The sequence below is a fragment of the Sciurus carolinensis genome, chromosome 2, assembly GCF_902686445.1.
Source record: "Sciurus carolinensis chromosome 2, mSciCar1.2, whole genome shotgun sequence".
In the NCBI taxonomy this organism is placed as follows: domain Eukaryota; kingdom Metazoa; phylum Chordata; class Mammalia; order Rodentia; family Sciuridae; genus Sciurus; species Sciurus carolinensis.
In genome coordinates, this window is record NC_062214.1 from 1247067 (window position 1) to 1315623 (window position 68557).

The window sequence follows — 68557 nt, forward strand, 5'->3', positions numbered from 1 at the left end:
ACCCTCCGGTGGGGCTTCCGTACACCAGCCCAAGGTCGAGGTTCAGCCACGCCCACCGGGGAGAGTGAGCTCTTCACTTCTAATATTTTTTTTTTTTTTGGGTGCTGGGGATCGAACCCAGGGCCTTGTGCTTGCGAGGCGAGCGCTCTACCGACTGCGCTATCTCCCCAGCCCCTCTTCTAATATTTATGGTCCGCATAGATTTACGGATCTCGTGCTCCGGCCACTGTCCTGGACGTCCCCTCCCTGGAGGACGATGTGGCCCAGGCAGTGCCGTGCCTCCCTGGCCCTCCGTCTCTTGCTCTGCCCTGGAGATGCCATTCCCCGCTGCCTCTCTGCTCTGGTGCCGCTCCCCTGGCGGCGTCCCTGGGGGGCAGCGCCTGCTCCCAAGCTCACCTGCCCCCTCTGGTCCTAAGGGGAGCGCTGTGCTCCTGCAGACCAGAGGGCCCAGGCGGCTCCCGGGCGGCGCCTCTCTCGGGATGGACGGCACACAGAGGTGCGGCCCTCCTTGTCAGCAGTGTCTGGCCTCCCGCCCACCCCAACTCCCGCGGGCAGGGCATTGGCAGGGTGGGGAGGTCAGGGGCGCGGGCCTGTCCCTGCTGGGCCATGAGGTGGGAGCCACTGCCCGTAGCTCTGTTCTTGGGTGGCAGGAGGGCAGGGAGAGCCTGCGCCAGAGAGCATGAGGGATGGGCAACGCCACCTTCAGACTCGGAATGAGACCCGCGGTGCCGGACGCAAGCTTTAAATATTAAAATGTATCCACATACGCAGAGTTCAAGGTGGAGACGGCAGCACCCCACTGACCACCGGCCTCTCCCTGCAGGATTCACGGGCATTTGCCGATGGTATGAAATGCGCTTCTATGCAAAGCGTGAGTCCACCAACGTATTCATGCAAGTTCCTCCCCATCCAGAGCAGAGGCCACAGGCTCTGAGGACAGGAGGTGACAGGTCGGTCAAGCAGGGGCTGCAGGCGCCTTTGGAAGGAGCAGGAAGCCAGGGCTGGGGGGCAGCCCACAAGATGCACCGCCCTGAAGGCCCAGGCTGGAGGCCGCATCCCCTCAGACAGCCGCCTGCCTCGAGGCTCTGAGCCCCCAGCCCCTGGCCGGTGCTCAGTCGCTCAGTCGATGCTGGGCACCCACAGGGGCAGGATCCGAGGGATCCTGGGGGGTCTCGGTGCTGGGGCCCTTCTGCGGGGAAGTCAGCGCAGCCGCCGGCTCAGGGAAGCAGGGGGCTGCTGGGCCTGGAGCAGCGGGGGTCAGATGTCGCTCTGCTGCTGGGGGGCTGTGGGGGTCTCCGAGGCGGAGGACTGGCTGGGCAGGGAGGCTTCCGTGCCGTCAGCAGATCCCGACCGGGGCTGGTACAGGAAGCAGGCAGAGGCGAAGGAGAGGAAGCCCAGAACCTGGGGACAGACAGGAGGGGCTGTGGACTGGCCACCTGCCCCCAGCTGCCACCTCCTCTCAAGGACCCTGGAGCCCACCCCTCTGGAGAGAAGACAGGTTCCCCGTGGACACCAGCCATCAGTGAGGGAAGGAAGCCCGGCCTCCACTGGCACAGGGGCAGAGGACGGGGGCAGGGCGCATCTTGGCACCTTGGTGGGCAGTGTCCCCCAAAGGAAGTGTGGAAGTCCCAACCCAGACACGTGGGGGGACTTGGAACAGGGTCTCAGCAGAGGTCACTAAGTGAGGGAGCTAAGCCCGGCCCCCTGGACTCCAGGTGGCCCTAAGTCATAGAAGACGGGAGCGTGGAAGGGAAGTGGGCCCGGCATCGGCACCAGGCCTCCCCGCATGTGGGTGGACAGGCTCCCCGGCCCTAGAGGACAGCGCTGCTGTGGGCACCTTGATCTGGACTTTGGCCTCGGAGCCCTGATGGGGCCGTCTGCCCTCCCAGGTCTGTCTGAGGGCTTTGCTGAGGTGCCACCCCACAGGCTGGCACAACCCCGCTCTGTACCCAGGGGCAATTTCTCAACCCCAGAGCTGGGCTTTCCTCACCCGGTGCCTGGGCCACACGGACTTGCTGGGTATGAGGGGCCATGTGCTGGTCATGAAGCCAGCTGAGCAGCGGGGGCGTGCACCCCAGCAGACCACCCACCGCGCTTCCTGGGCGCCACCCGGGCTGTGGGAGGGCTGTTTCCAGTGGTTGGAGGCCAGCTGTTCACAGGGCGCCTGTCCGCACCCACCTCTAGGTCGACACCCACCCCAGGGCTTCTGAGGCCCACCGCGGGGCCTGCCCGCCGCAGGGCCCTGGGACACCCCGCTCAGCAGCAGAGGGCTGGGCGCCCGGGGACCCCTGCTCTTCTCCAGACTCCCTGGGGTGGCTGAGAATCCTCGGGGGCCAGGGGCTCCCAGCCTAGACCCCGGCCCTAGGCAGGCGGCTCTGTCCTCCGTGAGGAGCGTGTCCTCCACGCTCCGCCCAGGGAGTCTGTCTAAGAGCCTAAGAGCCGAATAAAGAGGGTCAGGCGGGGGCCCGAGGGGCTTCACCCACGTGGGCCGTAAGGCCCGTGCCCCCCAGGCCTGGCCCGTGGGAGGGGGCGGCTGCAGGCCAGGGAGCGGCCAGCCCCCGACTCCCGGGCCCCGACTCCCCGCACAGCACGCGGGTCTCCAGCCCAGCTCACGGGGAGCGGGAGGGTGCCCCCCCGAAGCCCCAGCTGCAGGAAGGCCAGGGAGTCCAAGCTGGACACGCGACTGACCCCAGCTCCCTGGGGAAGAGCTGCCCTCGGCCCTCTGTCGCCCTGGCCACTCACCTTGTAGGCGAGCCCCGCGGTGAGCATGTACCGGCTCATGGCCGCGTTCTGGTACACGAAGCAGGAACCCTGCTGGCCACACTGGTCCTGCCACAGCAGGCAGGCCTGTCGATCACCCAGCCAAAGGCAATGGGCCCGGGGATGCTGCCTGTGGAGATGGCCGGTGTCAGCACCGCGGGGGACAGACGAGAAGGGCGAGTGGACACCCAACATGCATGGGCTCTCCACTAGGCCACGCTGCCCTTGGTGTTTTCAGGGTTGGAAAGGGGTTTAAGTGGCCCTCTCTCTGGGGACTTGGCAGTGCCCCATCTCCAAGCAGGGGCCTTTGTGTTAATGAGGGAGGCAATCCTCTGGGCAAATGAAGAACATTGGGCCCCTCTAGTGGACAGTGAGAGAACGGACCCTTCGTAGCCACACAGCATCGTGCTAGGATGCCACAGTTTAGTAAGAAGTCTCCTCTGGTGCCCTTGTGCAGTGAACACAGTGAACAACTGTACGCGGCATCCTCATGCTGCACAGTACCTAGCGTTCTGACCACGATCCACTGGATTCCCAAGGCAAAGGACCTCTGCTGGTCACTCACACATCTGCAATGGAGAACTGCCGTGTCAGCACACACAGAAACGTGGCTCCTCGCCAAGCCACGCCCCCACAGCAGCAGCCCATCCCACCTTCCTGGGGGTGCCACTCCAGGATCTCTTGGGGTCAGCAGGGCACCCCGTGTGCCGTGAGGGCAGTGGCGACTCACCGCAGTGTGGCGGTCAGCGCTGGGATGCTGCTGAGGAAGGTGAAGAGGATCACCAGGAACACGAGGGCCAGCAGCAGGGCCTTGCTCTCGCAGGCAGAGGGGCACTCCCCGCCGTGGCGCGGCCAGCGCCCGCGGAGCCGCTGGGAGGGACGCAGCTGCAGCCACGGTACACCTGGGGAGCCCAAGGGCAGTGCTGCAGGCGGGCGGCAGACGGGGCCCCCATGTCAGGGCCCAGTGGGGCAGCGGCCACTCACCTTCTGGCCGCCCGGGCCCATCTCGGCGGCCGTGGGGCAGCCCGCGTGGCAGGGGGAGAAGTACATGGCCCCGTCGGAGCCGCACACAGGGCTGTAGTGCTCCGGCCGGCAGCGGCAGGCAGCGTTGCAGGCAGCCGTGAGGTTCAGGTGGCCTCTGGGCAGCAGGCTGCAGGGAGGCAGGGCAGTGGGAAGGAGGCCAGAGCAGGCCCGAGGCCCAGGGCACCCCAGGGCCGGCCCCCAGCCCCCAGCAGTGAGTCTGCTGACCGGTCAGGTGCCTCGGTCCTCACAGGGGCCGGCGTCAGTGCTCTGAGCCCGAGGGGTGTTTGGCCTCCCCGCCCCTGGACGGTCAGTGTGGTCACAGGGCCCAGGGCATCAGGAAAGAACACAGGCAAAACTGCCGTGGCCCAGTACCTGCCCCGCACACCAGCGCCCACCCCGCCAGGCACGCCCGCTCCGCTTTCCTCTGTCCCCAGCTTGCAGGCGCCTTGGGGACACCTGAGGACAGGCCCTGCACTCCCTCCTGGCAGTGGCCCGTGGCAGGGCACCTTGGGCCAGGCCACCTGCAGGCCGCGTTGCTGAGAAGCTGCAGTGGACTCTGGCATCGGGTCTCAAGGACGCCAGCTCAAGGGCTCCGGCAGACTCAGTGCCGGCGGAGGTGCCGGTGGGTCGGGCCTCCCACCCACTGACCCCTCGGACAGGCCCGGCTCCCTCCGGGCGACACGCCGTCGGCCAGGGCCCTGAGCTGCAGAGGAGACCGAGGCCCGGGGGTGTGACACTCGGGACGGAGCCAGGACCCCAGCAGTGCCAGTCACTGTGACTCAGGGCAGCGGACACCCTGCGGGGTGGTCCTCACCCTGAGGGAGGCCCCTCCCAGGATGCCACAGCCCCCGCAGTGCCCACCGGTGTGGGCGCCCTCGGCCCAGGCCTCACCTTCCGCCATAACCGGCTGTCACACCTGCCACAGGCACGTTGGGGCAGTGCGTGAGGAAGACCAGGAAGGACAGCAGGCTGATCAGGGTGCACAGCAGGCAGAACCGGACGGTGCCCGAGCCACGCAGCTTGAACCTGTTCACGAAGTAGCCGCCCAGGAGCGTGCCGCCACCACCCGCCGGCACCACCAGGTACCCTGGGATGGGAGGGGTCAGGGAGGGTCAGGGAGGGTCAGGGAGGCCCAGGTGCTAGCCTCCACTTTACGGCAGGGCTGGGCTGGCTGAGCTCTCGGCTGCTGCCTGGGCAGGGTGAGCGGGCGCAGCCCAGAGGCCAAGAGCACAGGCTGGGGCAGCTCCAGGTCCCCCTAGGCCCTGCCGAGCCTGTAGGCCAGCCTGGACAGTGAGTCTGCTGGGAGGCTGGGGTGCCCAGGTGGCCTCAGAGCCGCCTCAAAGCCCCCGGCTCTGACGGTAGGAGGGGAGGAGGGCGCGTGGGAGCGGGAGAGGGGCTTGAGGGGGTGACCGTGTGGGGTCTGGGCAGGTTGCTGGGGGGGGGCCCAAGCCTGACACCCTCTGGCCTCTAGGCAGCGGCCCTGAAGCCTGGGCCTGGCCAGTGGGCCAACATGCTGACCCCTGCCCATACTGTGCCCACACAGTGGGATCCGTGGGGCTGGGAACTGCTGCGGGAGGCCCGAGAAGCCCCCACAGCCCTGGAGGCCAGCCTGCCTTGCCACTGAGAGGCCCACCGGGGCAGAGGCCTGGCTTCTGCCAGGCAGTGCCCGGCTCACAGGGACGGACAGCCCCAGCCCTTCTGTGACAAATGGCACAGCAGCCCAGGTGGTGAGCTGGTGGAGCCCTGCCCACTCTGGGACACGGCCCTTCCACCGTGCCCCAGGCTGCACTCGGCTCTTGCTTCCCAACCGGTGGATAAGAGGGTCCCTTTTGCAGACCACCCCAAGATCCTCACCAAACAAGGTGGCGGCTTCCGAGGCACTCAGGCTGAACTGGGCCTCGAGGAACTTGGGTCCGAACGTGGACATGGCAGCAATGAGTGTGGCCTCAGTGGCCCCCGCCAGGCAGAGCAGGGTGAAAGTGGGGTTCTTCAGGAGGAGCCACATAGAGCTAGACAGGGCAGGGGAATGGAAGGCAGAGGAGACCGAGGGTCAGAGTGGGCCAGATCCACCCTGAAGCCACTGCCTAACCCCTGAGTGCAAAGGGCCCTGGTTCTGAGGGCAGTGGAGTATAGTGAGGAGGCCCCCCACATTATTCCAGAGAAATGGGGGGTACGAGGCTGGGCTTGGAGGGCAGAGGGCAACCTCTGGCCCTCTCATTCTGAAAGCTGCCAAAACTGATCATGGGGAACCCTGGCTCTGCCAGGCCAGGGACACCGAGTGACCCAGACGCTGCCCAAGCGCCTCCTGGTGGTGCCCGCGACAGCCAGCAGAGGGGCCTGGAGAAGGACAGGGAGGCAGCGGTCTCCAGGTCCAGGCTGGATGGGCCCAGGACCGGGCACGGGCCACCAGGAGGTGGGGCCAGCTCTCAGCCTCTGCCCCTGGGGAGAAGGGGTGGGAAATCTCTGGGGCTGGGAACCAGGGCCTCTTCAAGGAGCCCTGGGTGGGCCTGGCCAGCTCCCAACTTCTCTTGACTTGCACTTGGGGATGGCGGCCAGGGTCGGCGGGGGGTCACACCAGGCTCTGGGCAAATGAAGCAGGTCTGGATGGAGCCCCTCCTGAGGACAGGGGGAGGATGGGGCCTCCACTTTCGGCCTCCACCTGGCACCCGAGACACATGGGCTGCGTCATGCTGATGCGTGTCCCGCCCACAGCTTCCCAGGGTGAGACCCTCACTCTGCCCCCAGGAGGCCCCTGGGCTAACTGATGACCGCAGCTTCAGCATGAGGGTCACACAGTGCTGAGAGGGCGGAGGCGGAGGGCAGAGGCCCTGGGAGCCAGCGGTAGGCGGCCCAGCTCGGGCTTGGCGGGGACACAGACAGCCAGAGAGGGCCGGCGGCTGCCCCGCCGGCCGTGGCACATCCTCCTCCCAGCGTCAGGAAGGTGGCCTCGAGGGAAGGGCCTCAGAGCCCCGGGCCCTGCCCAGGGGCCTCCTGCATCTGCAGACCAGCGCCCTGAGGTCTCCGGCTCCCACACCAGGGTCAGGGTGCCACTCAGGCGTCTGGACACCTGGACGCCCCGTGCTGAGGACCCAGGGCAAAAGCAGGCGATTCTGAGGGCTGAGTGCACAACGCAGCGCCATCCGCCTGGAGCCAACTGGGCCGGCAGGCACGGGAGCCCGTGTGGGCAGGGGCCTCACGGGTGCCAGCTGGGCCCCGGGCACTGGCAAGGTTCCTTCCTCCCACTCCTGTGCCAGGGATCAGGAGCACGCATCCTTCAAAATGCTTTCTCTCTGTCAGCTGCTGGGCTTCCAGGTCTCAACAGAGGGAGGAAAAAGCAGAGGAGACCCCGTTTCAGAGAAGGTCCAGGTGGGTGCAGGGCCCAGGCTGGTCCTGCAGGTCCTGGTGGGCCTGGTGCTCAGGGACTGGGGGTGGGCAGTGATGCCCTGGGTGCTGCCCAGACCTGCCCAGCCTCGGGTGGCCTGGCTGGTGAGCAGGTAGCTCTGCGGTGGAATGCACACATCCTGTCTCTTCACCCAGCTGCGGGCCGCCGGGCAGACGCTGTGCTGGATTTCCCAGAGACCCAGTCACGACTCAGGGAGAGCACGTGCACCAGAGTTGGTGCCACAGCCTGTTCAGGGAACGGGCCCTGACGCGCTTCAGCAGGCCCCTGGTGCCCACATCCACGCCGGGAAGAGGCGCAGCGGCTCTGTGCTGGGCGAGAGGCTGCTGACCCTGCGGCTCCTGGAAGTAGGGAGCGTGACCTGGCCTGGCTCTGTCGTTCCAGCACCCCTGTCCCTGGGCCCTGCTCTGCCACACCATGGTCACCCCTCCTCAGTGGACAGCTCCCCCAGCCCCGTGGACAGCCTCATGGAAAGCAGAGTCCTGTGAGGCAAGGACACTGGGCACCAGGGGCCCCAGCTCCCCACTGTGCCTCTGAGACCCCAGCAGCTTGGACTGGTCCCTTGTGCACACAGACAAGGAAGTCGGGCCAGGTCACAGACAGCCAGAAGGTGGGGTGGGGCGAGGACAGCGAGCCAGGGCAGCGACTTCTGGGAGGAGGGCTGGTGGACAGGGCCGAGGGCCGAGGGCCGCAGCCCAGCACCCGAGTGACCCTGCAGGCGACCCCAAGCCTGGCCAAGCAGCGGGGCCCAGGCTGTGGGATGGGGCTCACAGGGGGGTCCTGGGGCCCGACACAGCTTCCCAGGGACCTGTGGGGCACATAGGCAGTAGGGAGCCTTGCTGGGGTGGACAGGTTCTCTCCAGGGCTGCAAGGCCACTGGGTGTCCCTGGGTGTGGGCTGAGGTGCTGGCCCTGGTGTATGTCCCGTGGTGGCTGCGGCCCTCGCTCGGCACAGCCTCTGCCCGGGAGGCTCTGTGGCTGCTGCCTGATTCGAGCCCACGTGGGGGCTCAGTGGGTCATGCGGAAGCTCAGGGACCGAGGGCTCACCATGTGGCCCGGGAGGGGCTGCAGGCCTCCCCCAGGGCCCCCGGGTTCCTGAGGACCCAGGCTGTGCTCCCCAGGGCCTTACAGGGGCAGGTCTCGGACGGTTCTCCCGAAGGTCGGGTTGCTTGCCGCCTCGTGGCCGCGCTCTCTCAGCTGTGCGCTTCTGCCGCCCTCATGGCCACGTAGCGCCGGGAGCCTGGAGGAGAGTCCGCAGGTGGCCGCAGATCCCAGAGGGCACGGCCTCTGCCAGCCGACCCCTGCCTGCTGCTCCGCCCCAGCTCTGGGGGCCCCCCTGACACCTGCTAGCCACTCCTGGACGGCAGACAGCCTGCCAGAAACCCAGCGCCACCTGGGTCCAGCGGGAGCTCAGAGGGGCCAGCCCTGATGCTGCCTGGCCAGAGGCGTGAAAGGAGGCCACGGGAGGGGGTCAGTGGCCAAGGTTGACCGGCCGGCCCTGCCTCCCTCCAAACAAGAGGTTCAGACTCAAGACCCTGAGACCCCACCCGCTCCGCGCAGTCAAGACCACTGGAGGAGGAGGGGGCAGGGAGGAAAGGTTGGGCGGCCGGGCCAGGGGACCCACCTGGTAGCTGCCGGGGGTAGCCAAGGATAGGGACAGCGATGAGGAAGGCTGCAGCCCCTGTGCCCAGGAAGCCGACCCACCAGGCTCCAACCCACTGTGGGCTCTCCGTGGTCAGCTCTGTCCTGGAAGGGCAGTGGCATTGCGGTCACTGATTGGCTCAGCCATACCCTCCCCACAACACACAGGCCAGGTGCCTGACTGGTTCCCCCTCTGCAGACCCCCAGGGACCCTCTATACACGGTCAGCAGAGGCCCACGGGCTGCCAGTCCATCCTGCCCTGCAGACTGAAGCCAGCCACCCGCTGGTTGGACATCCCCTAGGACGGCTGGCTGCATGCACAACCTGCACTGGGACCCGGTCCTCAGGGTTGGGCCCAGGAGAAGGCTCTTCCAGCAACAGCCCCAAGCCAGCACGGAGGGGAACAGATGGAGTCCCAGGCTCCAGAGGGCTCAGCTGAAGTTTGCTGAGCTCCCGCAGAGAACATGGCATGCGTGACGGCCATCTGCACAGGTACACGCAGACTGAAGTGGGTGGGAGGCCACAGGAGGCAGCAGCCCGAAACCCCAGTGGGGAAGGGCAGGAGGGACACAGGATGCCCAGCAGGGCCAGGAAGCCCCCAGTCAGCAGTGGCCACTCTGCTCTGTCCCAACGAGAAGACACCACAGCTACCTTGGGGGCGGGAACCGCTCTGCCTCCCGGCTTGTGCAGAGAGGACCCAGACCCAGGGCTGGAGGGGCAAGGTCGGTGAGCTAGGAGTCTAGACCCGGGGCACGAGGCCCGACCCCTGCGGGCTCTGCACTGACCAGCACACTCCCGTGTCACCCTACCCTGGGGCCAGAAGGGGCTTCTGGGAGGGCAGAGGTCTAGAGACCCACAGGTCCATCTTCAGAGTCCCAAGGGCTAGCCGTGCTCCAGACACATCTGGCCCTCTGCGTACAGGACAGAGGGCCGGAGCGCCCGGCCTGAGCCAGTGCTGGGAAGGGCCAGACCTCCCCTCCCTCCACCACCGCTTTCTCCCCGCCCTTTTTGCTTTCTTACTCTGGCTTAAAAAATTGAGGGGTGGGTACTGGGGATTAAACCCAGGAGCGCTTTACCACTGGGCCACATCCCCACCCCACACCCTCATTTTTTTAAAGACGGTCTCACTGAGTCGCCAGGCTGGCCTGGAACGTGAGATCCTCCTGCCTCAGCCTCTGAGTAGCAGGAACGGCAGGCATGGCCACGGTGCCCTGCTCTCCTGGTGAAGTCTCAAAACCAGCGTCACAAATAAGACTGAGGACTCAAGACACCAGAGCATGCTGGGTCCAGCAGGAAAAGTGCTGGGTCCAGCAGGCGGGGCACGGGGACGCCCCTCCCCTCCCTCAGCCCAGGCACCCAAGGCGGCCCACAGAGCCCGAGTCCTGGCAGGTGACCCTAGCTCCTCCTGCAGGGCTGAGAGCCCACTGCTGGCGCTGTGGTGTCAGAACGCCCGTCCAGGCCCCCCAGGTCACTCACCGTTGGCCCAACTCGGTGTACACGTTCAGCATGGCGCCTCAATCAGGTAGCCGGCCGCAGGGCCCAGGATGGCTGCCGTGTAGAAGATGGCTGGGGGGTACAAGAGTGTGGGGCCAAGTGCCCTGTGCCTGCTGCCCATCAAGGCCCTGGTCCAGGTCCGTCCACAGCCGAGCCAGGCCTGATACTGGGCAGCATCAACTTCTCAAGATGCCCCAAAGGGAACCTGGACTCTCTCCAAGGGCAAACGTACCACAACCACTTGGTAGGCGAGGGCAGCGTCAGGTGGCCATGGTCCTGACCCAGAGATGAGGGCAGCAGGGGCAGAAGGGTCCAGCCCCTTGACCGGGGCTTGGGAGGCAGGAGTCCCCTGGTGGAGGAAGACGACCCCCGCGTGCCCGGCACCCAGGGCAGCAACAGCCTGGCCCCAGTGTGCTGCCCAGCTGCTGTGCCCGTCCCCAGGCTGCGCCTCCCGGGACAGCCAGGCCACCCAGGGGGGTGTGGAGAGGCAGGCACAGTGGGCAAAGTGAGGCCCACAACGGGAAGGGGAGTGTGTCCCCTGCCAAACACGGGCCAGAGCCAGGAGGCTGCATGAGGCCTCAGTGAGGGCCATCTGGGTCGGGGGCCATGCAAGAGTGCTGACTCTTCCTGCCATCTGCCTCCACCCATGGTGCTGTGCTGGGTGGTCCCAGTGCTGAGTCTCCTGGTTCCTGCCATCTACCTCCACCGTGGGTCCAGGACTCAGAGCAGAGGAGGGCTCATGGGAAGACAGGGCAGGCTGGGGGCTCTGTCCTGCCACTCATCTGCCCACCGGGCTCTTCCCAGTACGAGGAGGCTCTGTGGCCGACTCCCTGGGCCCAGTCCTGTGCCTGAGGAAGCAGGAGCCACAGGTCCACAAGGTAGGGCCGACCCGGGTGTGGGCTTTGCTGAGGTTCCAGGTCCCTGGAGCCCCTGTGGGCTAATAGGTCAGCATCCCCTCACGTCCATGGCACGCTCACGTCCATGGCACGCAGGTGAAACCACCGCAGGCTCGTACCAGGAGGGGCCCTGGCCAGGAGGAGGAGGTGCCCACACAGGGCTGGGCTGGCCCCGGTCTCCAGAGACGCCGGCCAGGGCTGGCTGTGCTCACTCTGCTAAGGCCAACTGACCCTTGTGCCCACTGCAGCCCCTCGGCCAGCCCACTCACCGATGTAGACGGTGTGAGTAGCTGGACTTGACGTTCTCGTCCAGGTAGGTGACGCCCAGCGTGTAGAGGGGCGTGGCGCCCACGCCGTGCAGGAAACTGGCCCCAGCATGAAGAGCAGCCTGTAGCGGGACAGGCCGGAGCTGCCATCCGCGCAGGCCACGCTCTGGTTGGCCGGGCACGTCCGGGCCCCCTCATCCACCCCCACCTCGTAGCGGCCCGCAGTGAAGTGGGGCAGTGCGAACACCAGCGAGCGCTGCCCAGCACCAGCACGCCCCAGCCCAGCCAGCGGGGCTTGTGCCCGTTGCCCCCAAAGTAGCTGACGAAGGTGAGGCAGAGGCAGGCGGCGATGTCGTAGGTGCTGGCGATGAGCCCACTCTGGTAGCTGTGCAGGTCGAAGCGGCGCTCGATGGAGGGTGATGACGGTGTTGATGAAGCGTTCACCGTCATGCCCTGCAGGAAGGAGGCGCGCAGAGGAAGAACGGAGGCCCTTGGGCGTGTTGAAGACCTGCAGGGCACCGGGGGGCGAAGGCCCGCCAGCCACACGCTGTGCTCTGGGGCCCCGTGGAGACGGAGAGGTAGCGCACCTCACGGGGCCCCAGGCCGCGGTGCTTCTCAGCCCGGGGCTCACACAGGAGTGGTCACAGGAGTTCAGGGGGCTGTGGGTTGTAGCGCAGGGGCCCGGGGGGTGCCCGGCTGCCAGGTAGGCCGGGGTCAAACCCGTCTTCAGGGCCGAGGGTCGTGCTGGCAAAGAGGGAGCCGCGGCGTAGAAAGGAAGCCCTTGTGCCCCGAGACGTGATGGGGCATCCTGGCCCCGGGGCCAGGGCCTCAGGGGCCCCCTGAGAGTCGCAGCCCACGTGGCCGGGCGGCACGTCCGATGACGGGTTTAGCCTGTGGAGAGAGGGTACCCTGAACACAGGCCCAGCGTGACCGTCCCAGCCTGCCCTCGCGCGGCCTTCCCTGACCCCTCCCCAAATCCAGGGCCCCCCTGACAGACCCACCCTCGGGCATCCCGCCCATCCAGCACAGAGGCTGTGTCCTGGGAGGGGGACGCTGCCAGGTAGAGGCCCAGGTGGGAGTGGGGTGGCCCAAGGCAGGACTGCTGGGGACGACTGGCCTCCTCCCTGCCACGGGGCTCTTCCTGCACACCAGCTGCCTTCTGCCACCTGCCGTGCCAAGTCGGGATGGACCCAACCCGGTGAGCAGTGGACACCGGCCGCCCGATCCTTCCTGAGGTGCACGCTTGGGTGGCCCCTTTGCCCTCTGGCTTGACACAATCATGGAGCCCGGATCTAAGGGCCTGGGGGACGAGGAGGGCAGACAGGGGTCCTGCGCCCTGGGGACAGGCCACGCCCAGGTCACAGCTGCTGCCCTTGCTGCCATGGTGGGTCCTCCAGAGTGCTAGGAGGGCACTGGGCTCTGGAAGTCCGCCGGGAGCCTGCCAGCCTGGTCCACGGTCCCCGCTCGGCCCTCCCTCCCGGAGCAGCCCACGTGTGCTACACCTGGGGCTCAACAAGCCCCAGGAAGGGAGGTGCCTGAGTCCAGGTGCACAGGTCCCTCCCAGCCTGAGGCCCCCGGGAGCCCAGGGACAGCTACTCTGTGTAGCAGGCTTCCCTCCAGAAGCGCCAGGGGACGCTGGCCTCCAGCATGCAGCTCCTGGCCTGCCCGGCCTCTGGGCTCAGCCCCGAGAGAAGATACACTCCTAGTGCCTCGGAGCTGGACCACATGTGGACGCTGGACCTTCGGGAAGGATTAAGGGAGGCCATCTGACCTGGTCCTCAGAGGGAAGGCCTGCTGGGAGGCGGAGGCCGAGAGAACGCACGATGCTGCTGGCTGAGGGCAGCGCTCCTCACGGCCTCGGGGGGCCCAGTGCTGCGGCTCTGGACTTGTGTCCAGTGGCAGGGAGAAAGCTCAGTTCTGCTGCCTGCCCCTCCTCATCTGGAGTCTTCATTACGGCAGCCCCAGGAATCCCAGGAACCACATGCTGCCCCCAGAATCCAGGGGGTGAGGAGTCTGGGAGACCCAGAGCACCCGGGCAGGGCAGAGCAGCAGCTCAGCAGGCAGACCAGGGGCCCGGGGCACAGCTGGGGGCGGGGCGCTGGGCGCCTCTGGAGGGCTGGCCAGGATGGCCTTTGTTGGCAATGTCCCCTGATACCAGGAAAACAATTCCCTGGATTTGTTCTCTTTTTAAATAAGGCACAACTTTATTTTGTGATCACAGGCAAACCAGGGACAGGTCCAGAGCCTGGGTCTCGCCAGGACAGGGCTGCTCTGTGTCGGCAGAGACCAGGCAGCGTGGCCTCCCTCGCTCCCTGCCAGGGGCCCAGGAGCAGCCCGTCCCACGGCGCACCCCCAGAGGCTGGGCTCCCGGCTCCTGCCCCTCTGCCGACGCTTGGTCCCTCACCCCAGACCCTCACGGATGCCAGGGCCAGCAGCCCCTGTGCCTCTGTGAAATCCGAAGGCCCATTCAGCCTCTCCTGCCTCCCTGGGGCAGGGAGGGCCACAGACCTGGAAGAGGCTGCTGGTTGGTGATGCCTGGTGGGTGCCCGCTGCGTACTGGGCCTGTCTTAGCTCTCTCAAGACAGGAGAGGCCCAGAGGGGTCGCTGGTTTGTCCAAAGCCACACAGCCAGTAGCAATCAGGACCTGATGCGGGTGAGATGGCTTCGGAGGGTGAGGTACCAACGACCCTCTTCTGATGTGGCTTTGAAAGAGCCCTGTCCAACACAGGCCCCACGCTGACACTGGAAACTGGCACTGCTGGGCATTGGCGGCTGTGTTCTGATGCCAAGAGCAACAGTTTGCCTGCAGTCATCGCTGGGCCTGTGCCCAGGGCCAGTGACCATGCCAGGGGTTTTCCTCACAGTGCCAGCATCTCTCTGCAAGCTGGCCGCCAGGCTCAGCTCTCAGGGCAGGGTCAGAGGGAAGAGGAGCCCGGCCAGGGGCAATGTCTGCACAGTGGAAATAACAAGCTTCCCAGAGGAGCAACGGGTGGTTGCCCGCAGTGCCAAGCCACACCGGCCAGCCAGGGAGCCAGGGAGCCCGTTCAGTGCTGCAGGGGGATGGGGCAGAGGCACAGCAGGGCCAGGGCAGGACGTGGCAGCATGACAGGGAGGGCTGTGCCGCGCGCCAGCCCGGACACTCAGGGCTACCGACACAGCAGGCTCAGAGCCGGGGAGACGAAGGCGGCACGAGGTCCAGCTTTGCTCTGGCCACCTGGGGATCTGCCTTCCAGCACGCCACAGCACAGCTCAGCACTGGCCTTGGGACACTGGGCACAACACAGGTGACCCAGGGCCAGTCTGCAGCGTGTGGAGGAAGTCAGCCATGGAGTGCCGTGACCAGCAGTGGCCACAAAAGGACAAGACTTCCTGCTGGGGAGAAGCCGGCCTGGAGAAGGCAGGCGGGCGGCCCTGCTCCAAGCTCACCTCCCCTTGAGCTGAAGCTCCGACATAAAAGACGCAGCTCGGCCTGACGCTGGGCTTCCCTCTGCAGTGGAGTTAGCGGTTTGAAGTCCTATTTTAATACTAGCCAGGGACCTTCTGGCCTTCGACCTGCCCATTGTAGGACGGCCAGTGGAAGCACTGGTGGTCGTCCAGATGCGCCTGCCGTTGGGCCTGCACAGCGTCCCTGAGGGGCGGCTCTCAGGGTGCTAAGGTTCATGGCTCCTGGTGGAGCAGCAGGCCTGTGTCACTGCAGCCGGCCGGCCTCAGTCGGGCCTGTTGTGCCGGGCTGCTGTGGCCGCTCCGTCCTCCTCCCGAGGCTGGATGCCTCTACTGGGGCCTTTCTCTTACCAGCAGCGTCCCCCGCAGAGGATGCGGAGTCCTGCAGCCACTTGGGTGGAACCACAGCCCTGCAGGGACATCTGGTTCACGTCCTCCACCAGCAGGTGGGGGATGAGTCTGCACAGCCCTGGCCTTCCCAAGGTCTCCCACAGACACCTGGCGCCATGGATGTGGCCCTGTCAAGTGAGCAAGCCCGAGGAGGTGCCCTGCTCGTCTGCCCTGGTCTGGACTTGAAGGAGCCGCGCTGGACACATGGCACAGGCCTTGCGTCTTGAGGCAACTGTCCACTGTAGAAACCAGCCCCATTCAGGGAAACAAAGGCTGCAGCTGCAGTGACCACACAGTGACATAGTGGCCAGACAAGGCTGGGTGGACGCAGCCATAGGCCCCTCCAGGGCACATGCTGTTGGGGCCTGGGCAGGCCTGGTCCCTGGGCAGAAAGCTTCCTCCTGGGGTCCACCTGCTTCCAGGCGGGCGGCAGCAGATCCTGTTTGTGACCTTCCTCAGAGGTGAGCGCTAGGTCACGCCAGGCATCACACATGCCTACTGGCTCTCGTTTCTGTCCCAGGCACCTTGCGGGAAGCTGGTAAGCCAGGCAGGGTGCGGTGGTCACGTACGGAGAGCAGATGCTGCAGCTGGGCTGGGGGCTGGCTGACCCTATGCCCTGTGCTCAGGGTGGAGAGTGTGTGCATGTGTGCAGGTGAACACGGTGTCACATGCGTGCAATGACTTTTCTCCTCTTGCAGTTGTTGGGACAAAGGGACGCCAGCTTCGGGCCTGCTGATCCACAGAGGCTGACGGAACGCCACTCGGACCCACGCTCCAGCTCTGGGCGGCTCTGGACAGCCCACAGCATCCTTAGACGGCACTTGGGCAGGGGCTGCAGGCTGCCTTGACCCTCGGCCACTATCAGAGAACTGCCTCTCCCAGAGGCTTCCCTCAGAGGACCCTGGAGACCCAAGGACCGTCCCCTCATCCTGAAGCTGGCCACATGGGACAGGGTGGTCAGTGCACAGATGGACCACAGCCGCTCTGGGGCCAGCACAGGTGGTCTGAGGTGCAAGGGCTTCTCATGGGACTGGAGTTGCGGGCTGGGCTGTTGGAGGGAGGCCGGGCAAGGCCAGGCTGCAGCTAGGCAGCCGAGGACAGTGTGTGGGAAACCAGGGTCCAGGGACTGGGCAGCCATTGCGGGAAGGAGAGCCACCAGCTCCTTCCAGAGCCCCTGTCCTACGTGATTCTTATCCAGAAGGCCCCCTGCCCTGAAGTCTGGGCTCCCTGCTGCCTTTGCAGAGGCACCTGCTTTCTGATGCCAAAAGCACTGGCCTTGGAGTTGGGGCCACGACACCCTGGGGCAGACTGTGTGGCAGTGTGGCTGGGCCCTGGGTGCCCGGCATTTGTCTGACACCAATCTGGGCGTGCCTGTGAGGGTTCTGGAGGAGATGCATGTGACTCTGGACAGGGTTAGAGCAGGCCACCCTCCCACCACGGGTGGGAGGTCTGTGGGCTGCCCAGAACAGAAGGCTGCATGTGAAAGGCCCCTGCTGGGAGCCACTGCTGCCCACCTCTGGGCTGGGGCTATGCCGCCAGCTGTCCTGGGCCTCCGGGGCTGACCACAGCTCCCAGGACTTGCTGGCCTGTCATCACTGAGCCAGGTCCTCTCACGTCCTTTCATGTGTGTCCAGCTGCTTTTGCTTCTCAAGCTTCTCCCGCACGCTGTCCTGGCCCATGCCGGGTCACTCTGCTCCTCTGTTGCCTGCTGGGCACTGGGGTTTAGGCTCCCCAGGATGTGGTCCCCCAACAAGGCGCCCACAGCCCCTGCACCTGGCTGCAGCCTGCTTGTGCCATGCGTCCAGCAGTCCTGGCTGTGGAGCAGTGGATCTTGGAACTCATCCTGGTCCCCATGGGGGAAGAGGCCTTGGACAGCATGCCCAGCACCACTGGGCTCAAGAACACCCTGTGGGCCCATGCTGGCAAATGCTCTGCTGGGCACACAGGGCCCTTGATGAGCCACCCACTGTGGGAGGCTGGTCCATGGCCCCGACAAGGGGGTGTGTTCCCTGCTGCCTTGTCCCTAGGACAAGGGACAGGTCTCTGCTCTGGGACTTCTGCCAAGTGTGTGACCACGGAACAGCCAGTAGCAGGGAGGGACCCCTGGGCAGAACCTGCCTGCATGTCCAGACTGGGAGCCACTACTGGTGCCCAGTGCAGTAAGGTCCCTGGGCCCCTGCTGGCCTCTGGGCTCCATCCTCTCCCTGCACTCTGCTGTCTCTATCCCTAGGGAAACAGCTAAAGGTGGAAGAAGCTGGCATGGTGCCTTGGGGGGCTTCCTCGCCTGAGAGAAGCACGACTGAAACCCCACTCCTCTGGCTCAGGGGAGAAAATCTGCCACATGGGTCACTCACTCTCTGGGCAGCTGTGTGCCCTCCTCACCTGCCGTAGTTCTGACCAGCACAGCCAGCAGGGTAGGCAGAGCCTGGACAGGTTGGGCCAAGATGACTGGCCGGCACTCTCCAGGGACTCTGTGGGGCAGGTATGGTGGCACACACGTGCGTGTCCATGCCTGCACCTTCAAGAGGATGCCGGGGTGACCACAGGTCCCTGCTGAGTCTCCACACTGCATCTCAGGGGTAGCAAGTGTTGGCCATTCTCTGCATCTGGCCAGTGTCTAGAGAAGAACCCAGTGGCCCCTCAGGATCCCTGTGAGAAGCCAGTGGCCCTGTGGGTGGCCACCTGATGGGGGGTCCTCAAAGTCTCCACTTGAAGCAGGTGGGAGGGACGTGGGCTTCCAAAGGCAGCATGTAACCCTGGCACAGCACTGGTCCTTGCTGCCTGAGTCCCTGCAAGATGTCCCAGGAAGACCTGGAGCCAGGGTGGGGTGGGCACTGCCCCCTCCATGTCTGGGATGCTCCCAGGCCTGGTTCTGAGACCCTTCTGGGCCTTGGTGACCAGGGCAGAACCACAGATTTCATTTCTCTGCTCTTTAGGTGCCACCCTCAGCCAAGTGACATATACCTGGCTCCCCTTGGCTGCCCACCTGGCAGCAGCCTCCAGGAGAGCAGGACATACTTTTCTCACCTCCTGAGTCTGTCCTGGCATCTTCCCTGGGGGGTGAGTGGAGATACCTCTGTGTGTCCAAGAAGGGGCTCAAGGTGCTTACAGAGCACACCAGGCGGGGTTCAGGGCTACTGCAGCACCTGGCACAGCCCAGCATGCACACCTGCTGACCATGCACAGGTGAGGTGCAGGAAGCCAGCTGCTTTGCATAAAGGCCAACAGTGAAGGACGGATGCAGAGAACCTGCTCCTCCTGGCACCTTCTGCCTGCACCTGGGAGTGTGGGAGGGCAGGACCCGCTGAGAGGGAGCACACCGTCCCTCCTCTGCCTGCTGACCCTCCATTCATGGGCCTGGAGGTCCTCTCCTGACACTCGAGGCACACTCAGGAAGCAGAGAGGACAGGCAGAGGCTGCCCACCTTGGGCAGGCTACGGGCCTCTCTGGCCTCAGTGTATCCCTGCAACATGGCATGATGCCATGAGGGCAAGGACCCAGCCCCTCTGCACACATGGGTCTGGGTACCACTGGGGCTCATGAGGAATACAGATCTGCAGAGTCAGCATCTCTCCCCAACCCCAGGATCTTGCACCCCTGGGCCCCTCGGCTGGCCCCCACACCTGCCTCCCAGCTCAGGTGATGTTAGGGACACAAGTGGCTTGCCCTGTCCTCACGCCTGGCTCCTACTGCAGCACTGGCCACTGTTGAGTGAGCGTGTAAGTGCTGGTCACGCCTGGGTTTTCCCACAGGCGGGGGTCCCTGTTACAGCCTCAGGGTCTTCACGGCTGTCCTGGGTTTCGTGGGACCAGGCTCTGTGCAGATGACACAGCAGGGCCACTCTGCTTCCAGGTGTCTTCTTAAGCCATGGGTCCAGTGGCTCCTGAGGGACGGACTACGAGGAAAAAATCCAACGGCCTCAAGGAGGCAGGGTGGGAGAGAGCACCCCTCAGGCCTGCTGATGCCCGCACTCTCTGGCTCACCCCCAAGGGCAATACCTCAGGTACCCCAGGGCCTTTCAGATAAAAACCAAGGGAAAAGGCAAGCCTGGATGGGCGAGAGGGGCACTCAGGAGGAGCCTAGGTTGGAGGATGGAGAGGAGACACTGAAGTGCCCGGTCCTGGAGTCGGCTCTCCAGCACCAACAAGCGAAGCCCTGGCAGAGACAGGTACATCTCTTTGAAAAGCATCCACCCTCCCCCAGAAATGTGGTCCAAGATGCTAATTCTGCAGGATGTGGAGGGAAGAGGCTGCACATGGCTGTCCAGGGGACGAAAGGGGTGTCCAGGAAAAAGCCAGAAGTCTCGCATCTGAGGACAGTGGCTGCGGGCTGAGCAGGGGCACGAAGGGGAAGGAGCCCGGCTCCCTGCCCTGCCCCTGCTCCCTCTGCCACGACCCCCCAGGAGGATGCAACCGTGGGCCTGCTGGTGCCCCCTCAACTCGAGGGGCACAATCCCTGAGGGCCGTCTGAAAACTCGCTGTGGTGGAGAACCAGGGTGCTGCCCCACTGGGGGCTCTCACCTCCCCAAAACCACGATGAGGCCAGACAAGCAATAGGTCCCAGAACAAAACAGCAGCAGGGTTTTAAGAACTGTCCAATGAGGAGGCGCAGGGGGAAGGCTGTGGTGGCCTTCATCCACACTCCACCAGACACAGTCATGCAGGAGCAGGTGTGTGCCGGCGTGGCTCCCTGCCCCTCCTGTCCACGAGCACAGGCTTATATTGCCCCTTCTGGGATTCATCTCCTGCCATCTGAGGAGAGCGTAGGGACAACTCGGTCCTGTCTGGGTTCATGAAGACATAAAATGACATGGGCTCACTAGTACCGACCTGGGCAACAGAGTAACACTTGCAGAGACTTCTAGATCCAGGACATTGTGAGTCCAATACCAAGCTCCACAAGTTAACTTTGATTTCACAGAGAGATGAGGAAAGCTTTGCATGTGGAAGTGAGACTCCTGGAGTCCACTGAGAGCTCAGTGCCGGGCGTCCACTGCCCTGCTGCTAGGTCCTCTCACCCCACACTGCCCTCATACTGGCTGCCCTGCCCTCCACAGTGGTGGGCAGGGATCTGGTTGGGACATGCTCAGCACCTGCTTCAGGGCCCCGCCCAGTGAGGCACAATTAGGTCATAGCTATCCCCGAGGGGAATAGCTCATGAAGGATTTTCCAGGCAGTACCTGCCGGCCTTGCCCAGCGGGAAAGCAGGACAATTCCTGACGTAGGGCAGTCGGGCCGAGCTGGCTCTCAGATGGCAATCAAGAGGCCCCTGCCCTGGCCCCCTCTGCAGCACATGTGTGGCCTCCCTCCAAGAGACACCCTTCCTCCTGTATCCTTAGGTCACAGACTGGCCCAGCCAAACACTCTGTCCCCTTAACTGTGAGGCCTCAGAGTGTGGTCAGCTAAGAGCCTAAGTGGAGGTAGGCAAGCTGGGCACACCTCGGCAGGCTCCCCTTCAGTGTCCTGGTGCCTGGATTATCTGTATCCCACAGCTTTCTGGAGGCTATGGAGACAATGCCTTGCACTGGCACAGAACAGCACAGAGCAGCTCACTCCCTGTGCAGGTGAACAGCACCTGCTGTCAGTGTCGGTATAACCAAGATTCTTAAGTGGAGCCACTGAGACCCAGGTGCTCTCTCCTCTGAGGTCCATCTGCCCCAGGTACAGAGAAAAACTTCTCAGGGCTGGGAAGAGCCACTTTTGGATTAGGCAGAGGTAAGCTAGGGATAGAAAGCAGGCCCATCGCCGTGGAAAACTACTGGGGTTCCAACGTCTTTAGAGGGAAGTACACCCCTTCCCTCCAATGAGGGGACGCCGCCCACAGAGGCAGGAGGAACCCCGCACTCAAACGCGGGATCAGGATCGTCCCTGGTGACGCTGGAGCCGGCGGAGGTGGAAATCCCGGCGCCTGTCTCGGGTTACCTGGTCCCGGGCCACCTGGTCCCGGGCCAAGTGTGTGCAGGGAACACCGCGGGCGGCTGGCACCCTGGTTTTGCATCCTCCCAGGCCAGGGGAACCCAAGAGCTGCGCGAGGGTGCCGCCGGTGGTGCCCCGCCGCAGGAACCATCCCAGCCCTACCCCTCCCCTCCCTGGATGAAGCCCCGCAAGAAACTTGTTCCTGACGATTTCCTCCTAGACTCGGCAGCAGCATCCGCCGCAGGTGGGTGACCCGCTGCTACCCTGAAGTCCCGGACAGTCGCATCTGTCCCCTTCCTGACCCACGGGGTCTACATCTGCTTGGGCTCGCGGCCACTTGCCCTGGCCACCAGCTCCGGACACTTCATTAGGTCCTAAGCCCAAACCAGCACCCACCTTTCCTTATGCACGGAGGCCCCCGGGGAGCCCCCTTCCCCCTGCTCCCGCCTTCCAGAGGCTCGGGGCTTCCTGCCTGGCAGAGAGAAGGGCGAATTTTGCATCCGGTTCCCCTCGGTTCTGCCTCCCCGGAGGAGGAGCTCGGGGCGCGCCGGGGATGCCCGGGCCTGTCGCCCGCCCGCATTCCCACACCACGCGGGACCCGGCGCTGCCTTGTTCCCGCTGGCTCCCGCCCGGCCCTCCCCCGGCACCTGCCGTGCTCCTGACGTCAGCAGGCCTGGACCCTGCGCACCTGGGCCGCGCCCCACCGCGGCGCCCCGCTCCCGCCCCCAGCGCACTCACGTCCCGTGGCCCGGCCGCCGCGCTGCGCTCTGCGCTCTGGGCGCCGCGCTCTGCCCACTCCCGCTTCATTCATCGCTCGGGGCCGCCCCCGCCCCGGAGGCCGCCGGGCCTCACCACCGCGGCCAATGGCAGCGCGGTCCGGCCGGGGCCGGGCCCTGAGCTGACAGCTGCGGGAGCGCGCGTCGCGGCGGGCGGGGCCGCGGCCGGGGCGGGGCGGGGCGCGATTCGCGCCAGAGGCGGTGCGACCGGGTTCCGCGGGGCGCGTGGGGATCCCGCGGTTTCCCGCCCGGCCCTTCCAAAAGGCCGCCGCGGCTTGGGCCCGGGAGCGGACGGACGCAGGCGCGCGGTGGGCGGCCCCGTGAAGGTCACCGCGGGCTCCCAGGATCCACCTGTGCGCGGTCCCTCGGGCCGGTCTCGGACGCGCCTGAGCACAAGGGAGAGCACACCCGCGCCGGGGAGGCCCTGGTTCCTGCCCGCAGTCTTTTTCCATAAAACGACGTTGCCTTTGACATTAGCGCTGACGCGGAGGAGAGGGTCCCGGATGCATTCCCGTGACGTGGGCCCTGTTAAATTCCTATCAGTGGTTTCCTGCTGCGACCTCGGACACTTCGCAGGCCCCTCTGGGCCTCAGGGTCCTCATCTGTAAGTGGGGTAAGGGCAGTGTGTCCGCGGAACGTGGAAACTGCCGGGAGTCAAAAGGCAGGTGTCCGCGGCTGACGGAAACAGCTCTCCAAAATTTCTCCTTTTTGGTTTCAGCAAATTCATGTGGAAGGAAGTTTATGAAAGTCATCTATGGGGTGTGGCTCAGCCGAAGAGCCTTGCTTGGCATGTGTGAGGGCCTGGGTTTGATCCCCAGCCCTGCAAAGAAAAAAAGAAAAAGGGCAAGTACGTGCACACGAGTGAATCCTGAGATAAGCTGGGTGAGGGAGAAGCCCAGACCAGGGTGCTGGGCTGCTGGGGAGCACAGGAAGCTCCAGCTCTGGTTGGCCCCAGAGGGCAAGGCAAGACAAGGCCTGGCCTCTTCCTGTGTGTGAGACTGTACAGAAGAGAAGCAGGTGCTGGGACTTAGGGGAATGTCTGCATGCCCACTACTTAGGAAAGGGTCTTCCTTCCTGCAGCAAGTGTGGCCAGTGCCCACTGGCATCTGGTCCTGGGAGTCCCTGGTCCTGGAGTTCCACAGGATTCCATCCTGTCTGTGTGCAGGTCTGCACTCCCAGGAGCTGAGGTGAGGTCCAGCTGCTCCAGTCACTGGCCTGTGCTCCTGACACTGCCCTGCAAGAGAAGAAACCTGTCACCCGTTGTTCTGGACCCTGGTGAGGAACGACACTGCTGGGGCCAGGCTCTTCCACCTGAAAGAGGAGGTGGGGTGCACCCAGAGAGGACAGGAGCAACCTGCAAACATCTCCCCAGTTACAAGGACTCGCTCTCTCTGGACCTGGCTCAGGTGTGCAGCCAAACAGCAGACCCAAGAAGCCTTGGAGGCGGCCAGCTCCCTGCTGGGGGAGGCGGGTGAGCAGAGTTCTCCCGCTGCAATGTGACGCTGAGGAAGGGCTCCGTGTCAGGCAGGGCTGCACGCGTGTTTCCACAGCTTAATTTTGGATTATATCCCCTGAAATTGTTATTTGGACAACATTTTTCCTTTAAGCTGCTCATGTATTTTATTAAAAGGGGTGGCTTATTTTAAAGAAGGCAATCCAGTGTCCATTACATAGAGAGGTCGCCATAAAAATAGATGAAAGAAAACAAAATGGTATTAAATTCTCACCAAATACTGCTGCCTGCTGAGGGCTCCGAGCCCCAGGCTGACCTCAGACCCCACCAGAGACTTCCCAGGATTCCTTGCTCCATCTGAAAGTTAAGCCCATGGCAAACATTTCATGCAAAACACAGGCTGTCCTTAAGGCTAATCCTGGCACGAAGGCACCTTGAGGAGCCCTGGGGGCACCTGCCCAGCCCACATGCCTCAAGGGACAGAATGTGTAGCACTGCAGGGTCCAATGGCCTCCTCCTTTCAAGAGGCTGCTTCACCCTCCGTCTTGCAGTAGAGGAATTGGGAGGGACAGGGAGGAGGCCCACAAGAGGTCAACCACAGAGCACTGCAGCAACTTGGAACAGGGCAGGCTGATTATGTGCCCTGGAACATTCTGAACTCAATAAGATCTATCCCGGCAGGGTTCTTTTGGAGAGGAAATAATGAAAAGAAAAGGAAAGAACCCGAGTCCCCCTGGCTCCCTGTGGACTTGGGGGGTTGCTGCCTGCTGGGCATCTCTGGGAATCTCGGAGCAGGACTTTACCTTTCATGCCAGTTACTGTTCTCTGATGTCATCTTTGGAGGTACCTCCAAGGAACCAAGAGGTGGACACTTGCAGTCACATGTGTTCTTTCTGTATAGGTTCCTGCCTGCTTGTGGACACTGTCATTTCCAGGAAGATTTATCTCAGGACCAGAAGTGAAATGAAGAGAGACAACGTTTCCCCTGAGACAATCAGGTTGACGACAGCCAGAATGGCCCTGGCTGCAAGCTGCAAAGTTGACACCTGCAAAAACTGACCCGCTCCTGGTGCTCGACGTTGGCACCTGAAGGCAGCCTGGCTCTTGGTGCTTTGTTGGAATGCAGTGTTCGGTGGTCACATCTTCTTGGTGAATTTGGATGTGCATTAGTTGAATTATTTGAAACTGTTCCCATTCCTCCTTTTTTGACTTACGGAAGGTCAAAAGGGATCAGGCTCCAGACGCATCCTCAGGTAGAGTGGATGTGGCATGCTTTAATCTATCAAATTCCGTGTCTAGTAAGGAGCGACCACCCCAGAACAGCCCAGAGGTGGGCTGGTGGCAGGTACAGGGACCACTGGAGAAAAGCTGGAAATCAGGAAAAAATTCAGCCTGGAGTTATCCACACTTCTTTGGGAATTAAGGCGCGGGCATGGGGGGCTGTGACCGTCTTGGCAGCAAGATTCCATGGATGAAGCACTATGTCTTCAAAATCGTGATTCCAGGGCTGGGGCTGGGCTCAGTGGGGGAGTTCTTGCCTATGTCATGTTTGAGGCACTGGGTTCCATCTTCAGTACCACATAAAAATAAATAAAATAAAGGTATTGTCTGTCTATAACTAAAAATATATGTATTTTTAAAAATCATGATTCCACCCTAGGGGATCCCCACTTGAGCAGGGCATGGCTGAGGCTCTGCTGTGCCAGCCCTGGGTGCCCTCCCCTGCGCTCCCCCAGGGCTGGGTGTGGTGCCGGGCACACGCGGGCTCCCTGTGCACACAGTGGTCCTCCCCACTCTGTTCATGCCACTCTGCCGTTCAGCAGCTGTGAGGACCCTGGCCAATCCAGTGCCAGTGCTGTGGAGGGTCTGAGCAACCCACAGCTGCAAGAACCACCCCACGTCCTCGGATGTCTGCTGGAGCAAGAGGACCCGGGAAATGGAGTGTGGATTGATCTTCCTGGTCTTCAGAGGATTTGCCACCATATGCAGCAACCACCAGGGAGGCGGGTGCCAGAGCACTAGGTCTCCGCGTTTCCCACAGTGCTGATGATGGGGTCCCCCTGGGTGTAGGCGTGCAGAGGACCCCATGTAAACAACGTGCAGTCAGCTGCTGGCCCAGGGTGCCCTCTTCAGGGCACTGTGGATGCTTTGGCGGGAGAAGAGAGATCACTGTTCAGGAGCAGGGAGTCCGGCTTATTCTGTGGGCACCAGGTCAGGCTTCAGCGTCCACCTCACTTGAGAAGCCTCAACTAATTCCTCAACGCCAACGCCTGATGCAGTAGATTAGGTTTGGGGTAAAAAAAAGTTGGAGTCTGGACTTTACTGAGCCCTGAGATGGGATTGGAGGGCATGCTTGGCACCCTGCGTTCCAGGAGAGGGGAGGGGGACCCGCCACGGTGATGGCCCTGTGACTCCAGCACCTCCCAGCTGTCAGCCCTGCAGACCCCTCCAGCCCCTGGCTCCTGCTGGCCCAGAGCTCTGACCCTGCGGAGCACACCCCGGCCTAAGGCAGGTTCCCTCCCGGAGTAATTTGAATTTCATTGTGAACCACGTGTGCGGTCTGTCTGCTTGACTTTCACAAAGAGGCAATGTCCTTGCCAGCTTGAGGGCATCCAGAACTGCCCTGGCTTGCCCAACTCTGCCCGCTGGCCTGGGGCTGGTCGGAAGACCCATTGACTGGGCCCTCGTGTCCCAGAAGATCCTCAGGTTAGGTAAGGCTTGTGTTAGTGAACCCTGCATTCCCGGCGGCCGAGGGGCAGGCTCTGTCACGCCTTGAGCTGGCTCTTCTGGCCACCCACCCGCAACTGCCTTGCAACTGGCAGGGTCCTGTTGCACCAGGTGGTTCCTGGAAGAAGCATCAGATGCAAACACTCAGATGAGCTGCCATTACTCACAGACCTGGCTGGGTGGGCATTTCTTCCTGCTTGACTTTGCTGATCTCTTGGCCAAAGGCAGTGGGCAGGCCTCCCTGCCTTTCAGGCCCAGCACTTAGCTCCTTCTCTGCTTAGGTGCCACCTCTCAAAGCGAGTCCTAAGGGCTAAGACTTAGGGACTTGGCCGGGGGATACTTTCCCTCTACTCCCCAACCCTCTGTCCCAGGAGACTCGCTGGTCAGCCCTGCCCTTCAGAATTTCCCTGGATGTGTGCACACCTGACTGTCTAAGGCCTGCTCTGGATGGGCCACAGGGACACTGTGTGTGTGGGGGGGGTGATTCAGGCAAGAGAGCCCTGCTGGTCCCCAGGAGCCTTCCTGAGAAGTGTGGGCTGTCCTCGGTGCAGGGACCCTAAAGGGCACCAGGACCATGTCCAGCTTCTGCCTACTTAATCTGACCTGGAAGGTGCTGCCTAGTGTGGGCGGTCCAGGTGTGAACGGCAGTGTGTGAGCTTCAGTGACAAGGCCGTCTTTTGGTCTGTGACAGTGTGAGAGGCCACACCTGTGGCAGGCAGGGCCCCTCCCCATTTAGAAGATGCAGTTTTCATTTTCCCATCCAGGGTAGAAAACTGATTTTCTGGCTTGCCAAGAGGCTTGAATGTTCCAGAAGGGATTTGAAGATCCAGAAGGGATTTGGAGAGCCGGCTTAATTTCCTGACCCCAGAAGTCTTGTTCCATCCACAGGAAGTGGAGTGGCTCGTAGCTTTGCCAGGGCCCAGGGGCACCTCAGGCTGTGTGGCCGTGGCCAGGCCTCCTCTGGGCACTCAGCAGGGTCTCCGTCTGCAGCTGCCTCTCTCGCCATCTCTTCCCCTTCCTCAGGGTGGGCCGGGGTCGGGTCACACTTCCAGGCCACTGCAGCCACCTGATTCCACAGAAATACTTTTCCTCAGGCTTCCAGATGCTTCTGGCTGGGCCTTCTGAAGTCAGCCTGTCCTGCCTCCTAAGATGCAGCAACCCCATCTCCCCAGAGCTGCTGCAGCTCCCTCCAGTCATGCCTTGGGGCTGGCTCTGCCCCTCAGCCTTCATCCCAAAGGCTCTGCTGGGGCCCTTTCCATTGCCTCCCCTGCCCGCTCCAGCACGCAACTGCTGGACCCTGCCTCCATCGCCCTCCGCTCCAGCTTCCGCCTGGGCAGCCTCGAGGCAGGAGTGCGGCACCAGCCTGGGGTGCTCCTCTCCTCTTCTTTCTCCAGCACTGGTGGGGACCATCCCACACTCAGGCTCCTGTGGCCGCTTGTGGCCCGGCCAGCCCCAAAGCCATGTCTGAGCCAGGCTTCCTCCAAGTTCCGCCCCTGGGGACTGGCAGACGTCCCCCTGTGCCCAGGCATCATGGGTCTCAGATCTGCCCCGTTAGGCGGAGGCCCAGACTTCCACTCCCCTGCAGGGCCAGCATCTGGCTCAAGTGTCAGCCTCGGTGTGCCCTCTATCCTCGAGCGCCCAGCCTGCACGTGCTCCCGAGTCCTCCGTGTCCCCCTGTGCTAGCTGTGCTCTCCACTGCTCCCGGAGCTCCTTCTGCCACCCTCGTCTGCTGGGGCTGGTGGATCTCCTGCCTCAGCTGCTCAAGCCTCAGCAAGGGAACAGAAAGGAGCAGCACGCGGCGCTCACTCCAAGGCTGGCCACAGCTGTGCGCAGCCCTTGGACGAGGGAGACCCAGACTCCCTGGCTCCCTGCACAGCCCAGCCCCATTGCAACCTCCCTGCTGCTGGGCCTCTGTGGGCCCTGACCTTCCTCCTTCCTCCAGGGCCCTCTTCCCTGTCTGGGACTGCTGGTTCTGCAGGCCCCAGGCTCCCTCCCTCCCCTCCTCCTCCCTCCCCTCCTCTTCCCTCCCCTCCTCCTCCCTCCCTCACCTTCCCTCCCTCCCCTCCTCCTCCCTCCCCTCCCTTTCCCTCCCTCCCTCCCTCACCTTCTCCTCTCTCCCTCACCTTCTCCTCTCTCCCTCCCCTTCCCTCCCTCCCTCCCTCCTCTACCCTCCCTCCCCTCCTGCCCCCTCCCCTCCTCCTCCCTCCCTCCCTCACCTTCTTCTCTCTCCCTCCCCTCCTCCTCCTCCTCCCTCCCTCCCTCCCTCACCTTCTCCTCTCTCCCTCCCCTTCCCTCCCCCTCCCTCCTTCCCTCACTCCCTCCTTCCCCTTTCCTCCCTCTCCCCACTTCTCTCCCCCCTCCCTCTCTCCCCTCCCCTCCCTCTGTCCCTATCTCTCTCTCTCTCTCTCTCTCTCTCACACACACATTTCCCTTTCTGGCTCCTTTCTTCTGTCCCTGGAATTTTATTTATTACAAAAGCAACATTGTAACAGCATAAAAGGAACTTTTAAAGGAAAAGAACTTCATGGTGTCCTGTGGCAGAAGCAGGATGGGGAAGGTTGGTTTCTTGTTCTCCATATTTCCCATTCTGAGCCCTGGGCACCGTGTCTGTGGTCAGTGAGGGTGGGCCTCCTCCACACGCCTGTCTACGTGCTCCATGCTAGGTCTGCGTGGCCACCCTCCCATGAGGCCCCATGTGGACGCTCATTGCCATCTCGCGTGGCCAGCGCAGGCTGCAGTGGGGGGTTCCATTGGGAACTGCCCTGGAGGCTGGACGGAGCTGGTGTAGGCCTTCAGGGAGAGCAGCCTGCCTGTTACAGCCCAGCACGGCCCAGGGCTGCTGGCCTCCCGCCCCCTGTGGGGAAGGTGCTCAGGAGGCAGAGCTGCATGGGCCCCTGCAGCCCAGGTGCCAGCCTGAGCGGGAGGGGAGGCACTGGGAGGGCCTCGGCGGAGAAAGCTGGCTGACTTGCTTTGCAGGCCAGGCTGGTATCGTCCCAACGGCCCCTGGCGGAGAACTGCTTCTGAGGGTGGGCCTGGTCCTGCCGCAGGGTGCTCTGCAGGTCTCCTCGTTCCCGCCGCCTCCCAGGGCACCTTGGTCCTCGCCAGGCCTGGCCGCAGCTGGCATCTCGGGGTGGTGCTCCGTCAGCAGGCCGGAGGGAGGAGGCTGTCCTGCGACCTGCGGGCCTTCCCCCACTCTGCTGGAGCCTGCCGCAGCCAGGGCGCCTCACTCCCCCGTCCCGCTCTCCACCCTGCCCTCCTGTCCCTGGGCTCCACCCAGGCTCATGTCTGCAGCAGGCTGCCCCCGCCCGGCCTGGAACCCCCGCCCGCCCCATCCTGCGGAGGGGGCCGTCTTCGGGATGGGCAGGGCCCCCCCTGTGCTGACTGGGCTGCTCCCTGTCAGCCTCCCTTCTGGGCTCCTGAGCGGGTTCCCGCGCACCAGGCTCTGGCTCTTGGTCTCTTGGGTCCCACTGAGGCCCCAGCTCGGTGGTTGCCCTCCTACCCTGGGCTGAGCCAAGGCCTTGCCCTGGGAGCCTCCCTCGTCCTGGCCGGATCCCAGGAAACTGCAGGAGAAGCCTGTGCTCCCTGCTCGAGGTGGTTGGTGTGGGCTGGGGGCCGGGAGGCCCTGCACTGGTGAGGGTCCAGGGCTCCTCTCAGTGTCTCTCAAGATTGAATCTGGGGACCGCCCCCTCCCTCTCTGCCTCCAGGGACCCTTTTTTCCCTTTAATTAATGATCCTAGAAGTTGGCAAGAAAACGCACGGTGTGCTGAGTAGGTGTGTTTGACACAGGCAGGACCACGCCAGGCTGACCGGCAGGGCCGCTGCTTCTGGCGTGGTGAGGCTCCAGCCGCCCTGGGGCGAGGCGCGGCCGGGGCGCCTGGCACTGACGCGGCCTTGCTGCTGTGCTCCAGACCCGGGCCCTGCCCATCTTAGCTGCACCCTGACCTCACCCACCAGGCCCCGGTCGACACCACTCTGCTGTTGGAGCCTGGCTTGCTCAGAGTCCTCGTGTTTGACGGCAAACCAGACCCGGCTGTGAAATGAAAAGACAAAAACCAGGGAAGGGGAAGGGTCAGTCCCGCTGCCCTCTCAGCCTTTCCCCGGGGAGCCTCCTTAACCGTGGCCCCACCTTCGGGATGGTCGGTGACTGCTTAGGTCTGACTACTCCCTCCTGAGATGGAACAGACCCGTTTCTGCTCGTCTGTTCTGTGAGCAGCTCTATGTTAGAGACCCTGCACGGGGGCCCTCAGCCCTAGATTAGGAATGTTTTTTAAAAAGAGGAAAAAGCCGCAATGATAGGATGGGTCTAAGATGATGTCACATAACCTATAAATATTGTGAGAAACTGGATCGGGGCTCAGAATTTGGAGTTTCTGTTTTCCTCTGGGCTCGCCAACGTAAAATAGTTTGAAGTTCTCTCCAAGTGCTGCTTCCCGCTTCTTGACCAGTCTGCTTCCTGCGACATGTAAGTGGGACCATGTAGCGTCTATCTTTTTGCATCTGGCTCACTGCACCTACATGATGACCCCCAGGTTTTCCCTGCTTTTCAAGGCTGAGTAGTACTCCACTGTGTGGGACCACAGCTGCTTACCCCTGAGCACCTACGTTTCCCATGGTCATGGGTGAATTCCCTCTTGGTCACTGCCCCTGCAGGTGGCCCTCCCAAGCAGCAGTTGTGTGCCTTTGGATGTCCACCAGGAGCAGAAGAACTGATGGCCAGGGGTTCTATTTTGGGTCTCTTGAGGAACCTCCCTGGGATTTCCACAGTGGCCGTGCTAATTTGCATTCCACCGAGGACTCCGGGTTCCTCTTCTGCCGACACAGCTTTCTTTTGTCTTTCTGAGAGCGGCTATCCCACCAGGTGTGAGGCAGCTGGCTCCTCCTGCTGTCGATTTGCATTTCCCTGATGATGGGAAATGTCCTTTCTTTGTCCACCTGCTGGCTGGGTTGTCCTCCTCAGAGAAATGTCTGCAGAGGACCCTCTGCCCACTTTTTGTTGGGCTGCTGGTTCTGGAGCCTGGGGCTGTTAGAGTCCCTCCAACATCTTGGACATCAAGTTATCAGAGGGTCGGTTGTGGATTTTGTCCCTGGGCACTTAAGCGTCCAGTGACCCGTGGGTGGAGTTGTCTCTTGGTCACCTGGTGTGCAGCTGTCCCTTCCACCCACTGGAACCGCAGGTCACCTCTTTGCCCAGTCGATTGGCTCCCTTTCAGTTGAACGCTGGATCGTTTGCCTAGCTTTGTTTCTGGTGCCTGTGTCTTGGGGGTCGTGTTCCTGGGCTTCCTGGAAGGACACCAGAACACGGTGGGGAATGTCACGGGTGCAGCTGCCATGGAAAACAGTGCAGTTCCTCGGAAGACTAAAAATAGGGCCACTGTGTCACCCAGCAGTTCCGTGCCTGGGGATCTATGCAAAGAGCTGCAGGTGGGGCTTGGAGAGACTTGCACATCTGCGTTCACTGTGGCCAAGAGGTGGGAACACCCAAGCACCTCCTTGGGGGTGAAGGGTGAGCAAGCCGGTTTACCTTATGGTGGAATATTACTCAGGCTTCAAAAGGAAGGAAATTCTGACACAGAGCCTCAAGTCTGTTGCACCGAGGGAAAGAAGTCAGTCATGAAAGAACCAGCACTGTGTGATTCCACCCACAGGAAACCCCTGATGATTATACCTGATTTTTAAGATGATTTTCAAATGCCTGCAATAGGCACAAGTCTCGTGTTTGTTGCATGCTGGGCAGTGCCTACAGCTGCTAAGAGAACAGGCTCTGGATCACAGACCCAGGTCAGATTATTTTCCTTGTGAGATACCTGCTGTGTGACCTTGAGCAAATGTTTCAATTTCTCTGAGTCTCAGGATTTTCAGCTTTAAAATGAAGCTATTAAGAACATGGATCTCAGAGGGCTGTTGGGAGAAACAAAAAACACAAGGAAAGAGCTTTGCCAGGGCCGGGCCAGGTAACACGCCATAGCAATTGTCCACTCTGAATGCTCATGGAACCCTGCAGTGGGCAGGTCCTAGCTCCGGGAATGTGGCTCTCCCACGGACTTTGGGGAAGATGGATCCCAGAGAAAAGTAAACGTGTAAATAAACAAGCTAACTTCCTGTAAGGACAAGAGGAGAGCAAGCGCAGCAGGGCAGCAGAGCCTGGAGAGCCGGCAGGCGCCGACGCAGGCCTCCTGGGCAGGGCTGTCAGGCAGACAGGGTCAAGTGGCTGGGTGGCCAGCGTGTGCTCTAGGATGAGGGAGGAGCCTGGGCGCAGGCCTGGGGCCCGGCAGAGGCGGCCTCAGCTGCAAGAGCAGAGCAGGATGGGATCAGGTAAGGCCTGGGCTAACTCTTGCTCTCGGGCTGCTGCAGATCTTGCTGGGGGTCAAGGGTCACCTGTGCCTGGGTCTCGGTCCCGGGCGACTGAGAAGCAGGTGTGGGCATTTGCACTGGGTGAGGTTCCAGACGGTAGGTTTCATACTTGACTGAGCAAGGTGGGGGCCGCCACTTGGGCCTGTTAACCCTGCTCCTAATGACCAATGACTCAGCTGGTTGCTTCAGATCAGGGAAATGGAAAAACCCCCAGAGCATCCATCAGTGTTTCCTCATTGTCTCAAGTGGTCTGAGAGGCGTCAATTACTTTCTGTCCAGGCCGTGTTCCCTGATGGATGCTAGGGTGTCCAGGGGGGACCTGCTTCCAGCATTCCTGCAGCCATTTCTAGGGTTGAGCTTAAGTACCAAGGTTTGCTTCCATGAAGCTGGGATTCTTGCTTTGTGGGCAGATGATGAGGACGATGATGAGGTGATGATGATGTCATGATGGTGGTGGTGATGGTGGTGGTGGTGGTGGTGGTGGTGGTGGTGGTGGTGGTGATGGTGGTGGTGGTGATGGTGGTGGTGATGGTGGTGGTGGTGATGGTGGTAGTGATGGTGGTGGTGGTGATGATGGTGGTGATGGTGGTGGTGATGGTGGTGGTGATGGTGGTGGTGATGGTGGTGGTGGTGATGATGGTGGTGGTGATGGTGGTGGTGATGGTGGTGGTGATGGTGGTGGCGGGTGATGATGGTGGTGGTGGTAATTATGATGGTGATGGTGACAGTGGTGATGATGGTGATGGTAGTTATGATGGTGGTGGTGATGATGGTGGTGGTGGTAGTCATGGTGGTGGTGGTGGTAATTATGATGGTGATGGTGACCATGGTGATTATGATGGTGGTGGTGACGGTGGTGGCGATGGTATTTATGATGGTGGTGGTGGTGGTGGTGATGGTGGTGGTGGTGGTGGTGGTAGTCATGGTGGTGGTGATCGTCATGATGGTGGTGGTGATAATTATGATGGTGATGGTGATCGTGGTGATGTTGGTGATGGTAGTGATGGTGGTGGTGGTGGTGATGGTGGTGGTGATAGTCATGGTGGTGGTGGTGGTGATGGTGGTGGTGGTGGTAGTTATGATGGTGGCAGAGATGGTGGTGGTGATGGTGATGGTGGTGATGGTGGTGGTGATTATGATGGTGGTGGTAGTGATGGTGGTGGTGGTGATGGTAGTTATGATGGTGACAGTGATGGTGGTGGTGATGATGCTGGTGGCAGTGATGGTCACGATGGTGGTGGTCACAGTCATAACCCTGTGATGATGATAATTACATTGATACATGGTCTTGACCATGCCAACCCTCCTCCCAGCACATAGGAGAGAGCTTGCACTTTTCCTCAGGAAAATGCCAGTGAGAGGTTTTAATGCACTGTGACACAGTCGTGGTGTGTTCTTAGATCTTGCTGTTTGGGGAGGGACTGGTGGGGGCCGAAGACCAGAATGGCTGCACGGATACCTAACAAGCAGTGATGGGGCAGGTAGGGTGGGAGAAGTCAGCAGACTGGAGAGGCGTCTGGAGATAGGGCCCAGACTTGCTTGGATCAGAGGTGGTGGGGAGAGAAAGAGGTCAGAGAGCTTCTGGGTCAGGCTCAGAAGCTCTTAGGTGCCTCTGGACACCAGAGGTGCATGTGGGTCAGCACCTGACTGTGGGTCCCTAGGCTGGGGGAATAATCGGGGTTGGAGGTGAGGAAGGAGCCTTGTCTCTGGCATTAGGTGGCATTTACCTAGAGCAGGCCTGGGGACTCTGTGGGGGTTGGTGAGGAGGCAGGAGGTTGGGAGGGAGTCACCTGGGGGGTGGTTGGCCTGAGTGGAGGCTACTGGCCTTCCTGCTGTTCTGGCTGGCAACCCAGTGTCAGGAGGAAGCACTTGGGCCCTGCCAACCCTGGACAGTCTCAGACCCTGCACCCCGGACGATCATGAGGGAGCATGAGCCAGGACTCGGGGAGAACCAGCTGGAGCCTGGAGCAGGCAAGTGACGGGGACCTGCTGCTGCCGGGAGGTGGCTGCAAAGGCGGGGCTGAGGCTGTGTCCTTGCTCAGTCTCTGGTCCCATAAGGCCCTGGGCAAGTCTCAGCCCCCCCCACAGCCTCAGTTTCTCCCCTCATGAAGCCATGGGGCTGGACTGAAGGAACTCCAACAGGTAGGACACACAGCAGCAGAACTGCTGTGGGGGGCGCGGGGAGGGAGCCCACCCTCTCCTGCCAGCCTCAGCCCCGCCAGCTGGTTGAAGTCTCTGGGGAACCCCCACCTGGGTCTGAGGTATCAGAAGGGGTGGGCTGTGGAGGGCAGGGCACCCAGACAGGAAGGCAGAGGGGCTGCAGGTCCCCAGTGTCACCCAGTGCCCACGGTCACTTGGGCCCCACGTGACCCACACATTCTCTGCTGCTGTGTTCCACAAAGTCTTATATCCAGCTTGAGGTGCCTGTGAGGCCAAGGTCCTGGGGCAGCGGGGTCCTGCCAAGGTGGCAGGTGACGTGCCACAGAGCCCCGTCTTCCTCGTCTCTTCCAAGCTCCCACTTCCAGTCCAGCGTCACAGCCAGATGCCCGGCAGCACGTGCACCCCCTGCTCAGGGCTGGCATGGGTGTCCTCGGAGCCTCCCTGGCATGGCTGCCCTCGACAGGGCCCAGCAAGGAAGTCAGGTCTGGCAGCTCTCAGGCTGGCCTAGCCCCAGCCTGCAGAAGGGGCCGCCCGGGACGGCCTTGCCACGTCCGGTGCTGGTTGGGTCCCGGCGACACCCATCTGCAGGCTGACGCGTGGCACTGTTGTGCCTGCCACCCAAGAAGGAAGGGAACCCTGGCAGCCAACACGCAGTGGCCAGGATGGCGAAGCCCCTACTCCCTGTCTCAGCCCGAGGATGTGCCTGGCCACCTGCCCTTCCCAAGCTGAGCATCCCAGGGCAGTTCCTGCGAAGGAAAGGGTGCTCTGGTCGGAAGCCGAGCTCCTCAGGAGAGTCCCGTCGCTTTTCTTCACCCTCTTCCTGGGGAGGAGAGCAAAGGCCTCTGCTGGGTGATGTGGGATAGCAGTGAGCCCCAGAGGCACTGGTCTGCCTGCCTGCCCCCGGCCCTTGGCTGTGGGGTCAGCCCCACGTGCTGTGACTCCTGCTGGCTGGGGCCTGCTGTAGCTCCCAGCTGACGCAGGGCTGAGGTCACCAGGGTCCTCCCTCCAGAGCTGGGGGAACACTTCCCCTCTGTCTAGATTGGAGGGTTTGCTCTGGTCTTTTGTGGACCAAGTTCCGGGGCACGATCTGCTGCTCTTCCTGGGGAAACTGGTGGGAGTGGTTGGAGGTCATTTTCCTTTTTGATCGTGACATATTTGACTAACAAAAGAGCTTCCCTTTAAAATATTGCCAAATGCAGAGTTGCCAGGAAGCTGCTTGGAAGAGGGGTCTGGGTGGGGTGCTCCTGGGCCTCATTGCTCTGGGTGCTGTCCGTCATCGCCGCCCAGGCTCAGCTGCTGTCACGGGCAGGCCAGGCCCTGCAGGCCCGTCTGGAGGCTGAGCGGTGGCTGCCAGGCAGGGTGTCCTGCACACAGACACCCTTCAGGCAGCCATGGGGGCCCTTCTGCCCCAGGGGAGGGGCGTGTAGTCCTGCCGTGGGCCCAGAGGAGGACCGAGGGTCTGGCCCAGGACGGGCTGGGCTTTGGGGCCTGGTGCAGGCTCTCAGGAGCCACTCACTGCCGCTCACCTCCATGCTGGGCCCTCAGCCCCAGGCCAAGAGGAGGCTAGGTGGACGCATTGTCAGACCTTCAGCCTCCTCCAGAGGCCCCACCAAGGATCTCTGAGCCTCCGCTGATCCCCTGTGCGAGGCCTGGCTCTCTTGCCGCCCTCCTCCCTGTGTCCAGGGGCTTGCATCCCTGTCTCCTTGAGCCTCCCTCCTGGAACCTTCCCTACCTCAAGGGTGCTGCTCTTAGTGGCCAGACACACACCTGAGTGGAGGGGCAGGGAAGGAGCGTCACCATGTGGGCCGAAGCAGGCAGGGGCGAAGCTACACATGGCTGGCCCTGCTCCGGGTGGCCTGACTTCCGATTGGCCAGGAGTGTTTCTGGTTGGGTGGCCAGCAGTCAAATGTCCTTCCTGCCCCGGGAGAGGAAGGTTAAAACTGGAAAGTTACCAGGCCAGGAAGCAAGGGAAGTATCTGCCCCGGGGCGGTTTGAGATGCTTCCTGTGTTGGTCTCAGCTTGTAAGAACTCAGGTTCCCATAAAGTCTGTGACAGCCACTTCCGAGTCAGGCAGCAGGACAGCCATGCCAGGGGCTGTCCTCCAGGACACCAGTTGGGGTTGTCAGAGGCTCACAGCCTCTGGGCTTCACTAGACAGGCAGATGCCTTCTAGAACACACAACGGACTCATGGTGGAGCAAGACACCACCCTCACTCCACTTTAGCTAGGCTGAAGGTCCCAGGAGCGTGGGAGGCGCTCAGGGAGCATCCAGCCTGCCCGCATGAGGCAGCTGGCCCAGCCCATCCTCGCCCAAATGGTGACTCCATGGCCCAGCCCACCCCAGCCCCCGAGGTGACCCCATCCCCCAGCCCACCCCAGCCTGCGTGGTGACCCATCCCCCAGCCCACCCCAGCCTGTGTGGTGACCCATCCCCCAGCCCACCCCATCCTGCGTGGTGACCCATCCCCCAGCCCACCCCAGCCTGCATGGTGACCCATCCCCCCAGCCCACCCCAGCCTGCATGGTGACCCATCCCCCAGCCCACCCCAGCCTGTGTGGTGACCCATCCCCCAGCCCACCCCATCCTGCGTGGTGACCCATCCCCCAGCCCACCCCAGCCTGCGTGGTGACCCATCCCCCAGCCCACCCCATCCTGTGTGGTGACCCATCCCCCAGCCCACCCCAGCCTGCGTGGTGACCCATCCCCCAGCCCACCCCATCCTGCGTGGTGACCCATCCCCCAGCCCACCCCAGCCTGCGTGGTGACCCATCCCCCAGCCCACCCCAGCCTGCGTGGTGACCCATCCCCCAGCCCACCCCATCCTGCGTGGTGACCCATCTCCCAGCCCACCCCAGCCTGCGTGGTGACCCATCCCCCAGCCCACCCCAGCCTGCGTGGTGACCCATCCCCCAGCCCACCCCAGCCTGCGTGGTGACCCATCCCCCAGCCCACCCCATCCTGCGTGGTGACCCATCCCCCAGCCCACCCCAGCCTGCGTGGTGACCCATCCCCCAGCCCACCCCAGCCTGTGTGGTGACCCATCCCCCAGCCCACCCCATCCTGCGTGGTGACCCATCCCCCAGCCCACCCCAGCCTGCGTGGTGACCCATCCCCCAGCCCACCCCATCCTGCGTGGTGACCCATCCCCCAGCCCACCCCAGCCTGTGTGGTGACCCATCCCCCAGCCCACTCCAGCCAGCGTGGTGACCCCATGGCCCTCCACCTGCACAGGTGCCATGGCTCCAGCACACGGGTAAGACCACCGTGGCGCCTCCGTGACTGTTGTCTCAGCCTCCTTGACAGGAGTGGAACCTGGTCCCTGAGTTCCACCCACCAGCACAGAGGCCCCCACATTGGTGTGGACCAGGGAAGGCCTGGGGGCAGCCGTCGAGGGCACCTCTGCCTTCGCACAGAGAGCACTGAGGCCGGGTTCTGCAGCAGGTGAGGCGCACCCCAGTTTTCCTGGGTCCGGCCCCCACGAGGCTCCCGCAGGTGGGCGTGCCCCCCCACTCACGCAAGGGGTCGGCTGTGGGCAGAAGAGTGTGCCTGCGACCGGCCTGCTGCAGGGTCCTCCCTCCTCCTGCCCCACCTGTGCCGAGATCTGGTGGCGCCCAGCAGGTCAGCCCATGGCACTGTGGATGCCAGCAGATAAGATCGAGCACTCAGTGAAGCAAGATGGACGAGCTTGCAAGCCCTGTCCTGTCCCCAACAGTAACAAGAGCCGCAGGGGCACCTGCCATAGGCCTTAGCCTGGGTGTCGCCTGGGCTTCCCTGAGTGCTCGGCCCTGAGCTGCGATGGAGCGCGAGGTGAGTGGGTGCTGGGCCTGCTGAGCAGTTGTGCAAATGCCCTGCGGCAAAAGGAGCTGCGCTGTGCCAGGAAAGAAGGCGGCAGAGGGAGCTGCCAGTGCAGGGCCTGGGGCCCAGAGGCCTCTGGATTATTATCCCCGGGCAGGCGGAGGCCAGGGACAACTGTGGGAGGGCACTTTGGACAGGAGGTGGTCACTGGCTTTCTTCTGGTTGTCTAGGTGACAGATGGGGCTTGTGCCCGAACTTGGGCCTGGGCCGGGGCTTGGAGAGGGGCCTTGACACGGACGTGGGTTTCCATGGTAGATACCCGCGAGGGACCGTGGAAGGGCAGTCTGAAAAGCTGGCCTGCAGACCTCTGGAGTCTGGGGATCCTCCAGGGCTCAGGGAGGGGTCCTGGACGGGGGCCTGGACTCACAGGTGAGCCGGCCGGTGCGACGCCCAGAGAGGGGAGCTTGTCTGTCTGACCCCTTGTCCTGGCCTGCAGCCGCTGACCCACAAGGGCTGCCTGCTGGCCAGGGCTGGCAGCCAGGCCTGTGGCACCCAGCCATGCTGCCTGCGGGGGCCTGCACAGCAGCCACAGCCCACAGCCCACCGAGCTGGGAACGTGCACAGAATGCTTTCTTCTGTCCGAAATCCATGCCTTTAAATTAAAATGAAACGTGCTCAATCCAACGACTGAAAGCTTTCAGTGTGCTGGGCGACGTGGGTGGGCTTGGGGTCTTGGTTGACTCAATTTCATGAAATCTAAGTCCAGTGGAGAAGTTCTGATGAAAATTCAGTGTCCAAACCAGTGTGAGCAAGCGGATTTTGGAGACTTAGAAGAAAAAGGAAAGTAAACGTTGTCATTGGTAATTCCTTTTATTGATCACCTATTAAAGTGACAGTGTTTGGCTATCCTGGGTTTGTCTATGCATTCATTAGTGCTGCATAAATAACCCAGGGCCTCGCACATGCTAGGCTAGCTCACCGCTGGGCTGCACCCCAGCGCTGTTCATTTTACTCTGGGACAGAGTCTCGCCAAGTCGCCGTGCTGGCCTCCCACTCGCCACCTGCTCAGCCTTCCGCCGCTGGGGCGTGGGTGTGGCTGCTGCACCCAACTGTGTTGGATTTAAGCAGAAGATGCTAAGATCAAGGTCACTGCCGCCTTTCCCTCTTCTTGGTGTGGCTGCCAGACCTGAGAAGTCACACGTAAGGCTGCATTCCATTTTCGCTGGTGAGCCATCCTCGATGCACCAAACTTCTCAGATCCTGGAGGCCAAAGGCACCACTTGAGGGCAACCCAGAGAGGGCTGCTCACAGCCAGGTGCAGCCCAGCTTGGCGAGTGCCCCACAGGGAGGAGTGTGGAGTACTCGAGTGGAGTGCCAGTGGGCGCAACTGTGCAGGTGTGTGTACACATGTGAGCGTGTGTGAGAAGGACGTGTGTACCTGTGTGTGAGAGACACCATGCACGGTGCCAGCCACGCAGGTGTGGGGACGCTGGTCCTGTCCCGGAGATGGTGGGGTTTGGTTCCCAGTTCCCAGGGCCGCTCCTGGAGCCCTGAGGAAGGACTGCAGACCATGCACACCTGGTGCTGTGGGGACGGAGTGGACAGTGCCCTGCTCACCAGGTGTGGAGCAAGGAGAGGCTGGCCTCCATCCTGAAATGGGGGCCGCCCTGGGCTCACTTGCTCACTACCGAGCACCCCCATTGTCCCCATCAACTGGAGCTCTGGGGAGGTTCCTGGAGTCAGGGTGTGGGAGGCCCCGGTGCCTTTGGCAGCAGACACCCTGACACCTCCTAGAGGGGCTTTTGCCTGGGTCTCTCTGGGACACAGAGCCCCTGGGCATGGGCTTTGCTGTTCTAACTTCTCTCAGTTCCTGTTGCTCTTGTCAAATCTTCCCTGGGGGCCTCATGATCACAGAATTACTCAGAGGCCCGCCCCCACACTCAGGAAGTGCAGGTCCTGTGGGGCCATGGTCCTGTCACGGGAGCTGAGTGGAAATGTTCGGAAAGCCGTAATTCTCCACATGGATAAAACCTTGTCTTCCGTGTGGATGCGGCACTTCCAGGTTTCACTTGGGCGCACGGTGCGCAGGGCTGCAGCTGAGAGTCAGGGGCAGGGAGCGGTTAGCCTCATGCCTCAGCCCTGTGTGCACCATCTGCAAACACTCCCGCCCCCCATGGCATGTCCCTCCTACTTCCTGGGCTGTGGTGAGGTCCCCATGAAGTCCCCGCGAGCTGCTGTCATCGAGGCCTGTAGCACGGCCTCATGGGGGGCTGTCGGCCTCAACTCAGGCCACAGGGCTCCCACAGGAAGTCTGTCTTGGGCAAGCAGCAGGCCCAGGGCCCCTGGTTCACAGTGGAAAAGTCCAGCCCAGTGATAAGGCCCGGAGCCGCCGCCCTTCCTCTGCAGTGGGTGTGATGGGCAGGGCCTTCCCAAGTCTGGCGGGGCTGTCACGTCAGTGAGCACACAGGTGGAAAATTCCACTGGGGACATGGGCTGCGTCTTCTGGGTCCTGGTGCAGCTCACCCACGGGGTCTCCAGAGATAGTGGGACCTCAAGGAGATGCCAGCACTTGTGAGCCACTGGGGCCAAGAAAGGGCCACTTCATTGCTCTGTGCAGCAGGAATGCGGTTCTATAACCCAACAGTAAGGACCATGCCAGGATGTCTTCAAAGCCCTAAGTAGCTGGATGCAGGACTGCAGGTAATTCAGCCAGAGATGACCCAGATGGCCGGCCACCCGGGACCGGGAGGACACCACCGAGCCAGTCCACGTGGCGTCCTCTCCAGCAGCCCACTCAGCTCCTGGGACAGCCCCTCCTTCAGAGCTGCCCCTCACAGAGGCTCAGAGCCACAGGCGCCGCCCTCCGGGTTTGCCCATCCGGGACCCCAAGGTGGGGCTGCTCCCGGCACCTCTGTGTGTGCAGCCCGTGCTCCCTCCCAGCTGGCCGGCGGCAGGCAGCCGGGCCTCCTTGCTTCACTCCTCTCCTTCCTCCACGTACACATGTGGCTGAGGACACGGCGCGTCCCGAGCACACAGACATCCCTGCCATCGCTGTGGAGGCCTTGGCCCTGGGCCACTGGCCCCGACCCGGCTCCCCGTCTGCAGAGGTGCCTGTTCCACACATTTACATCAGCATGGGCCTCGTGTCCAGCTTCCAGTCTGGTGCACCTATCTGTGGCAGGGTGACCACCGCTGCTCGGACACTGCATGCCTCTTGTGACGTCACTGGCCACTGAGCGGAGGCCCTCGGCACCTGGACCACGGGTCAGGTGGAGCCTGGGGCACGCTGTCCCTGTGCGAGGAGGCATTCTTCCATCAACACGCTTCCCTGGCCACTCCACACTGCCCTGGGGCACAGTCCATGCCAGAGAGGCCATTCTTGCCTTCCTACTGCTCACTTCTAAAGCACCCTGGAGGGCCTGCCTCACAAGCCCAGACCCTGGGTTCCATCCCCAGCACGGCAGGCACCTGCGACTTGGTTCCTGGCATTGCTGTGACAGCCAGCCAGCTGTGCTTGGGAGTGTGGTGCTCACTGCAAACTCAGCACAGCAGATGCTCAGTTACCATCACCCTCAAGGGCCCCTCATCCTTTCGACTCCCAAGCCCTCCCCTGAGCGTCTGAGGCTTCCAGCTCTCCTATTTCACCAGACAGGCCGGGCTGGGCTCCAGGTGGGTTTGTGGCAGGTCTGTCCTGTCCTCCCCTGGCCCCTGCCCCACCTCTCTCTCCTTGTCCCAGCTCTGGCCACTCTGTTCTGGGTTCACCCTAATGTGCTGCAAACAGTATTCTTGTCAAGAAGAGAAAGAACAGAAGGTGAAGCACTGAGGGCCTGTCCCCGGCCCCACCCAGCTCTTTATGGCCACTGTAAACAATGAGGGCACAGCCAGGCCTGTCCAGCCTTGTGACCTGCATTCCTGCTGCTCAGGGGAGAGGGGCCAGAAAAAGCAAGCAGGGCACCTACAGTACCCCAGTACACAGGTCAGCTGGGGGCAGAGGGCCACCTCGTGGACTGCTCGGGGCAGGGATGGCCTGGGACAAGACCCCAGCTGACTGCTGGCAGCTGGTGCCTCATAGGCCCAATGGGAACCCCCACAGGAACATCTTCCGCGGCCACGAGGGAGAGGGTGCACACAGCCATGTGGAGCCATTGACACAGAAAGTTTCCCAGCACTTTTCCATCCCCCTTGGAAGGAGCTGGTGGGTCGGCTGCAGAGGCTGCTGCTTCAGGGTCTGTTAGAGAATCTCCCTCCCGACTCTAGTAGGTTCTGTGTGCAGCGAGCTCCACGGGCCTCACATCACCTCCAGATATGACTTGTCCTACCCGCTATGATCCAGAATTTTGCAACATCCGGGTCATGCTGGAGTCTGGCCCAAACAGTGTGCTCATCTGAAAATCCGACAGTGAAGCAATATCCAGCCCTGGCGCTTCTCTCCCCAGCTGGGCCGCTGGGCCCTCAGGCCCGGCTTCTGCTGCATGCCACTCAGCAGCTACAACACATGCAGAGGACGTCTCTGTGAGCCCCCATGATTGGCCTGGCAACAGGGACCCAGGATGCCCATAGGTGCCCGCCCCGGAACCTGCATTAAAACCAGCCCAGCGAGCCTCCATGTCTGAGCGGTGAGCACGTGCGCCCCAAGTTCTCAGTGGGAGCCCTGCATGAGGGCTGCTACCTGCTTGAGCCACAGCCAGGCTGGGCCTGACCTTCCCATTAGGAGACTCTCCAGGTGTTCTTGTGGCCAGCCAGATGCTTCAGGGATGCTGAAGGCAAAACTAGCACACTTCCTGTCCGGCCTTGTTTGAGGGGCTAAGAAGTGCTCGCTGAGCCAGCAGAGGGCAGCAGTGCCCCAAATGGGCCCAGCGGCGGGCAGGCCTGAGGGAGATGGCCAGGTGCCCGGCTGTGCCCTGAAGCTCCCTGGGACGGGGACTCCCCCGAGCCAGTGTCTCTCAGGAGGAGCCAGAGGCCTCGGATTGGCTGTGCCCCCACGGCCCTTGCTGGGCACCCTAAGCAGAGGCAGCAGCAAGACAGATGGTAGAGAAGCTGGGCCTCGGCACCCACCTGTGGGCCCTGGGTAGGTAGGTGGGGGTGTCCTGAGTGTGGCAGGTGCTCAGGTGTCCTGGGGAAGACACAGACAGGAGCCCCTCCCAGCTTCCCACTGGCCGGCCACTCTGGGACCCTGCTCCCAGGCAGTCAGCCTAGTGGACAGGCCCTCTTTGGACTCCGTCATCTGGCTGGGGTCTGGGGTGGTGTCTTCCCGGCTGGGATTCCTGCACTGGTGCCTCTGGCTTGGGTGGGACCTGGTTTCAAAGGCAGATTCCGTCCCTGCCCAGACCCATGGGGACGGCCTCCCTGGGGCGGTGGGGAGCTGCGGACTCAGCTGTGTCCACGCAGGTCTGAAGGCCCGAGTCTGCGGCCCCAGCTGGGCCAGCTCTCAGCCTTCTGCGTCCTGCTCCCCTGCACCGGCGCCCGTGCCCGGCTCCTCTGGCCCAGCCCGGAGCTCTGAAGCAGGGCCCCTCACACACCTGCCCTGCGGTGTGGCCCTGCCGCTGGTCGCCTAGGCTGAGACCTCACAGGCGAGGTCCTTCCTGCGTTTCGGGTCTTGTTCCCAGCTGGTTCTGTCCCACCAGCTTAGGTTCTTAGGTTCGCCATGCGATGGCCTCACTGGTCGGGGCGGCCCAGGCTTCGATTTCAGGCCAGAGGCTCACGGCCCGTCCCCTGGGTGCAGCCTTCTCCCCAGCTCCTGCCTGAGGCTTGAACTCACGGATTCAGAGGAAACCTGACTCGACTCGTAACTGCTGGTGTCCGAGCAGCGGAAGCCCTCTCGTCCCCGGGCTGGGTGGAGCCCAGAAAGCACCCAGAACAGCTGTGGTGGGGGGAACGCCACAGGGACGGATCCTCTGAGTTCAACGAGCCCAGAGCCCACGGAGCACGGAGCACGGCAGCTCTTCCCCGGCTGCCCGGGCTCCTGGAGCGGAGGCGTTTGGCCCGAGAGCCAGCTGTGGGCAGGAGGGCTGGGGGCTGGAGCTGGGTGCTCTGGCTGGATGGTAGTGCCCCACCCTCACCCCAGTTCATGCTGAACCCGCACCCACACACTACACCTGCAGAGGGTCTCGGCTGGTAACATAAAATCCACCTTCTAGCCATCTTTAGGGGTCTGTTCCACCCCACTGTCCTGCATCTTCCCCATCCATCTCTGGAGACTCTCTTGCCTTAAAAACTAACAGGGTCCCATTAGACACCACCCCCGCCCGGCCCCCGACACCTCTTTCATTCCAGGAATCTGGCTCCCTAGGGACAGTGCGAATGGAACCCTGTAGCTGTGTCCTCAGGGCTCGCCCATGTCAGCTGGTGCCAGAATTTCCTTCCTTTTTCCATAAGAATAGTATTTTACTTTTAAAAATTGAGTGATATTCTGTTGTCTGAGGGGTCCTGGAACTTGCTTAGCCCTTCATCCACTGGCGGGGGCTTGGGCTGCTTCTGCTCTCAGCTGGCGTGAGCACACTGCCGTGGACACAGTGCGAGAGTCTCCTTGAGGCCCTGTGCCGGCCTTCTGCTCATAGGCCCAGTTTCCAGAGGTGCAACTGCTGGGTCGTGTGGCAATCAGTGGTACTTTCAGAGGACACTCTGTGGCCCCAGCGTCGTTTTCTGAGCTCTCTGAGACACAGCGGGCTGGGTCTGGCTTCTTTCATGCGATGTTAGGTTGTTGGGACGTATCCAGGCTGTTGAGTGCGGCTGGGCTGCTCCTGCCTCTGCAGTCTCACAGGCCCTGTGGAACGAGCGTTCCCCTCTGACGGGTCTGGGCTGCTCGTGCCTCTGCAGTCTCACAGGCCCTGTGGAACGAGCGTTCCCCTCTGACGGGTCTGGGCTGTTTCTGTTGGGACAACACTGGAGAGCCGCTGTGTGTGGGCGGATGTGTTTGGTGGACTGTGTTCCCGCTCCAGTGGGGACTGAGGAGAAAGTGTGACGGCCCTTCCATGATTTCCTCCGAGCAGACCTCCCTGGAGAGAGGTTGCCATGCTGCCCAGACGCAGTGGGGGTCAGCAGCACACCTGTTTATGGAGAGCTTCCTGTGGAGTTGTGCCACCTGCTAATACCTCCCACTCCAGGCCCGGGGCACTCCCTTGTTTCCCCAGCTCCAAGGTAAGATGACAACAACCACGTGAAGTGGCTTGCGGGGCTGCACCGTGCATGAGCATGGAGCGAGACCTCCGTCCAGGGCCACTCCGAGGTCCATGCTCTCCTCTGGAGGGTGGACAGGAGCTGCCCACGCTCAGTCACCTCTCCATTACTCACCACCTTTGACGACTCAGTTTCAGTGGCAAGGAAAATATCCAGCTAGTAGGTCTGCCCTGCGGCCCTCTGTGCTGCCTGTTGACAGCTGGGTGTCACTGGCCGCCCAGTGGACCGGTGCTGTCCTCCCTGGTCCCTGTGTCTGCCTGTGAGTTCAGGTGCCCACATGTCCGCAAGAAGATTCGGGAAACGCCAAGCAAAGTGACCCCCAGGACAAAATCAGTGGGGGCAGAAAGAGTAAGTCAGCAGGTCGGGGCGAGACGGGCCGGCTTGCCGGTCCTGCCGCGGTTCCTGAGTCCTGGGCTCAGCAGGGAGAGCTTCCGGGCTCCGTCGGCTTAATCAGCCAGACTCCCTTCTCACACGCAGGACAGTGTGCTCCTGACCCTTACCACTTAGGATGTTGTCTGGACCCTGCTGTACATTCCAAGTGTTCTTCCGTGACACTTTCAGAGGTACACACCTTCCCACCATGATCCCTTTGATTTGTGCAGCCTGTTTCCACTTTTGGTGTTGTATGCAATGGCGAGTCTCATGTGCCCATCTTGGCACAGAAGCTTATTTCCTTAGGAGATATCTATATGCATTTTATTGAGATTTTGGTGTCTTCCTCAAAAGATGTGTCACTTTATGCTCTGCCAGCAGAGCTTTCTTCCGATCTTTGACCAGGACCGTTTTCCAGTTTAAACGGCATTTACCAGCTTGACAGAAACCGCACATCATGGAAGATTCTTTGACTCCTGTGATGGCCAACAGTGGTCACAGGCTTATGGGCCAAGGAACAATTTGAGAAAATGCCTGTTTGCGAGTCTGCCTGTCTTTTAAAGGATGTGCTACCTCACAACAGCACGGCCGGCCCTTCACCTTGCATACTGAAGGTGCCTGCCCCCAGCTTGCCATTCGTCTTAGTTTTGGCTCCTAGTATCTTTAATCACACAGACGTTTTTAATTCTTCTGGTCAGATAGATCCATCTCCTTCCCGGTGCCTGGAAAGGCCTCGCCCAGCCATGCGCTCCAGCTGCCCTCTGGTGGATCCGGATCTGTAGCTGTCTAATCCTTGTAGCTAAAATGAGCAACAGTTAGCTGGTGTCACCCTGGGAGGTGGAGACTGCAGATGGAATCTAGTTATAGGGCATTAAAATGGAGGGTAGCTGGTATCGTCTATAGATTTCTGACCAGCACCTCAACACACGCTCGTCAGGGGAGCTGGGAGTCTGCCGGTTCCTCGTGCGTGGGCGGAGACCCCAGGTCAAGGCCCCTCCAAGTCATCAGACTCACCTACGAGTGCCCCTGAGCCTCTGGGTGTGCAGGTGATGGGCCCAGGGACAGGTCCCCTAGGGCCACAGGAGTGGGCCTGCCAGCCCTGGTGGGAGTGGCAAGTGCTTCTTAGCTAGTGTCCCATTTGGGGCCAGCAGGAGGGTCTGGAGTTGCCTGGGTGTCCCTGGGAAGGTCTCAGAGGTGGCCAGGCAGGGCTGCCAGGAGAGCGCTCCTCTTCGCTGTTGGTAATGCACCGGCGACACAGAGGGATCTGACTATGGAATTTCATAAATCACAACTGCTTTAGCTCGAGGGTTGCAGATTGATTTCGGCCTGAGCCGTCGAGCCCCGTACAGATTGGGAGCCCCTCTCTCGTAAGCCCTGTCTTTCCCAGTCCTGAGTGTCAGCAGTTTTCCGGGAAAGCAGTCTTTTTATGTTTAGCGTCATCGTGCCGATTACTGTAACGAGGCTTGCTGGCAGCGCTGCCGGGCTGGCCTGGGGGCAGGCAGGGGGCGGCCGAGCCCATGTGCTCCCTGCCTGGCGTGGCTCCTGCAGACCCTGGCCAGCGGAAGCATCCTGCCCTCCTGTGACCCCGGGGACTCGGGCCGGTCCTTCTGTGCCTCTTGGCTGGGGCCAGCTGTCCCTGGTGCGGGCTCTGCTCTGATGCCTGGGCACTCAGGGAAGCAGCCTCTCAGAGCAGGGCGAGGGTTGCCCACGACTCCACGCCCACGGCGCCAGCCTCGGGAGACTTCCTGTACCCCAGTGGCGGCCAGTGGGTGCTCCTGAGTTCCTGGGGAGAGGACGATGCAGCCCTGGCCTGGCTCCTGGCCCCAGCTCCACCCTCTGCAGCAGGACATCCCGTTTCCACCCCTCACATGGGACCTTGTGGTGGAAGAGCCTTTGTCCTGGTCCCTGGCATGGGCTCGACTGTGATTCCTACTGGCCGACGCAGTGTTGCCCTGGTGACCAGGCAAAGGCTACGCTGCCGTCATCGTCGGGAGAGGAGTTGACCCTGCTGGTCCCAGAGGATAAGAAGCCTGCGGCCTGGGGCTGGAGGGCCAGCCCCACCCCAACTCCCCAGACACGGAAGGGGAAAGACATGCTGCCAGGCACTGCCGCTGTCCCCAGGTGTGCCTGCTGGCTGCACGGTCCCACACCCTGCTCCTCCCTCCCGGGTCCGCGAAGGCATCACCTCCTCCAGGAGCCTTCCCGCGGGGCCTCTGTCTCCTCTTGGGCTCTTGCCACACTGCATGAGGGGCGATCGTTGCAGGGGAGGCAGCCGCCCTGAGGAGTCCCCTTGCTCTGAGGACCAGAGCCCCCACCCCCCACAGTCTGCCCTGGGATCCGACCCTGGGCCCTGCCGGAGGGTAAGCTGGAAGAAGCACCAGCAGCCCCTGCAGCTGGCCCGTGGGGTGGGTGCTCCCCTCCTCCCTCCCGGGTGGCCAGCGGCCTGAGCCCTCCTTATGGGGAGGATGTGGTCTTCGCAGCATTGCCATCTGGGTGTCTGCTGACCTCCTGGCTCCCTTCTCCTCTCGCCCTGGGAAGGGCTGGGCCTGGCCCACAGCGAGGGGCTCGGCGGCTGCTGCGCGGAGCCTGCCTCCTGGCCCTGACCACCGTGCCCTGGCTCCACAGGCCCGTCCCCTCCTGTGGTCGGGAGTCCACTGCTCCCCAGCCTGCGTCCTGGGGCAGCTCCACCCGTCCCTGAGGCCCCCTGCCACAGCCCTCCACAACTCTCTGCTTCTCCTCACTCTGACCCTCTGGTGGCTCTTCTGGACCTGGGGGGCCTCATGGAGGGCAGCTGCTGGGCTCAGCCTCTGCTCTGGGGAGCCCCTTCTCCCAGGCACCCCTGCAGCCCCCTCCTTGCCAACCCTGCTCGAAGCTGGGTGACGAGCGGCCTTCCCTGCCTCCTGGGAGGTTCCTGCGTGGAACTCAGACTTTGGAACACTAGTTTTGGCGTGGCCAACGGGTCTCACAGCTGTAGTTCTGGACCCCTCCTGCCCAGGTAAAAAGGCCAGAGTCCACTGCCCTCTGGGCCCATCACGTCCCGGCCAGGCCAGGTCCCCTCCTGGTGGCACTGCACTCTGGCAGCTGCTGCGGGCACGTCTCACCACGGGGCCTGCCCCAGCATGGAGGTGGACCACGCACACCTTCCTGTCCAGGGTTCTGATCGGCCAAGAGGAAGCAGGTTGTGTGGAGGCTCCCAGCCTCTGAAGGTTGCCCTCCACGGCGAGTGTGCAGGCTGCCTCGTTCTCCTCCCCTTAGAAGGCACACTTTCTACTTGAGAATCGTTTTAAATTCACAAGAAGTTGCAATGGACCCCACGCCCAGGCGCTGCCCGCTGCCCACACCAACCAGGCCAGAAGCAGACTCCTCACAGGACCCGGAGGCCCATGCCTTTCCCCTGATTTGCTTCTCTGCCCAGGACCCCATCCAGGACCCGTCCTGACACAAGGCCACCACATCTCCTCAGGCTCCTCAGAGCTAAATGGCTTCTCAGACTCCTCACTGTTGATGGCAATGGCAGCTTGGGGCAGGCGAGTCTGACACTTTGAACGTCCCTCAGCGAGGTGCATCTGAAGTCATGCTCATGATGAGAGGTGACATGGTTTCTGCAGCCCGGCATGAGCCATCTGAGGCCTGTCCCACACACTGCCTCTCTGGAGCTTCAACCTAGAACTTGAACACAGGTTGGTCTCCTTGGGTCACAAGTGACAGAAAATTCTATCCAAGCTGGCCTGAGCAAAGGGGGGCCTGCGGACTCACACACCTGAAAGCCCAGTGCATGACTGTTTCCAGGTATAGCTTGACAAGGGGCTTAAATTAGAAAGATGTTTCCAAGATCAGAGCTCTCCCCTGTCCCGTCCAAGGGCCTTTCCTTGAAGGCCAGTCTCTTCCTGTCCCAGGATGGTGGCAGCGAGACTCCACCGCCAGTGGAATAGAGAGCCTGCTTTCCGTGTCGCCCCTCCTGGAGTGGACTCCCATCCACCTCCAGGACCTTGTGCCCAACGCTGGGCCACACACAGCCTACCAGCCTTGTCTGAATCACAGGAGCTCCCCGAGCAAAGCGGGGGCCGCCACCTCTTCCAGAACTCCCAGCAGACAGACCTCCTTCTGGCCCTGGAGTGTCAGCTCTTTGGCCCACGAGGGGATGACATCCACAAATCCTTCTGAGGGCTCCGAGCTGCTCTCTTAGCCCAGGCTGAGAGACGTGTGAGGGAGCAGGGAGCAGTAAAGAGGGGTGGGTCGACAGCGAGGCGCTGCTGCTGGTCCTCCGCAGGCCCCGCGCGGGGCTGAGCGACAGGGTGCCTTACGAGTTTAATCTGCGGTACGGACAGGGATCATTCTGGAGTGCACGCGGCGTGAGTCCTGTTATAATCCATCAGAAACTCGTTTCAGGAGGCAACAGCCTGCTGCTTCCCTTGAACGCCACTTAAGGAGGAAACCAGATTACTCAGTATTAGCAGGGACGGCCACAGACACAGAGCGTGGTCCTCAGCCCGTGAATGGCAGGGAGGAAGGGGCTGGGACTCTGGCTGGGGCGCCCTGGGAGAAGCCACTCCTGACGTTGAGGCTCCAGGCCAGAGCCTCGGCCAGGGTGAGTCCTGCTCGGTAGGGGACGGGCTCCGGGTCAGTTATTCGTGCCCAGGTGGTCTCCACATTTAAAACTGGTGATGTTCCCTGTCCATCCTTCTTGCTGACCCCTGTTGGGTGCAAATTCCCAGGGACAGGAGCTGTGAGTGGCCCGTGTGGCATCCTTCCCTTGGCAGGGCCTGGGAGCGTGGGTGTGGCGACCTTCCCAGCCCAGCAAGGGGGATGCTGGGGGGCACACAGCCCGACTGTGTGATGGGAGACGCCTGGCCCAGAGCCCTGCGCCCCTGCAGCCGCAGGGTCCATGTTGGGGCGCTGCCAACCAGCTGAGTAAAACTGCTAACAAAATAACACCAGTTAAAAACGAGCCTGCGTCAGGCAGAGTGCTTTGCTGGCCCCCAGCCCAGCGCTGCCTGGCGCAGGGTCGGAGTGGGTCCCTGAGCAGCAGGACTCACGGTGTTACCCCACCTGGGGGGTTGCGGGCGTTGAGCTCTGTGGCTCTGCCATTCTGCCTTGCTGGGGGAGGGGTCTCTTTCCCCTCCCTCTCTCCCTCCCTTCCTGTGTGTGTGGTCTGGAGTTGAACCCAGGGCCTTGCACATAGTAGGCAGGCACTCCAGCACTGAGTCCCTGGAGGGTTTTCTTGATGGTGCCAGTTGGTGACTCGGCGCCCCCCGCCTCTCCTCTCCGCCTGACCAGCACCTGTTCTGGGGACCTCCATGTGCACTGAGCAGAGTGGGTGCGGGCTGTCCCAGGAAGAGCTCTGGTCCTGCTGGTGAGCTATGCCTGAGCCTCTGCTTGCATTGACGGAGCTGCTCATAGCCGCGCAGAGGAACTCCTGAAGGAGGGTTTCCTTGCAGTCCCTGAAGGAGAGCCCAGGGACCCAGGTCCTGCAGGTTGGGCCACAAGGGGCCCATGTGTGGCTCCAGGCAGGCTGGTGGCCACCCCTGTGGCAGACAGCCTTCTCCAGAGTGCCATTTCGTCTCTAGCTCCAGGGTCTCCCCGAGGTGACATGGATCCCCATGGAGCGGGGTCTCTTCCCTCTTTTGGAATCAGTGATGGAGGCAGTACCACATGACCCATCAGAAGCCAGCGGCTCCGCTCCCTGCCCTGGGTGCTGCTGTAGGAAACCCATCCCCAGAGGGGCCCAGCCATAAGCCAGTGAAGCTCCAGCTGGTGGAGGTATAGACGGCAGGAGACACCCACCGATGACCCCAGCCTTCCCAGGTGAAGCCGCTGAGGCCCTCGTGCAGCCCAGGTCTGCTGCTTCTTGGGCAGCATGATAACCGGAATGACATGCCGGGAAACGGGCAGTGCCTTGGGGTGGGCAAGCAGGCTTTGGCACATTCAGGGCCTACCTCGGTAGGCCCGAGGCCACCAGGGGCATTGGCTGGTATTTTATTGTGACCTTTGCCAGGCAAGTATTGGCTGGGCCTTTGGTGTAGGTGGATGTCAGCCCTGGCTCACGCTGCTCCAGTCTGCACCGGATCTGCTCCCGTCCCCAACATTGGGTAACTCGACAGTGGGCTCTTCCCCCTGCAGGTCTGGCCCCAGGAACCTGCTGGTGCAGAGCATTCCTTGGTATCTGAGGTTGATCGATGTGCCCTGGGGCTGCAGGACCACCACCTGCCCTGCCTGCAGAAAGGCTGGGCTTCCTACCAGCTCTGGTCAGAGAGTGACTCCCAGCCTCGCTAAGGGCTGTGCCATCTGCCTGGGGCCAGCCCCTCAAGTGTGCATCCTGGGTCAGAACCCTGTATCTGTAACATCCTGCGAGTTTTCCAGAAAATGCCTTCTTCCTTTGAGCGTCAAAGGACCTGCCAGGACCTGTCCTCAGGGCACACTTCCCTGTCCTTCATCGGGCCTTGACGCGGTCCTCAGCCAGGCCCCTTCTCTGCACTGAGGCTCCAGGCCTGCATGGGGCAGGCATTGCTCCTCCCGCAGGATCAGCACGGGTGGGGAGACGCAGTGTGCACGCGGGCCCCTCCCCGGAGGGCTGCCTCATGGCCAGGAGCGCAGGGCCAGGTGTGCACGCAGGGGCGCAGGCCCTGGGCAGGGCTCTCCCCTGAGACCTCCGTGTCCTCACCGGGAAGTGGTGGTGTGCTCGCCTCCTGGGCAGGACCCTGGAGCTGCCCTGGGGTCCCTGGTGGGCAAGGTAGGATCTGCAAGGACCTGAGGAGCGGGGCTGGGAGCCCATGACGACTGGCGGCTTCTACTGACGGGGCTGAAGTCCCGTGTCCCCGCTCTGTCCTCCCTGCAGTCTCCACCTCGCAGGATGCCTGGGCCGGCTCTCTGTGGGACATGCTCAAGTCCTTCTCCGACCTTGACTTTCTCCCCAGACCAAGGACTGCTGGTGTCTTGAGTGCAGGGCGTGCCCCGGGCCCTCCGCTCCAGCTCCCTGTGCTTCCCAGCACCTGCTGGTGGGTCCTGGGGGTCCTGCGGGGAGACCGGCAGCTGGGTGAACAGGGAGTGGGGCGACCAGGGTGAGCACTGCTGCCTCCCTTGATGCCCCTGCCCAGGGTGTCCACTGTACCCTGAGGGCTGGGCAGGTGCAGAGCTGGAGCCACCGGGACCAGTGGCCACTATAGCTCCCCTCTTGGCACAGCAGCTGGGCCCTGGTGGCCACTGGAGCTCCATCTCCTCTCAGAGCTCCCAGCCAGCACGTCCCGTGGATGCTTTAACGAAAGGCCATTAAGCTGTCACAGCGCACACAGCCTTCCTGCTGGAGCCTGATGGCGGATGTGGGCGAGGTGCCTCCACTTCCCGTCTCTTCCTCCCCATTGAGTCACCGCTGTCCGGCCAGACTGCCCGCGCCGACTCTGAGCTCATCGGCTCCACCATCAATCATCTCTCTGGGCTGGAGCGTGGAGGAGACTTGGGTCTGACCAGGACTTTGCTCTTGCGGTGGCACTGGCTTAGCAATGCTGGACGGGCCCAGTCTACTCCCGCCAAGCCCCGCCGGCTGTGCTTCCACTGGCACCTCTGCTGTGACGATAGCAGAGTCCTGGCCCTGAGGGCTGCTCAGAGCTGCTCTCCTCGCCTGTCCAGGGGAGGGGGGCACCCTGGGAGGAGAGAGCCAGACCGGAGGATTGCCTGATTCTGAGTGAGGACCCAGGCAAGCCCCCTAAGGGGACTGACCCTGGCAAAGGCTCTGAGAGCTGATTAGGAGTTTGAGCCACCACCACAGAGGTGTTGGAATTCAGGTGATCTGACTGCCCAAACAAAGGAATCAGCACTCTCCAGAAGTATAGGACAGGACCAGAGTCTGTGCAGCATGTCATTCACAGTGTTCAGGAAAACAAAATTACTCAACAAACAGAACTAGGAGACATGACCATCCTCAAGAGGAAAGGCCACGACAGGATGCAAACCCTGAACAACCCAGACACTTCCAGCAGCAGTTACAGCTGCACTTTGTGAAGTAGTAGCACGCGAACACACACAGACACAGAGACACACACACACATGAATGAATGCAATGTGAAACAAAGAAGAATTCTCAGCAGAAAAGGAGGAAATACAAGAAACGAGTGCTTTAGAACTAAAAAACATACAACATCTGCAGTAAAATATTCACTGATGGGTTAAAAAGTGAACTTGAAGATAGATACCTGATCTAAAGAAGATAGAAACCTGATCTAAAGAAGATAGAAAGAAATAGGTAAGCAAGCTTCAGGGAACTGAGGCACCATCAAAGCCCAGCACATGTTTGGCTCCAGAAAGAGGAGCAAGATTGGGGCAGAGAAGTTATTTGAAGGGATAACAGCAGAGCATCCCAAGTGAGCTGGAAGACACCACTTTAACATCCAGAGTTCCATGAGCCCAGAGAGGAAAACTGCACCTTGAAACCTCATCATCAAACCACAGGAAACCTCTTGTAGGTAGCCAAAGGAAACTCACACCTTCCTTCACAGAGATGTTCGGATGACTGCAGACTTCCTGGCAGAAACTGGAGACTGGAGGACAGTGGAACCACCCCAAATAACAGCTCTGGGTGCCCCAGGCTTCTGTTCCCTGCTTCTCTAGGGCTGAGTGCATGACCAGAAAGCAGAATGCAGTATTCTCTTCTTCTCTTCAGGTCTGTAGTCTGTGGCTATGTCCCTTTCAATTTCCATATTTGTGAGTGTCCTCTCTTAATTTCTTGATCAGTTTGGCCAGGGAGTTTATCGATCTCAAAAGAACTTGAGTTAATTGGTTTTCTATTTAATTGACATCTGCTCTAATCTTTATTATTTCCTATTTTCTGCTTGTGTTGGGTTTAATTTATTCTTCCTTTACAAGTTTTTTAGGGTGGCGCTCATGTCCTACTCAGCACACTACACGTTTTTGGGCTGTGAGCCACTTGGTGTCTGTCATAGTCCCTGACTGCTGCCGTAGGCTGGAAGCCACCATAGAAAGCATATAAATTGACATCTGTGGCCCTCTTCCAACAAAGCTGTGTTCACACAGACAGGATGGGCCAGATCTGGCCTGGGGGTTGTGGTTTGCTGACTCCTGGTTTAGAGGATCAGTTTGTGACCTCTTACCTTTCTTGTGTAAGCAATGAATACTATAAAGTGTACCCTAAGGTGCTGCTTTACCTGCACCCCATGGATTTTGATATATGTTTTAATTTTCATTGAATCAAAAAATATTTTCTAATTTCACTCTGTATCAATCATGTGGCTGATGCTTTGATGTGCGGGACCTTGCTGACCCCACACAGACGGGCTAATTTAATCCCAGTATGGTCAAGGAACTGTGTGACTTAGGTCCTTCAGAACACACTGAGACGTGTCCAGCAGCCCAGCACCTGCCTATCTTGTCAAATGTTCTGAGCGCTCAAGAAGGATGTGCCCTGCTACAGGTGGGCGGGTGGCCTTTCAGTCCTCTCACTGAGCTGGGCTTCTGGTTGTGCAGAGGCCATCTCCTCCTCAGCACCTTCAGATCAGGTCCCCGGGAGTGCCACACCCCTGGCCTTCAGGGTTAGGACCAGCAAGGGAATGGCCACCCAAGAGGTCTCCACCCTCTTCCTAAAATGCTCCTGGTTTAAAGCATTGCGGTCCCAGATGGGAAGGTGCCTGGATGTTTTCCAGGCACTGACTGTCCCCGAGGGTATCCTGGTGATTCCAGCAGGCAGGCATGAGGTGACGGGCGCTGTAGACATCTCGTCAGGGCCTCTCCCTTCTTCAGCGGTGACTGGCTGAGGAGGAGCCCTGGAGATTCCCCAGGGCCCCAATTTTCCCAGTGGCTTGAGCCAGGTCCAGGCCCACTCCTTGCCCCCAGAGAGCCCCTACTGTGTAAGCCAAGGGCCTGCAAGGTGCCTCAGGGCCACTAGCTGAGAGAGCTGAAGGGTGGGCAGGAGGGACAGATGAGTCCCCTCCTGGCCTGTAACCAGAGAAATTCTATTTTTATCCATTTTTAGTGCATCAAGCATGTACCGAAAATGGAGATTGGCCAAGGGTTCCATTACTAAAAGTCCAAGAATCTCTTGGGTCCATTAGACTAAAATGTGTGCAGGCACCAGGCAGTTACCCCGGATGAAGAAAGGGACAATCTGCAAAGGAGCGGGACTGGGCAGGTATACTCCCCCGCAGAATGGTGGACACTGGGCAGTGTGCTACACAGAGTGCCTCCCAGTTCAGCCTGGCCCAAGGCAACCAACCACATCCAGGGCAGTGAGCCACGCCCAGGGCAGCAAGCTATGCCTAGTGCAATGGTATTAATACAGTTTAGTAAGCCACACACAGTCCAACCCCACCCAGATTAGCACAACCACCCACCTGCACACACACACCTCACCCAGTACAGAACCAGCATCACCAGAGTTCCTCATTTTCCCAGAGAAGGTGCGGTCTGCATCACTTTGGACTTCGCCTCGAGTGTCTTGACCAGCTCTACTGTGGTACACTTGACACAATAAGTGTGCACGTTTGAAGAGTGTGGTTTGTTACGTTTGGGCACACGCCCACACCCTCTCATCTCCGCAGCCGGGAGGTGAACCCCCACCCACACCCCTCCTGCCCCTTGCCCCCCCGTCCCTTTCCCACTCCCCAAGAGCGCTCTGCCCCTGCGCATGATCTGCATCCTGCAGAACCTGATGGAAACGGAGCCCTGCTGCGTGTACTCTCCGGGTCAGCCTGCTCTGGCCTTCTGCATCCTGAGTCTGCAGGACGCGTTGCTCTTGGTTCCCGCGTTGTTTCCCACCGTAGGCTGCATCATGGTCCACGTCTCCGCTCACCTGCTCGCCAGCATTCGGGGCTCCCCCAGTTCTTGGGTGACTGTAACATCTTGCGCCCCTACCAGCAGCCTATGCCAACCCCTCAAGAGCAGCACGCAGCCCAGAAAGAGCAGACCTGTGGGCGTATCCTGCCACGGGCCACTGCTGTGTTATCGAGGCATCTGGACCCATGCCTTGTTACGCAGACAGGGAAATGGGGACCCAAAGGGATAATGGGGTATGCCGAAGACCACCACCAGCTGCCAGCTGAGCCCAGGTCAGTTCCCCTCCGTGCTGGCTACTGTTCTGCTCCCAGCAGGACCATGCAGAGACACGTTGCCCTGGCTTTCCTATGTCCATACCCAGAGCTCCCTCAGGTAGTACCATGCTCTGGCTGGGCTCCCCTGGCTAGGCCCCCATCACGTCAAGAAGGAGGGCATCCCTGCAGAGGGCTGCTGCAGGTCCTGGGCAGAAGAGGGGCTTCCAGGACCCCGAGACTAGGCAACAGGGAGCCAGGCCAGGGCGCCTCTCTCAGGCAGCTTCCCCGGTGAGGAGGGCCGGGCATGTGGGTGTTGGCCACCCCCAAGGTAAGTCCCCTCCGGAAGGGGGGCCGGTTCACTTAACCACGTGCTCTACAGGGAAATGCTCCATGCCCATTTCCCTCTGTTACAAAACCTGCCTGCTTTTCCCGGCTGTGTCTAGAATTTCCCTGGAGATACAGTTTGCAGAAAGCACGGGGCACTGTTTCCCAAGGACCTGTGGAGACCTGGACCCTTGTCATAGGCGTCCCACACCCCTCTGTCCTCCTGCCGCTTTCAGGAACTGGTCAGTGGCACGAGGGAGAAGGGCACCAGCAAGTGCAAGCCCTGGGCCTCCCACACTGGCCTGCACTGGACCTCCTCTGGCTCCGTGCACACAGGTCCCCTGCACTGTATTCAGGGGCCCTGAGCAGGTAGCCAGTGGCTCAGGCTGGGCCACCTTGGACCTTAGTGCCTCTGACTCTCACTGGCTCTTTGTCAAAGAGGCCCCACAACAGCAAACATCTGTCACTGTCTGTGGTCAGCATCCCACTTGCCTTCCTGGGCAGGGGCGTTGGGAAGAGGGCTCTGTCCTTCAGCACATGGTAAGGTCACTTGGCTACAAGCTCTGGCCAGAAGAGTCCATTGCCAGAGAAGCTCTCTGGGAAGTGGGCCAGCTGGGGTGACTGTCCATGTGCTCATGGGCACGGTGCCCGAGGCTGGGGAGTAGCTGGCACCGTGGACATTGCTCCTGCACCTGGAAGGCCCCTCCCCTGAGGGCACGTGCCCTTCCACCCCTCGGGGCCATTTCCTTGGGGCAGGGCTCCCCTCCCTCCAGGACCCTCTTGGGAGTCCATGAGTGCCTGTCTCACCTGGCCCAGCTCACCATGGGGCTGCTGGGTGGAGCTTGGCCTTGGGTCCTCAAAGCCACTCTGGGCCTGCGCGGGCCTGAGCTCAGGCCTCCCATCAGGACCCTGCACCTGCCCTTTTCCTGCACGTTTTGCCCAAACACAAGCAGCAGGACCGTCAGCTGTCAGCAACTAGAGAAGGAGCCAAGGCCAAGGCTGGTGTGGAAATTTGGGTTTTTCCTGCTCCCAGGACTCCCAGGAGTCTGCAGTTGGCCCCTCCGCTGTGTCTCCTTGGACTGGCTCTGTGGGACCCCCTCCTGCCAGGTCTTTCCTGGTGGGACGCCACCAACCTCCCTGCCCATAGTCACCTTGCCCAAGAGGAAGCAGCTTTCCTGGGCAGGAATCCTTTGGAAATACCCTCAGCCACAGTGGGTAGGACCCTCCTCCACTGCATGCAGCATCCAGAGTGCTCAGTGTCCACCCGTCAGCTCTGAGCAGCCTGATGGGAGGATACATGTGACCTACAGAGTAAGAGCCCGTAAGTCCACTGGCCCGAGTAGCACTGGGGACCGTGGGGACAGGAGAAGAAACCCCTTCCTCACGGCAGAACTCCCACTAATGAGAGGGAACCAGGAACACAACACCCACCTGCAAACACCATGGCAAATGCCGTCTGGAGATGGGAAAAAGTGAGCGAGTGGAGGGACCAGGAGGCTGGGACCCGCAGCGGCTTCCCACCAGGCCCTGTTCATGGTGGACAGAGCAGCCTTCTCACCACTGGGCACTGTGGACGCAGGACCAGGGCTGTGAGCCTCGCCAGCTGGGGCAGCCTCCAGGAGCCTCCGTGTAATCTGAACACAATCATGCAGGAAGATCGGTGAATCCAGACCCAGGGACAGTCTGTGGAGTGACCGGCCGACAGCCTTCAAAACAGCAGTGACGAGGGACAACCAAGCTGAGGACCTGCCAGATTGGAGGCCAGCAGCAGGTGAGGATCAAATGCAGGGGAGGAGGCGCCCTACAATGGGGTGCGTGGGTGAGGCCCAGCTCTGTGCCAGAGCCTGCCCCTGCACCCACGGTGCCCTGCCCTGACCGCCAGTGACCTGCACACCACGTCTCCACGGTTGGCAGCGTTCTGAGTCTGAGATGCTTTCAGAATGAAAAACGTCTCTTAAAAAAGAGTCAACATGCTCCGTGTACAAAGAACCCACAAGAATGAGTGAGGAGCTGTCAGAGGGGCCAGCAGGAGCCCAAGCGTGGTGTGCGGGAGAGAGAGCGTGAGGATGGCGAAGAGGAGCGCCACAACGCTCGAAGAAACACCAGCACGGCCTGTCCGGAGCCCTGGGCGGGGAGCCGGGAGGGAGACCCTGCCCCAGGCCGCCTCTCCTGCTGGGTCCAGAGCAAGGTGGTCACGCCGGGCCTGAGCTGCGGCCGTCCTCCTGGACCCATATGCAACGCGTCTTCCACCCTAAAGCCTGTTCCCAGTCAAGGAGCCTGGTCAGCATCCCAGGGGCAGAGTCCCCACCAGAAGATGCCTGGGGGGCAGTGGGACTTGCTCTGAGTGAGACCCGGTTCCTGCAAGGCCCCTGATTTGTAGGTGAAGTCGTGTTAGAATCTTCCCTACAAACTCCTGGGGCCGGATGGACCATCCGGCGGTCTCCTGAAGTCCAGCCTGGCCTCTTCTGAGGGACGTCCTCTTTGGAGCACTCCCTCCTGGGCCCTCCTGGTCTCCACCCTGGGCCATGGGGACTCCAGGACCTGACACCAGTCAGTCCCCTCAGGAGTGAGGAGATTTTCTGCCTAGGATAGCATGGCACTGACCGGGACCTGTGGGACCTGAGGTCAGTGAAACTGTCCACAGAGGCCCCCACTTAGATCAGAGATCCAGGCTTCTGCTGGGTGGCCAGCAGCTCCGGCCCTTCCCCTCAGCCCAGTTCACAAAGCCCACTGGGGCTTCCCCGGCTCTTCCCTGCGGCAGGGCTGTGACCGCTCTCTCGGGAACCTGCCAACCCTGCAGACCCTGGTCCCTGGACATTAGAGTTCCTGACATCCTGTCCTCCCCCAGGGCCCGTCCCTCATCAATGTTTGAGGGGCCTAGGGGACAAAGATGCTGCAGCTCCTACCCCGACTGGGTCTATCTGAGCAGTGGCCCACTCTCTCTCCAGAGACCCCCATGGGAACATTGGGAGACCCCAGCCTCGTTTCCTCCCAGGATACCTGCCCTGGGAACTTGGGGTCAGGTGGGAAGACAGACCTCTGGGTGGTAATGCAAGAGAGAGCTGGCCCCTCTCCTCACAGCCACCTGACTGGGAGGGCCGTGCATCTTGTCCCAGAGCAGAGGACCCCTCCCAAGTCACATGCAGCCCCACCAGGCTCTGCAGTTCAAGGGCCTTGGGCGCCAGCATGTGGGCTAGGTATCGTCCAGGAGGCAGGCCAGGGCTTGTCCTTTATCGGGCCCCCAGCAAACGCCCTAGGCCTTGACTTCCTCACCCAGCGTCCTGCCTGCCTCTGGCCTGGCACAGCCTGCCCTGCGGCCTAGGTCTGCCTGCTGTATGATCCACTGGGCTGCACTGGGTGCTGGCAGGACAAGGCAGGTGACGTGTGCCTGGACAGAGTCCAGTCCCTCTGCTGCCTTCGTCATCTCTGGCTCTGGCTCAGAGATGGCTGTTAATGGAACCACCTCCACAGGCAGCCGCAGCCCGCACCCCCCTGCAGCCCTCTCTGCACCAGGCTGAGCCCTGCCTCCACTTGCAGACCTGGTGCTGCCTCAGCCCCACATCCTGTGTCCCAGCAGAGCCTGGCATAGCGTTTGCAAACAGGCTCTGATGGGTCACCAGGTCCATTCCCAGCCCCCACTGTCTGCCAGGCAAGAAACTGGAATACAAAATGAGTGCTAGGACCCACCAGGCTCAGGACACTGAGTTTTCTCAAAAAGTGCTTCTGGAGGCCTGGAAAGGCAATGGCAGGCTTGCTCTGGGGCGTGTGCCTATGTGTGCCTTTTACCAAAAGCATGTGCACATTTGCCATGGGTTGCATGCTGTGCTGTGAGTGTCTGCATGCTGAGAGAGTGTGCACTTGTGTTCCCGTGGGCACCTGCACGTGTGTGCGCCTACGTGTGCATGAATGTGAGCTGCGTGCTCGTGCGTGAGCATCACGTGTGCAGTATTTTACACCCACTGAGGCTTCCCTTGCCCCAACTTCCCTGTGCCTGGCACACACCACACCCACACAGCTGAGCACAGGCCCCACCTGACCAGGATTTACAGTGCGGGTCACTTGATTGCATGTGCAGGTCCTGGGTCATCTCTGTTGCTCACAAACTTGATTTTTGGTGCCTCTCCACCTGCCATTCCCCGGCTTGTTCATTGGAGGCTCCCTCTCCGTCTGGGTTCCCTGTGGCTCTGGCCCCAGTTCCCCAGGAGAAGGGTAAGAGGCCCCCAGTCTCAGGGCAGTGCCCCCGACTCTCCTGGGTTCCAGAGAGCTGGAGAAGGAAGTCAGCAGAGGAGAGGTCTGCCACCCAGAGGCCACAGCTCGGCTCCTGACCTGAAGACCTGGGCACAGGGGACACACTGTTCTCCTGTGTCTCCCCGCTCTGTCGGGTGACATTCCTGGGGTGCTGGGGAGCTCTCCAGCAGCTGGCCTCCCCCAGGTGCATCCCGGACTGGCCGGAGATGTTAGCTGAAGTGCTGGCAGGCCGCAGGCAGTCTTGGACACCCCGTCAAGGGGTGGGCCACTACGCCCCAGGGGGAGCCCCAGCTATGGGGCTGCCCCTTAGCCTCTAGCTGGCCACCCCTTCGCACAGCTGCACCAGGCCTCCTGTCTGGTCACCAGTGTTTTGTAAAAAGCAACTCCCCTGACGCCTAGGGGACTAGATGCTCTGCAGGGCAGCCTCCTGCTGACTGACGCAGGGGCAATTGTCCAGGAGGACACGTGGGCCTCCCGGGCCTCTGGCAGCTGCTGGGGGCCTCTTGAGAAGTTCTTGTAGACCACAGTAGAAGGAGCTCAATGTGGCCCTGCCCGTGGCTTCTGGATGGACATCTGGGAAGCCCAGTTAAGGGTTCTGCCCAGATAGAGGCAGGTGCTGACTGGGATCATGGCCCTGGCCAAGTGCGGGCCTGACCAGCCTTTCCCTGCACTGGACGGTGTGTGGGAGTGTCCCCTACCCAAAGTTGCCTCTGCCACAGGTGGCTCCCAGGCACCCGCTGTTTTCCCATCCTCCGGGCACACCCAGGACAGGTCTATCCCAGTGGTGTCAAGTGGGCATTGGGGGAGCTCACCCAGAGGACCAGGCAGAGACCGTCTGCACCGTGTTCCCTGCCCAGGGCAGGTGGTGGACACGGACTGTGGACACAAGCAGTCCTCGTGTCTGGCAGAGGAGTGATATGGGGCCGTCCCAAGGATGGACTCTGAACCCAGACCTTCTCCTCTTGCTACATGGCCTGGTCAGTCACATCCGCCCTCTGCCTTGGTCTCTCCTGTGAGATGGGGGTGTCAGGGAGGGAGTCCGTCCCAGAGGCAGGTGCCAGGGTGGAATGAGGGGTGGGAGCTGAGGATTGGCCACATAGCAGTGCCCAGCGAGACCCCAGAAAGATCCATAAGTCTCACCCCACTGCCTATCCTGAGGGCCCCACCTGCTTCTTGGGCTCCAAGCCCAGCAGACCAGGACCCCCACCTGGGCTCCCCACATCACAAGACCACCTTGTGCTGAACACAGGCCTGGGTTTAAACCTCAGATCTGCCTCAGACACGCTGTGTGGCCTTGGGAAGCTGCCAAATCTATTTGAGTCCTTGACTTCACCTTTTGGGGGGAAGCCACCCCAACTCTGGGCCCATGAGGATGGCATCAGGTGGTTGTGGCACATGCCAAAATGGCTGCAGGGACAGGCATGCAAGGAGACAGGGAGGCGACGTTCAACTGCGGCTTCACAGAGGAGGGGCTTGAGCTGGACCTGGATGAGGACAAGGGGCACAGGAGGGGTGCCCAGGCACCAGGGAGCCGTCACCTACAAGGCCCCTCGTCCTGGACCCTATTTCGCAACGAGCAGGTGCCAGGTGGAGCCCAAGCCCCTCACGGCAGAGGCAGTCTGCCTGTCCCTGCCACTGTTCCAACACACTGCTTCTTCCACCAGCTGACCCAGAGGAGCCCCTTCTCCCTGAGTCTGTGGCGCCTGGTGGACTCAGGCCCTCAGAAGCCCGAGACTCACCCCTAAACCCAAGCGGCAATGCTGGAAGAGGACCTGGGTTTTGAGGGTGTGGCAAGAGTCTAGGATGCCTGGGCTGCACCTGGGGAGTCTGATTGCTGCATGGTGGCCTCACAGATCGCACCTGCAGCAGACTCCACTATTCCAGCTCCAGAGGCCCCTGCCCGGCCTTGGCACCGGGCGAACCTGCTCCAGTAAATGCTGTGCTTAACCCCCACGGCCCACAGGAAGCAGAGTTTCCCATAAAAGTCCCCGAAGATGGCTTAGATTTGGTCACCCTTACTAGGAAACTTGATCCAAATCCCTGGCAGATTTGAAGGAAATTTGTGGCTCTTCCCCACCACTAATGGAGCGGACGAGGGTGGTGGGCCACAGCCTGCCCCGCGTGAGCTCATCCTGGTTCTCAGGCGTGTGTTCTCCGATTCACAGAGAAGCTCCAGTGTGCCAGGCCACAGCAGCGAGTGACAAATGAGAGCCCAAGAAACATGCTCCTCGGGGCCACTTCCCCGTCTCAGTTCCAGGAACCAAGGCAGCTCCCTGGGGCTGTGACTCTGCCACTCCTGCTGCATGGTTTGTCCCCAAGTCACAGCAGCCTTGCGGTCCGCGAGGGCACCACAGGTCCACCGGCACAGCTCTGGTGCATCCAACTGGGAGTTCGGTGTGTGCAAGCGTGTGGATGTGAGGGTGAGTGTGTGCCCAGGTGCGTGTCTGTCCCACTGGGGAGGGTGGGTGCTGGTTCACTGGGCAGCCTCCACGGGAGGAGCTGTCTATTCCCGAGTGACACAGGGAGCTAGGCCCACCTGCCCATGTGTCCTGTGGCAAAACTGGTGCCCTGGGAACTTGTTCCTCACAGGAGCCTGGCCCCTGCTGCCCTGCCCCTGCTGCTGACCACTTGTGGACATCTCTGGTGTGTTCCTCCAGCGAGGGGACAAGGCAGGTCTGGGACTGAGCCTGGAGCTCCCCTGGCCCCTGCTCCTTGGGCCCCCATGTCTCCTGCCTCCCAGCGCCCCAAGTCATCCTCAGAAACCACTCCGCCTACAGCCCGGGCCCTGGAGAGGGGCTGGGCAGGCCCCCATGGGACGCAGGTGCCCCGTACAGGACTGACCAGTAGCCCCCAGGCCCTGCCCAGGCCAGCTGCAGAACCAGAGCAGGACCAATGCCCCAGCAACCCACGGAGATAGTGCTCGCCTACTCTGAAGGCGTGTTGGGCTATTGACTTGGCAGTCTCAGCACACGGGGCATCTGGCAGAGGAAGGGTGAGCAGATCACGTGCTGCATCCACAGGCCACTCTGCAAAGGACGTCATCAGCTACAGTGCCACAGTTGGAGCTAGAAGACACCATGTCTTCATCAGAGGCCTCCACATGGGCTTCGACCTCCCGACCCCAGGCCGGACCTCTCCTGGGGCCACGAGGAGGCCCAGCAGCTCCACGTGGATGGGAAGCACTGTGCGCTTCACAGTGAAGCAGCATTTTCATGGACTCACCTGCTTTTCACTGGAATTTTAATTGGAGCACACGTCTGCTTGTCTCCCGGTGAGCTTATCACAGCCTCACCTTCCAGGGGAGAAAGCACACCCACTGAGCACGGAGGCCTGTGGGCCTCCCCAAGTTGCCGGCCACTCACGCTGGCTGGAAAGCCCTGTGTGGTCAGACTCCTGCATCCCCCAGGCCGGAGGAGGCCTCGCCCCCAGGCCTGGCCCCAGGGGCTTGGGCTTTCCCTCCACAGTCACCCAACAGTCCTGGAGAAGGCGGAAGCCCACTGTGCACAGGTGGACCACGGCTCCACACCAGCTGGCTTCTGTTCCCAGAGAGCCCAGCGGCATTCAGGTGTGCCTCAGAGACCACAGTCCTCGTGGGTCTGGTCAAGCTCTTGGCACCAACTTGCCCCTCGAAGTGAAAGACCTGCTGCTGAGCCTGGGGCCAGGGAGCCCAGGGTGCCTCAAGCGAGTCCATCCCCATCTCCTCGGTGACTCTTATGGAACATTTGCTTCTCTGTTAGCACCTGCATCCTGACAATCCTGTGCTCAGTTTAGAGACAAAATAAGGACAAAGCACAGTAAAGCCACCCTAACCCGTCCACACTCTGCCATGACAGTGGAGGTGGAGGCTGCCCACCTGCTGAGCAGCAGGCACAGCTCGTGGGCCAGTCGACACAGAGGCACACTCACAGGTGAGGGGAGGCTCCAGGTGCCACCTCGTTTGCCTGCCTGCTGTCCTTTCTCCTTTCAGTAGAGGGTCCTGAGTTTTCTTTGGGGAGTGTGAGCTGAGCTGCAGGAACCACCTTGGACTCCACAAGGACAGCATCTGGCCCAGAGTGAAGCCACCTTGAAGGTGGAGCTGGGGAACGGAGAGCGCAGATTCCTGACGGCATAATTCGAGGTTCATGGCCACGAGAACAAGCAAATTCCCTTCTGAGCTGTGTCCATATCCAGAGCCAGAGCAGCCCCCATCTGGATGTCTAAGTGAAGGCAGCTGGTCCTGTGCAGCCCCTCACAGCTGGACACTGGGCCCACTTCTTAGGGATGGGGGCCGAGGTTGTCCCTGCTGAGATCCAACCCCAGGTGACCATAAGTGCTCACCTGGGATGTGCAGCACAAATGCTTCTCCACACTGGGAGGGAGCTGAGGACCAGCAGGTCTCAGGAATTCTGCCGCCTGGACAATGCTAATGTCACAGCCTCGTGCTGCAGGACTCTGCTGACAGCCCTGGTCAAGGCAGCTCTGCTCCAAGGAAAAGCAGGTCAGGGGTGTGAAAGCCAAGTGGGCAGAGACTGCTAAGGCGCGTGAGGGACAGGCGAGCTGGTGGAGCGCTGCTGAGCTTGGTTGCCGTGGCTGTTACAGCGGCATGAACCTTTGTTGAAACTCAATGAAGGCACATTTAAAATCTGTGCATTTTATTGGATGCAAATCCTACAACAAAGTTGACTTTAGAATAAAAAAAAGACAACTTGACGAGACACCTTGATGAGATGGATGACAGGGGCTCCAAAAGCAGTGACGTGAGTGACTGCCAAGTCCTGAGGGTCCCTTCCTTTCCACTGAAAGCAGTCACTGTTTATTAACTGACCCGTGTTCCTACCTTCGTTCATTTTAATAACAAAGTTTGATCTTCCCTGTTGCCGGCATCTCCACTTTTCACAAAACAAGCCTTTTATTTTTTTTTATTCCACTTCATAGAGAAGAGAATTCTAAGGCTCCAAAAAGCGGCTTGCTTCTTTGAAGCCCTTTCCAACAGCACAACTCGGAGCCGGACCCTCCAGGCCAACGCCGCCATGCCCACCGAGGGATCCACATGCTGCCATCCACATACTGTGGCTTCTCATGGACTTTGCCACAACCACCCCGCAGAGCAGCTCCCCAACTGGCTTCAGACTCCACCCCATGCCACAGGTGGCCCACAGTCCTAGCACGGAAACTGCCACCACTCGAGTTCAACAGAGGCCCCTGGAGACCTGACTAGGGCGAAGGCACTGTGGCCTTTGGACCCTCGGCTCACAGCATGGACACCTGCACTCCAATGGCAAGGGCTGCACTTTCCTGGCCTCCAGGCCGTTGGTGCCTCACCGGCTCCTCAGAGGCGAGCGTCCTTCTAGCCTCTCCAAGCCTCTTCAGGACGCTGCTCTCTCCCTGCTCTCTCTGGCCTTTGGAGGAGCTCCTTTCCTTCCCTTAGGTTTCTGGCACAGCAGGAGCCCACACTCTCTTCTCTTCAATACCCTCCTCAGTTCCAGCTGAGAAAGAGCCTGAGGCCACAGTGACTGAATGACACAAACTGTTCTCTGAGGGAGGGTTCCACATGTCCCTGAAGAGTGGCAACTGAGGGGCAAGATCCAAGCCCTCCTTCTGCTTCTCGGAGTGGAAGCAAAGTCCCAGCTGTTTCCATGAAGATAAGCCAGCTAGCTAGCAAGTGAAAGGAAACTTGCAGACTTAGAATATCACCGTTTCATTGAATTAGTGGCTCCGGACCTGGAGCGTCAGGGGTGCAGGGTGCAGAGCGGACCCTCTGCCTCCTGGAGAAGGGGCACACAGGACCTTGGCCTTCTGCAGATGGAGACCAGTCGCTGGGGTCTCGGGTACAGCTGTGACATGCAGGAAGCTCAGAGCAGGGGCACTCCCTGAGCCACACCACCAGGCTGCAGTGACTGCAGGTGAATGGTCCTTCAGTGGAGAGGTCGTCAGAAAGAAGGTTGGGGACCTAGAGTAACAGACACTTCGGGTTTTCTTCTTCTTTCTAAATCTAGTTTTTAAAAGAGGGTAAGCTAAACCAAAGTGCTCAGGGAAGAAACACAAGGCAGAGGTTTGTTCCTGGGCAGGGCAGGATGGGCCCCCTTGGGGGAGAGACCCACACAGCACTTAGGACGGCATGGAGTTCCCGGTGACTCCCCTGGCAGCTGTTCACCTCAGCTGATTAAGTCACGCATTTGTTTTGGGGTGCTATTCTCTATCTGCATTTTGTTTTTAAATAATTTTTTTTAAAAAAATAAAATCATCCTCAGCACATTCTCTGTCCTATTCATCCCTGAGTCCTGGCACTGATTAGACTCAGTAAGTGCAGCCTCAGGGGGCTTCTGAGATGGACTCAGCCTCCACCTATCCCTAGTGGGGTGACCTTGTATGTGACCACTGCCTCAGTCTCCCATCTGTAAAGTGGGCAAACAGCAGGCCCCCATCCTGAGTGTTCTGAGGAAGGGAACTTAGAGCCAGGATCACACAGGGTGGATGAACCAGTCACCCACGACAGAAGGAAGACAGCAGGCCTGGGTCCGACCTGTCCCCAGGCTCCCAGCCCTTGGCAGTGTGTGACTTAGAGATGCTCAGCTGAGGTCCAAAGAATGAATGTCCTTCACTTCCCAGTTCAGTCGTCCCGGGGTCCTTCCAGTCCAGCCTGGGTGCTGTGTGCCAACCACAGTCAGTCAAGCTGACTCTAGAGGACAGAGGAAGGTGCTCCCTGCTCACCCGAGGAAGGCTCTTCACTCAAGGAGGCCCTGCCTTCCCTCTGGCCCCACCTTCCTTCTCATAAGAACCGCCCTCCCACAGGCCCTGCCCTCTCCTAGGTCCCGCCCTCTCCCAGTCCCCGCCCTCCCCAGGCCCTGCCCTCTCCTAGGCCACCCTCCTCTTTCCTCACCTGCTCCTCCCAACCAGACCTGCTCCCTGTTCAGGAGCACTGGTCAGTACCCTTCA

The 68557-nt window shown here is 61.4% G+C and overlaps 2 protein-coding genes across 2 annotated transcripts; one reads left to right on the forward strand and one right to left on the reverse strand.

Annotated features, from left to right (window-relative positions):
- Positions 1-735: 735 nt before the first annotated feature.
- Slco4a1 (solute carrier organic anion transporter family member 4A1) lies at positions 736-12121 on the reverse strand (the record flags this gene model as incomplete). Its single annotated transcript, XM_053743342.1, is given in 19 exon segments — positions 736-1401; positions 2743-2849; positions 2852-2890; positions 3265-3329; positions 3491-3596; positions 3599-3662; positions 3745-3910; positions 4675-4870; positions 5638-5792; positions 8312-8381; positions 8384-8422; positions 8807-8928; positions 10301-10340; positions 10343-10390; positions 11484-11496; positions 11498-11581; positions 11584-11735; positions 11738-11950; positions 11953-12121. Coding segments are annotated over 19 exon segments (1992 nt in total), but the record flags the coding sequence as incomplete, so codon positions are not given.
- A 9658-nt stretch (positions 12122-21779) lies between these two features.
- LOC124974605 (collagen alpha-1(II) chain-like) lies at positions 21780-24998 on the forward strand. Its single transcript, XM_047537755.1, has 2 exons — positions 21780-22606; positions 22721-24998. The coding sequence occupies exons 1-2, from the start codon at positions 21780-21782 to the stop codon at positions 22797-22799; spliced, it is 906 nt and encodes a 301-aa protein (XP_047393711.1). The 3' UTR covers positions 22800-24998.
- Positions 24999-68557: the final 43559 nt, after the last annotated feature.

Bases quoted from the DNA above. Each gene is read 5' to 3' on its own strand.
- LOC124974605 (XM_047537755.1), top strand. From the start codon at position 21,780: ATGCCCGGGCCTGTCGCCCGCCCGCATTCCCACACCACGCGGGACCCG. The intron at 22,607-22,720 runs GTAAGTGGGGTA...TTTTGGTTTCAG, and splicing joins GGGCCTCAGGGTCCTCATCT to CAAATTCATGTGGAAGGAAG.